General features: G+C 39.9%; 1 protein-coding gene across 1 annotated transcript; it reads right to left on the bottom strand.

Annotated features, from left to right (window-relative positions):
• Positions 1-11,827: 11,827 nt before the first annotated feature.
• Positions 11,828-28,298, bottom strand: apln (apelin). The gene is made up of 3 exons (XM_033973940.2): positions 27,898-28,298; positions 17,645-17,817; positions 11,828-15,691 (listed from the first exon to the last, which is right to left on the bottom strand). The coding sequence occupies exons 1-2, from the start codon at positions 27,962-27,964 to the stop codon at positions 17,651-17,653; spliced, it is 234 nt and encodes a 77-aa protein (XP_033829831.1). The 5' UTR covers positions 27,965-28,298; the 3' UTR covers positions 11,828-15,691; positions 17,645-17,650.
• Between the last annotated feature and the right edge of the window lie 37,729 nt (positions 28,299-66,027).

The following is a 66,027-nucleotide window of genomic DNA, read 5'->3' as shown; positions in this document are numbered from 1 at the left end:
GTGTCCCGCAGTGGTGAAAATTGTGATTGTGTATGTTTATGTCACTTATAGATTGTCACTTGACAGTAAAGGTGGTGCATAGTTAGCGTAATTGTATTTATAATGACAGACGTGCAAGTAGCTTTAAAGTTCTATCTGAATCAAACCAAGAATCAAAGTCAAAATCAAAGTCATTGCTTCGTTAATGAGTAAAATTGTAAACATTTATACTGAATAATCTCTGAACTGGTCATCCATCCTCTGACCTCACCAACCTCCACTCCTCTATAGGGGTTTATTGAAGATATCCACACTGATCCAGTTTGAACCATTGAAATCAGATTAAGCCCGCGGTAATGCTATAACCCTGATCAGCTGTTACCTCTGTAGGTCCCTCTAAAATACCCTTACCCCTCCAGGTTCACCCACACAAATAAACACTGTCTTTTACCGGGACATAAGTCATTTATTACAGTCTCTTCAAGGCAGCGACGACATGTCCAACCGATCCGCCGTTTAGAAAGCAAATAAACAAGAGAGCGCAGGGTCGAATCAAGGAACAAAATAAGAACAGTACAAATATACAAAGGAGAAGGAGTTATTGAGAAAGTATTTCCTTAACAAGAGGGGAACGCATAATAAATTACGGGGCCCCTATCCCTAGAGACAGGAATGGTGCGCCTAAGGGTACTCGGAAGTGGGCATCCTTTACTTTTTATAGGGAGGAAAATTCCACTGTGGGAGCATCTCACTATACAACTCTCATAGGAAAAATATCAAGCTCGCTTTTTGCTATAAAAATACTGGTAGTGTGACTGTGCTTCTTCCAGTCGGCCATCTTGTCATCAGTGCAGTTAGGGCCCTCCTTGTATCTACAGCCCCTCTTGTTTGGCCCGGTGTAACTGAGGAACTGCTGACAGGACTAACCCCAAACTTACCCCGCACTCCCTCACGTCTGTCCCAAAGCAGGTGGCCAGCAATCTCAGCATCATTGGGCTTATCTTTCAACCAACATCTTAAAGAAATTGATGAGGGGATTTCGGATACGCTTGCTGAACTGTACAAAAAAATCTACAGTGAAACCAATACCAGTAAGTACAAAAACACCGCTGAGCAGGGGCGTTGGACTGAGGGGATAAAGAGTACTTGCTTCCCCAGGGCCCACTGCAAGAAGGGGCTCCTCATAATCTGTAAAGTGCATTTTTTACATAGAGAACATGTTATGAGTGCCCAGAATGGTTGGTACTCAGGCCAGGCAACAATATACCCCTGCGTATGAGCCATGGTAGGCTGTCAACTGCCATTTTGTCCTTGGGCAAGACAAAAAGGAAAAACTAGCCTATATAGAAAATTCATGTTGTTTTATTTTAATAGATTCTTTTTTCAGACCAAGGTTTAGTTTGTCATAGGTGCTCACTAGCGCTGTTCCTCTGTCTGGCCACACAATGTTGCTGTGACGTGTCCGGTCAGCTGATCTTCCTAGGGTGGGGGCAGAACGACAGCGCCCTCTGCAATCCGACTTCTTCAAGACAGTATCCCAGGTGTGTGAGAGTAAAAAAGCCCCCTCGTCCCGGTTCAAAGTCCCGTAGGCATGTTTTTGTACTTCAGTTGCCTCCTTAATCCAGTGACGATAATCCTGCAGAAGTCTGACTGCAGATGGCGCTAAATCAGCTGATCGGACACGCCACAGCAAAGTCATGTGACCACACTGCAGAAGAGCGCTAGTGAGAAGTTGAAACTGTCAGGTATGAAAACAAACTAAGCCTTGGTTTGAAAAAAGTCTATCTATTAAAATAAATTAATGTAAGACTAGATGAACTCATTGGACTCTTTATTTTGTTTTCCTTTTTAATGTTTTATATGTGTTTTCTGCTAATGAGACAAGAAGGTATAAAAAGCTGAATGAAGCTTATAGTTAGGGCTAAAGCGCACATCTGGCCCAGAATATGCCAAAACAAATCAACTGTTCTTTTGGACAAGTTTCATAAGTGATATAGCGTCCATTACAAACAAAACCTTTTTATTATTGAATCATACAACTACAAATGGCCATTAAAAAGCACACTCACTCTCGGTTAACAGCATACTTGAGCTCAAACTTTCTTGCGCAGAGCTGTATTTCTTGGCAGGCACTTCAGTAGCATCTTGTGATGGGAGCAGGGGAAGGTAAAGCTGATTTCACAAGACCCCTCACACTGGCCAAAGTCGATACAAGTTTCCCCTTTTTGTCCCAAAGAGTTTAATTAACCCACCTCACGGGAGCACACTGCAGCAAAGCGGATAAAAGTCGGGGCTACAGGGGACACAAGAAATGGGATTTGTATTCTCGTAGTATCGCTCAAAGCACATTAAAAGATGTTCTCGTCTCCGTGGACATAGTGACTTCATTGTCAGGGTCGAGCATGCATGGATTTGACCATTGGCTTCGACTTCTTGGCGGACAGCCCGGGCCCAGCGGCTTTTGGCCACCCCTGAATGTAGTTCCCATGTTCAGCTTCACCTTGTCAGGCAACGGGCTGCTCCCTGCACTTAGCTTACACGTACAGGGACTGATGTGCGCCTTGTAATGGTTTCTTATCAGGTAAGAAAAATCATATCACATACTAGTCCTCCCATATGAGCACTTTAGATGATTGGTCCTGCTTTTGTGTGGTGAACGGTCAAGCCCCTTTGACAAAGTGAATTCCTACAACACAAATGTCAGTATGTAAGTTATAGTGATAGGGGAAAGAAGGACATTTTTTATCCTTTTCAATGTTTATACTACTTTACTTACCATACGCCCATACAGTGCTTTTATACATTTTCTGACTTCCCTAAAGGCTGGCGGTAATCCAAATACTTCCCAAAAAGGTTCAGAAGCTCTTAAATCCATCACCATTAAAGTGTTTGATATTGGTGGATAGACCTTGGTAATCACAGACTGGGATTCAGGGGAAAAAAATATAGTTGTTTTGCTTTTTTCTGAAGTCAGTTTTTCTCAGAACAATGTCTAAACTATCAATATAGGGTAATACAAATTGTAATAAATATTCTGCCAGTGTTGATTTTCGATATTGCATTACATATTTTTGTTTTGCAGCAGTAGTAGCACTTATAATTAAAAAATATGATCAGAACCCAACATTATACTTTATTGTGACACATAATGGGCTCTTAATTACATTGCTTTATAATTATAACCAATATGAAGTGTTCTTTAAATCATTCTTCTGGTCATCTCTAAGTTAGTACCTCCACCTTCACCCCAGAGTCCACACTCCAGAGCCGCAGCGGTCCAAACCATGAGCATAATTTGCACAGCAGTGAGAAATCACATGTGTCACAGTTTATGGGCAGTTGTAGCCTGGAGCCACGGCTGCTTCTGGATTTGGAACAAACTACCAAATCATTTTCTTTGTGCGCCGCTCATTCATCTTTTACCCAGCAACAGACATCTCAGGCCTGCTTCCTCTCAACTCCGACAGGTAAGCAGCGTTTTCCATTCCCCAACCCCATGTAGGTTTTTCAGTTGTAACATAACATACATTAAAATGCAATCTGGCTGTATATAAATTGACATGACTTCCACATCTTGAGGTGAGATGCTTCATGGTTGACATAAAGCATTCCGTGTCATGCTCAGGGCAGCAGCATGTGGACTCATTTCAGATTACCCTCCAGTGTTAAACAGGTTACCCATACATTTAATCACAAAAATCTCCACTTGACTAAGTAATGATTGACTGTTTTGTGAGCTTATCTTCATACTTGCCAAATGTACAGGCAAAGGAGGTATAGTTGCTTTCACAGCAGAGAATATAGGTAATATGGTAAATGTATATGTAAATATATATAGCGCTTTTCCATCTTCAAGGCACTCAAAGAGCTTTACATTCATACACCAGTGTACATAGACACTGGGAGCGAGGTGGGTGAAGTGTCTTGCCCAAGCATTTATCTGTTGGAGCTGGAATCGCACTACCAACCTGTGGGTCAGTAGATCTGGACACTCAACAAATGATATTTATGATATTTTATGTCAACAGCAGGATTCGAACCACCAACCCTCTGCTCAGAACACGACTAAATGAGCAACCGTCACCCACTGAGCTGTGTCATTATTTCAGATGATGGATAGGGGCCTGCAGCTCAGAGTGATACACTGATTTAGAAAAGCCAAACAGAAAATCCACATACCCTTTCATTTGTCATAAGGAATTGGGTCTATACATTTGTCATATTAATCTTGTTGTGTGTGAAAGTCACCATTTTGCTTCAATAGAAAAAATAGAAGGCATTTTATGACAGTTTATTGATCAAAATCTATCAAAATATATTAGCTATAATGTACTATATTTTATTCCAAAGTCTGTATAGAGTGATGCTGTGTGAACCCAACCTATAGGATCAAAAAAGACAAATTGGTAGTTATATCCTCCTCAATCATAGTAGCAGATCAATAAAAAAAAAGAAGTATGGATTGCCTTTCTCTGCCTTTCTCCATTATCCAGACTTTTAAACAAGCACTATTGATTCAGATTGAAACCCACCCACTGGCATAACATGGTTTTGATCCTTTGCCCTTGTACCATTTCACCTCAGAGGTCCACCAGAGGAGCTGTCAAAGCGGCGATGCTTTACAGCTCAGTTTGCAGACAAAACACTTCACCACCAAATCTCCTCAGCCACATCTGTGGACAATTTGGTGCCGGCATTCCTTGGGCCTGCTTAATATTCACCAGGGTTAGGATCTGCCAGGACAGGGGGGCATAGGCTTACGAGAAAGGGCGACCTAACACACTCCCAAGTCCAGACCTGGTGAAAAATGAAGGGTTAACCGGGCTAATTGGAGTGGTATAGCGTGTTCATGGAGGGGTCTGTGGAGCAGGAGGTCTGACGCTACAGCCCCACAGGAAGTCTACAAGATGGCCGACATCCTCTTCAATCCTGGAGCAACTGTGGCCTCAGAGGAGCAAACTGTTGTTGTCCTATCTTTACCTGTAAATGCTTTTCTACGTTTTCAGATGGACCGTTTAGCATCATATTCTTTTGGCTTTTTGGAGTCTTTTGGAGGCATTCTTTTCTTTTAACTACATTAGTATGTGACTCAGTCCTGGGAACCTTATGTTGTACAGAAATATACAATATTTAAAATGTGCAGGAGGTACATTTCTCTCCAAAACTGTACTTAAACAAGTATCTTATTACCTGCTTATAACTTCCTCTTTGTAAACCATTACAGAAAATTCAATATATCAATATCTACATTTCTGTCTCAATGCGCCACATAAGAGTTGTGACCATTCAGTCAGTGGATGGATAACATTTACTTGCTTCGAAATAGTGAAGTCACAACCCTTTCATAGGCCAAAAGCCGCCTATGTAAATGCCAGATGAAGTAAAGAAGAAGGAATAATGAGACGATAGTTAGTTCCAATCCATTGTTTAAGCCTGCGGGCAACCACAGCCTTGTGTGTACATACAGCTGTATCCCAGACATCACTAACATTAGAAACTGAAATCTCATACTCCACGTTGATCTGTTTATGCCTGTCTTTATGAACAGATCTATTTTTACTGTTGATTTAGGAAACACAAACCCTCATATGCATGCAATAATACACACAATCTCAATTCCTGAGCGTCTTCTCAGTGGGAATATTTATTTTCCATCAAATGCTGGAGCTACCATTACTTTCTTTGTTGTTGAAAGTGAAATAGGAGTATATGTCTAAATAAATGTCATCTTTATTTTGCACTTGGCGTCCTCTTTCCCAAACCATCATGCCCACCCAGCGGTGGGGATGCAGCTGAGACCAATAGGCTGTTTAATAAGAAGGTGGCGTGAATCGTGCAACACCTTCGATGCTCTTTTGCTAAAGGACACGGTTCACCATGACAACCGCATAAACATCTGTGGTCTTCAGGGAAAATGGGGATGCAATTAAATTTAGGAAAGATTGTTACAGGCACCTGCTTGGGGAGAAAGAAAATTAAACAGAAAATATATCTGAAAAAAGAGCATTGCATACCATGTCATAAACTGAACACAGACAATTCAGCAACATTTTAACTTTTTTAATTATTAAATACATTTGAGAAAGCCTATTATTTTTCTATTGTATACCCCTGAACAATCTTATTTGCTTCTCTAGTATTTTTCTCAGAGAAGTATTATAACAAGTGTTTGAATCATAGAGTGCGTTCACACTTTTTTTGTTCCAGTTTTAGCCCAGTTTGAGGGCAAATGTAAATTTGTTTTAGTCCTGATCTAGTTCTAAATTCGGGATTTTGTCTCAGTTTAGTTCAAATTTTGATGTGATTGTGAAGTGTAAACAGACAACACATAAGTTTCTCATGTAAAGCAAAATACAGCTTACTACCATGTCATAAATTCAGAGAACATGAAGACTACTGTTTCAATGATATTACCTGTAACAGTTGAAATGACAGATATCATGACCATACAAAAATGTTAGAATGACTAAACTCTTGTCAAGTCATATGCGTGTGGCACTGTTTCAGAATTAAACTAACATCAGTGCCAGTTTTCCTCATCTGACCGTGAGACATCTGCTGTACACAAGTTCATCTGTTTAACATGTTTTCTCATTCACATCCTGAGTCTCCATTAAGCTGTGTTTTGCCCAGTGCTGACTGACATACAGACTGAAGACAGGGGGAGGCCTGCTCATGCTGGAAGTGAAAGCCCCGCTCTCGTGACTGAGACGCACTGGCCTCCTTTTAGAATGGACCAGAAGATGATTTATGACAGTGATATATAGCTGCACAATATTTGAGACTAAGTAGTGCAAGTTGTGAACAAAAAGCCATTTAATGGGCTCAGAACACAGTGCACTTTAACTGTAACAGCACATCTCAGGTCTACTGTACATACGCTACTTTAATTGCTTCTGCCGACATTGAAAAATTGTTTCTAAATATGCCCCTCATCACAGCGTTAATCAGTATGATATTTGTATAGTTCCAAAAGTACTTTCTAAAATGTAAAACAAAGACTGGTTTTAATCAAAAGGTTTAATTCAAATCCAATGACCCTAAATGCTCTGTACTGTACAAAACTTGAGTGTCACATCTGTGTCTTCCAGTTTAGTTCCACTCGGCTGTGTTGCGTTTTGAGGTTCAAGGACTGTGGTGCGGAATTTGAGTAAACAAACTGGGGCCATGTTACCTCCATTGAATCACTCGCACACTACACACAGTGGGAAAGTTTGTGTGCTGCAGTTTAAAGTGGTAAAAAGACACCTAACTATTTCAGTTCATGGAAAGCAGGTCTTTTAAATCGAAAGATATTTTGTTTATGGCGAAGAATGCAAATGTTTACTTTCTGACTTTCCATCCGTGTTGAATAAACACAAATGGAAAGAGGGAAGCTCATAACTGTAGTCACATGTTGAAGCAAATGTAGACCACCACTTGAATAAAAGAAAGAAAAAAATACAACATTTATACAACTTATCCCATAACTCTTATCCAACGCTTGACTTCTGGTAGAAGAGAATAGAAAAACATACTACATCAATGAAACACCACGCAAAAAAACTAGAAAAAATATATAATTTATAATACTACACCTGGATGTCTCTCACATTTTTTCTTCCTTGTCTAAAAAAAAATTACATTACAGAGTTCTACACGGAAAGGGGGGTTATGTGATAGGAAATGGAAACGATAAGGCGATAAGGCTTGTCATGTGCTGTGTCTGTATGTAAAGAAGGAAGGATTACTGCAGACCTGAAGGCTGAGGAAACTGTGCTTTACATGATAGTCCGCTGCATAACCTGACAGGAAATAGAAGCAGGATACGAATGAGGTTGTGCGCTTGTTCTGAACCAATGATGACAGGAACACATGGAGCTTACCTACCTCTCACCCAACCATACAAACCGTAATTTATCTTTAAGCTAAGGCTGGGAACATGCCACTGGATTTCTCCGCTAAGCCCATATGTTTGGCATTGACATAGTTGGGGGATTTTCAAAGTGCTGCTCTGGTTTTATAGTGAGTCTCTTTGGAATGGGAATACCTTTGTTAGTCTAACTGAGGTCATGTTTATGTGAGTGGAGAAGCTGTCGAAGAGGAAGTCCTGTGTGGCTAAACTTGGGTTGAAAATGATCCAAATCATTCAAACAGTGCTCTTACCTCAGCCCTCTGAGGTCATGAAGATCGGGCTGTCATGTTCTTGAGGTTTGCCCCGTACTGTTGCAGGCATCTAAATACAGAGTCTGTCCAGGGCAAGTTTGGGCCCAATATTTACATTCACAGGCTTCTCTGGGAATAACAACATTTAGGCCAAGAGACACCCACCAACAGAGAGGATAATTACTAAGCAAAGACAGCTGTCTGTCTCCTTTTTCTAGTCCCACTTTTTCATTTCTGCCAATAACCTGGGGACAATAGTCAAACTCAAGTCATAATAAGTCTATTGGCTACAGCCCAATAGACGAAACAGAAACATCTCAGCTACATCTTTATATTTCAGGTTGGTAATATGGGACAGTGTTTTGCCTTTGTAATCTGAAGCATAAAAAACATGGCCCACGAGCGAGCTATGCGCTATGCAAACATGTTAAAATACAAAATTGATTGATTGAACTAATTTGTAATAACATTAGCGTATATGTTATCAGTACAATAATATTGTTAATCACATTTAATTCATAATAATGAAAAATAACCAGTTCACATCCACCCTTTCTCTGACACCACCTGCTAAAGTGCTGCTTGATAACCACAGTTTGACTTCTGCTCATCTCCACACATCTACAGCAGTGTGTGCATGGTCTGCAAGGTAAGAGTCCTAAGCCTTTTATATTGTACATTTAGTTCAGTGCAAGTCAGTAGCTACTTTGTTTTATATCCACCAGCTAAACGTTTGCATTAGCTTTAGCCGTTTTAGCACATGTGTTCACCAATATCCACCTGGACTGATTGCCTAAGTCAAGCTAAAAATAAAAAGAAATACACCAAAAATCAAGGACATGGCAGTTGCAGTGATGAGTATTGCAGTAATAAGTTATCTCAAAACTACTTTTTTGCACAGTTAATTGCATTGGCTTTAATCTAGTGCATGGAGGCTAACAGTTGCATTCTTACAGTGTTTTTTTCCTTTATACCAAGTACCTACTGTTTGAAATTATGCTTTCGTTGACCAAACCGATTCATTCTTCATGTAGGTGTAGCCATTAGTTTTTAATTTCATATCTCACTGAACTCTATGATTATTATGGAGGTTATGGACAAAATAAATCATGTTTTTTATTTGACAGAAGATACATAGTGGCATATTAAACAACATAGGCTACTTCATTTTTCTCTTCATAGTTAAAAAAAACATGTGCACATCCTGTTTGCAGTCTGGTTTTATTTCTTTGCTGCATGTCCTGTTGACTGGACAGTGACAATTCACCTAAAGTACGCTATGGTAAGACATTACACATTAATAACCCAAACTACAGAGCAAATATGTGAATATGGTAACCCAATGAAACACTTTGTGATCTGTGCAGGTTTTGAGCTGTTTTCCCGTGCCCGGCGGCGGTCCTGACTCATTTCCACTGTGTGTCCAGGGTCTCTGTGGTCCAGCGTTCATCAGGTGTACTGCTGAGGTATGCCGTTACAGTCCAAAATGTCACCTACAAACCTGCACAGCGGATGCAAGAATGAAAGAGCACTGCATATACAATTATGGATAGGAAACACGACTGTCCTTGGGATAAAGCGTGAACTTATTTTTGCTTAGAATAGATTTTTCCAACTAGTTTGGTATGGCTTTATGCTACAAATCAATTCAAATTAAAGTCCCCCCTAGTCTTAAAGAATGTAAGTGGCAAGCGTTGTTGTGTAAGCGTTGCATACGATCGACTTTCTGTACACCTCTTAATGTGGTCTCCTTTATGGCTGGGGCAACTGTCGGAAAAACGTCTTTCGGCTGTTTTTGAAGCAATTAGTAGCTCTGACCGTTAAGACAGCTGGCCAATTAAAAGTGCTTGTGGCTGCTGCTGCTCCTTGCATGTTGGCTGTGCACAGAGGTGTGTGAGCAAAGAGGAAGGATGCCAGGAGAGCTTGGCTGTGGCTGTGCATGTCTCTCTGCACTAGCTGTGTGAGCAGATAAGAGCGCGGGCAGAAGAAGAGGTGCTGATTTGAGGTTATTGCACACCCCCCTTCTCCGGCCTGTCTTTCTCTGTGCAGCTGCAGGTCTGGGAGCTGACCTGCATTAAGACATCACAAACTGGCTGACGGCCTAATAGGAGCAGCTTTCTAGAGCATCTTCAAAAGCTCGTTAGACTGTGGAGCTTTGGCAGTGATTTGAGGAAATGTGCTATTATGGTTTAAATAGAGTTCAGCTAATCTGTGCTGGCAGAATAGAATTTCCTGGACATCACCCACATCACCACAAAATATTAGCTTTCAATGGGCATACAAGAGTTTATTTTTTTTATTTTTGGTAGATATTTGTCAAATATTTTATTAAAAGTTTAGGTGCCAGTATCTATTTTGAAATCTTCTGGATGAAATGTAAGAAATAGGGGACATCTGACAGTGATCTGATGTAACTACATGATGACTCTCATCTTAAGGCCACAGACAGTCAATCACTCCCCTCAGCTCTCTGCTGCTGGCAATTATAGGTCAGTGTGTGTCACATCATTGTCTTTGAATACCGCTCCACTTTGCATTTTTGTTATGGCAGGGTCCAAGTACAAGAACATCCATGTACTTCTGAACGCAAGTTGTTTGTTCCAAAGTAGTTTATCTTGGTCTGTCTCGTCTGGGACTTGCTGCTGTAACAAAGCTGATGTGCATTATAGAAAGCTGCTTCTGCTCACTGGGCTGTGGCTTCTGTGTGCTGAAAACATCTCCTTTTGATCTTTTAGATCTTTTTATTCTTCAAAATTCTTCTTTATCTTAAATTAACAGAGTGTAGTACATCATTTGTTAATTCTGCAGAAATCTGTCACCACGTTTGTTTTGTCACAAACATATAAGCATTTTTCTGATTTGTTAAACAGCTCAATCATGCCCACCAGAATCCATGGAGACAGGATACAGTTCCAGACTACACTACAGTATAGTCTGGAGAAGCTTGTAGTCTTCGGTGGTTAGGCAATGTCCAAAGAGCTTTTACTCATCTGCTGTAGGTAAGCAGGACAAACATGGTTGGTGCCAGAGCCACTTCTGCAGATGAACCTTGAACTTTGGAGGGATGCCTGGACGGGTGGTAAACCCTCACTGCCTGCCTTCAATGCCCAGCTCCAAATTGTAACCCTATAGCTCCGTTGTCACGCTTCGTCTCCTCCTGGTGACCCCATGTCCAATTATGCAGCTGACCCAGGCCTGATGATATAACCATGGGTGTCTTTTAGTGCTGAGCACCAGATTTACCTTGTCAGTACTGCGTGTTAAACAGACACTTCCTTGAATGTTCCCAGTGGGTTAGAAATAAAAACTGCTCCTATGCACAACCTCATACATTTTGGCTTTTTGGGTCCAACAAGGAGGCAAATGTTTTTGATGACATCTTTGCACATGTTCTGTTGTTTGTCATACATACACCATGCCATAGGGTAGTTTGTGATACATACACCATACCATAGGGTAGTTGAACTGCCTTGATATTTGTGGGAAGCACATCTGACATGCTCAGATGCTCTGACTGTTTACATGGAAGTCTTTGCGTGCTCAGCAGCTGAGATACATTAGAGAGCTCCATGCTTAGTATGCACTATAAGCCTTGGAAAGCTGACCTGTCAGTAGTCAAGTGTTTTTAAATAGATGTGGAGATCATCTCCAGCACTGTTTGCACTGTGTACTCACTGTGAGAAAAGACACCCGACTCCATGACTTCTTAAAATAAGATTTTAATATTACTTATTATCATAAAGATATATTTACACACTTTACAGAAATAGAAAATAAAAAACACAAAGCTACGCATGAAAGGAAAAATAAAATAAGTACTCCAAGAGCTAAAGCTTATCTTTTATAAATTAGAAACCAAAAGTTCAAATATGTACACAGTATTTCAACCATTTCTGATACACTTGTTTTATTTATTTATTTATGTCATTTATTTTTGCCCAGTTCAACACCAAAAACAGAGACAGGGACTGTACATTTGGCCTGGTGGTTAATATGAGCGCACATCATGGACAGAAAAGAAGATTGAGGATTAATACATTGTCTTTCTGCTGGAGACCTATAACACTGGTGCAATGCAGACTGCATCTGCACAGAGTCAGGATTCCCCTGGGACACAGTGGCACTCAGATAGAGAACAGGTCGTCATCTTGGCCAGGGGCCGATGCTGCTCTGAGTGAAGGAAGTGTCATTTTGAGGCTCCACTGATAATGACAGATCAGCCTTTTCTCACGGGAGATCAAATTTAGTCATCCTCAGCATCGTCAGCCAGAGGAAACGTGTCAATGTATTAGAAGTGCACTTCTGCGTTGACCACTGTGTCTCTCCATTCAGATGCAGTTTGATTAGCTCAGAGATTTAAAATTACAATCATGGAATGTGTTGAAACAAGAATTCCATTCCACAAATAGTGAAATAGTACAATTTCCTTCAAAGGATTTTCTCAGGTTAATGGTTTGACAGAATGTCAAAAGCATAAAAAGAACTTTCTATATTGTTTATATGTGGAAAGTAAAGATAATTTACTGGATAGTAATTTCTGAATGCTACTAGCTTATTCTTGTCTTCACCTGTAACACTACATCCCTGCTCATCCCCAATCTTTACACACTTCCAGCCAAATGTTTTCAGACTCAGAAAACTCAACACAACTGGCCAGTTTCTTCAAAAACACGGTTTACCAGGAAACAAGTGCATAGGAGCATTGCTCAGGCCCTGTGATGTCACAGAGAAGAGGAACTGAAGAGGAAATGTGGATAGGATAGGAATAGCTTCCCCAGCATAAGCCTTGCTGGAAAAGACCATTAAGCAAAATGGTTTTGCTCTGCAAGCATAATGTATTGGTTTACCATTTGAGTTTGAGCCTGGATGTGCTTGTCCTTCCACACCACAAGGCCCATTAACCTGATGCGCAGGGGAGGGTTGTGGGCCATAATCAACAAGGAAGAATGCCTGAAAGCTTTCACGTGTCCACGACATATTGTGCTGCAGACTACTTTTCTATTTTGTTACATCCACAAAATATACAGTGTTTCCACTGTATTTAAAGTAAGCTTTGGACAACCAGCTAGACAAGAATCAGACAATAATTGTCACAAACACTGGAAAACCATTTCATACCATGTTTTCAGGGTATATTTTCCAGCAGCATTATGGAATTGCAAAAGTGCAACCTTGCACACCCAAACAGAGTCTTTAAGCAAAACCACATCTAAAAGACACTAACTTGGAAACATGGGATATTTGGCTTTGGATTTTTAGATTGAATGTGTGGTAACTGTGTAGTATAAACAGTTTTAGGATTTGCTCTGGTCTCTGAAAGGGCAGCATGGCTGGTACAGATGGTGCGCATACATTCATGAAAAACAGACGTTGCTCTAACTCTTAACTTCTGAGACGGGACATTGATTTGAACCCCTGTGCTGCCCCAGTCTACTCCAGCATCCCAGCTCCTGCTTAGAGCCTCCATACGCAGCCTCCTCCAAAGCTTCTCCAATAATACATGAGACGACCTGGGCCAAGCTGTCTCATTCCAACCAGCATTAATGAAATCTACATCTCTGTCTGTGAGCGAATGAAAAAGTAATGGTGGAACTGAAATTATTCCTCTTCACAGTGCCTTAGGATTTAATACATTTTTAATCAAGGTGGGCTTGGTGGCATAGATTACCACTCTGAGTACTGATGCTCTCTTAATAATAGCTTCTCATGCTGTGATTGAGAAGGCTGCCTATAATAATATTTGCATGAGACATGGCGAGAGGGAAAGGATGTTGTCAATCTAACTCAGGCTGTTTATTTTTGGCTGAAAATTACTTCAGGAGCACTCACCTCTTCACATTAATTTGAATTTCATACTTAACCTGAATGCAATTTATCCATGTTTAAATTTGTTTTACAAATTGCATGTCACATAAAATCAGAAGAGGTTGGCAATCTAACCCGGGGGATGGGTGTGGTTTTAGTCTAAGCCAATTTAACAATAAGCTCAGACTAAGTGGCCTGGGCCAGCTTTGGAGAGATCCATCTGAGAAAGATTAACTGGAGGATTTAATGAGCGTAATGATCAAAGCCACGACCACCTGTGCTGTGCACAAGAAAGGCAACTGTACCCAAAGCAGGGACTACAAAATCAGTCTAGATATGCCACTATACTGGCCTATGCACAGAGGGAGAGGAAAACAGTATATGAAAATAAGTTTATTAAATAAATGCACAAAATAGACCCCTCTAGTACATGCCTCAATCATAGACCCTGAGAAAAAGAAAGTAGATAAACGCATATATAAACAGAAACAGTAATATATTCCATGATGGAAAGGCATAGCATTAGTCTGTGATAGGGTCACCAGCCTTATGCTGAAGCAGCCAGAGCATTGGTGTTGTTTTAACTAGGCTTTCCACTCACATCGAGACTGTTTTTGGTCTAATTTTGGAGTCGCGCTGTGTACGATTTGTTAGTCATTGCAACATTAGAAGATGCATATTGTGTCAGTGTATCAAGACGTCAAACAAGAGGTAATGTGTTTGTCCCTAACCATTCATCCTGTGTTCCTGGCAGCATTGTGGAGAGGGTTTATTTGGCACTTTATTAAAAGGCAGGCCGGTCTGTGAGTGGAGCAGACGTCTGCCAGTTAACAGTCGCGTCGAGCAGCTGCGCAGGGCAGCAGTGTTGTGAAAAGGCTGGGGATTGGGGACAGGATTGGGATTTGGGGTCAAAGGACTCTTCCAAGGTGGGACGAGTTACAGTAACCTTGAGCACATCAGTTAACCCCCTAAGGTGATAATGAGAACAGACACACCAAAATAGATTTGGATTACAGTATCTCCTAATTAAATGACTTATTTACTCTGAAATAGTTCCGGATACACTGCGTGCTCTCTTCTGAGTCCAGCCTCACTGTTAAATGGATGTTAGTCATTAGGAGGTACAAAGCACCATTTCTAATGATAATAAAGCCATGGTCACAAAGTCTTAAGTTTATCTTTTGCGTGTGAAAAAAAAACTTTTTCACAGCAATGTCTTCGGTGAAATTAGACTAACACTGTCGTTCTGCATGATCAGCACTCTCTCACTTGTGTAAAAGCACAATAGCTACACAGCAATGGAGTCAGCGGCTGAGGTAACCTTGAATCTGAGTGTTGGAAATGCCTCATTGAAGCTTTCCGATTCTGGTTGTTTGGACAGGGCTCCCTCTCCACCACATGTCATGCAAAGTGTTTGTGACGGATGTGATTTGCCTATTTGATGTCAATTAAATAAATGCCAGGGAAAAGACAGATAACTGGTAAGGGAGTGAGAGAAGGAGAAAGAGAGAGACAGAGGAATAATTTCTGATAGCTCGAACTCTACATCCCCCACCCCCCTTCCCCTTGCCCCCCATGCCTCGTAGAGCTAGGGGTGAGCGTCTTGTCCTGATTATTTTGTGGACAGTTGCTTGAAGAACCAGCATGTGCTATGGACATCACTCTTCTGGCTGGGCAAGCGAAGGCCCTTTGTTGCAAGACCCCCCCAAGGAAAAGGAAGAGCATAGAAATCAGAGCCTGGGGAGGGCGCTCGATGCAGTGTCTGCAAAAAACAAACCAACAGAAACATCATAAAGTGTAACATCACAAGATGCAGTCCAAACAAATATGCCAGTATTGTAGACATATGTGCATTCCATCATAGTTGTTTTGTCTAACGCATGGTTCTTGCATGTATAGAAGTCATTTAATGCTTGAAAGAGGAGTTTCAATTTCCGCTCGTACAATATTGCTCCCCAAGTTCCTTCCTTGTGGCACAATGTCTGATCAGATGGTCTGATTGTTCAATAGAGAGGTTACTCCAGACATGTAACATTCAGATTTCACGCCCTTTGACAGAGAAACAGACCAGGGAGTAACAAAAACACTGTAGCACAAGCAAAGCATTATCACTGGCCTGAGGGACCCTCCTTGTTTATGCGGACTTCTTATATCTTTCCTGGCTTTTTTGCTGGTCTGTGATAATTTCCTGAGATTGGTGTTGTATAATTTTGCTGCACCACAGTGAGGTTTCCGCAGTGATATGAAGAGAATTGGCATATTTTTATAGTGCAGTAATGCTCAGGTAAATGACGTGCAGTATCCCTTATGTGATTGATTTATTTCTTTGGACTTATTGATTTCAGCGTCGTAATCACCAAGGTTATCTGTCTCAACAAATTTATACAGTAATTAATTTCTATATTTTGTACCGAATGTCATCTGCAGTTTAATGCACACATATGTGGATACACCTCTGTTCACATGTGAAAAGTCTCAAAACAAAAAGTCAAACTTTGTTCCTTGGATTTCTGCTTTTAAAATTTATTTATTTCATAAATACAAAGCAGGCCAAGTTTTCCTGATTGGAGAGATTTATTTCCTTGATTGGAGAATAGTGTATTCAAATGTCTCGTTTCTGTAAGACTCCTTGAACCTAATGAACTTTGCCAGACTGATGAGAGCCAAAGGGGAAAGGAGCTCATTCTAACTTAAGTGGTGTTTGTGAACACGGCGCTATTACTCACTTTTGAAGAGCTTCACAACTTCCTGGATTTGCTTGTTTGCCCTGTTAAAGCAGTAACCAGGGACCTTTTATTGGCTGTGTAACATTATTTTTCTGCTCTTTAATTAAAGATTTTCACCACCTCTAAAGTCTCACAAGACAAGACAAGAGCTGGCAATCAAAAAACAACAGTGGTGATACATAATTATCTCTTTTTTGGTATGATTTATTGAAGCTTTGCAAAACATTGTTGATTCTACTTTAACCACAGCTGGGCACTCCGTCCAGCCTGATGTCTTTTGTTGAATTTATGGAACACCTTTGTGGTGAGCGTTGTTGACCTCCTGCAGGGATATTGTGTCTGTGGAGTGGCACTGAGGCCTCAGAACATTCCTTCCTAACACAGTGTCATATTTGTCCTGTGGCTTGCATAATTTTATATTTATATAATCTTATAAAAGAACAGCCCATACAAGATATGTTCATTTGTGTTTTTTGTAATCGTGGTCAGAAACTGGTAAATTATTGTCTTTTTATAACATTACAACTTTTCTAAAGTCAAATGTTGCTATAGTGTTGTGAATAATTAAAAAATGATTAATTGCTAAATTACTGTGAAATTCAGAGTTGTGCGCAAAATACATTGTGTTTTAGGTCTTGTAGTAGTATGTCCACTATTAAAAAACAAACAAGATCCACACTACACCACTTTAAAAGAGAATGTAGTCTGTAATGATGTTTTAAGCTCATAGGAAAACAATACGTTATGTTGATCCAGGGTCAAATAATCTAAAAACTTTTTTTCCCACATTTTCTAATCCAAGAATAACATGTCTAACATTAACTGTAAAAGCTTCCCATCATTGTTGTCACCATTTGAAATTCTCCTAGAGATTTCTTTCACCCACAAGAATGTGTTTTGCTGGTTTAATTAGTTCAAAGTCAGGTCAAAGTAAGTGTTGTTTTGTGTTTTAATGGCCCTGTACGTGTGTTGCATTATGAGGGTCTCACCTTGCTCTAGAACGGCATAGGCCCCTTATGGGACAGACGAGGTCGTGGACGTCTCCGTTTCCAGCCGGCTGGTCTGTGGCTCTGACCGGTCCTCACTGGGTTTGGTGGGACCAGTTTTCTCACTGTGGCTGTCTCCTCCAACTCCCTGCCATGCTCTGTGGAGGCCATGGGACCTGTGGGACAAACAAACAACTATTTACTTCAAAACTCTCAAAAGTTAGCTTACTCTATCAGCAACATGCTCAGGCCCCATCAGGGTGACAAAGCATGCTCAGGACATTGCAGTCCTGAGCATGCTCGAGGAAACATCAGGCAGCAAGGTAAGTACATTCAATACTTTTTGTAGGCCTCCTTTAGCCCACCCAATGATACTATTCATCAATTTAGCACTTTGAAAGAGAACATAAATGAACAAACGCTCAGAAGACAAATCTAAACATTAGTGTCTCATGTCTCTGTCACCCCCTTTGAGATTACAGCACACGCAGGCAGAGATTGTGGAGGGCAGTGAGTCTGAGGTACAGGCCGTTCACATGTGTGCTGAGAGTGATCCCATATGGTCTCAGTCATTTCTCAATAACTGTGTCCTGATCCTCTTAAGCCCCTCTTTCCAAATGGTTAGTTCCACCTCAGGTGTCTCTATAACCTTTTCACCTCTTACAGTCTCAAAGACCTCCACTTGGCATATCTTGACACTAAAATTATTATTTTTTTAATACTGCTTTTTAAAGTTTATGGCCAAAGATTGTCATTGTCTATGCTTAAAAGACCTCATTACATATATTAGTAGACTGAAACTCAAACCACCTGTGCTTCAAAGAAAGTCTTTTTTTTTTTTTTTACAGGAATCACAAATGACTGAAGGGTATTTACTGACAATCAGCTTATTGACCTCACCCAGATGGGGTCTTGGCATTCTTGTTTCCGCCCGTGTCAGAAATACTGGCACCATTTTTAGAATCTCTGGATAATGACCTTTCTTGGGTTTACTGGGGCTTGGGTGAGTCTGCAGCTTAAGATAAGTCTCCCAGTTGAGTAGTGAGGTGAGAAACACAGGATGTGTACTGAGGACAGCAGCTCTCAAGCCGCTTATGAAAGCAATGCTGCTGCCCTCTTTAGAGCAGTTAGCAGTGCCAATACACCTGGCTTCATAAACAAACCCGCTGGGATACTAAGAGTAACCAAACACTACATTAAAATGGGGAAACAGCTTAGGAGGGGGTGAACTCTACCAAGACATTGAACGACATGAATAAGATGAGCAGCATCTTGCTGAAGGTTTTTCTTAGATATCCCTGAAACACCAGAGTTCTCAAGTTCCATTTCCTGATTTGCTTCTGTGACCATATTACACAGCATATTTATCCATGAACAGTGGGCTCATTCATTTTTGTAGGAAAAATCTCTTGCATATTTCCGCATCTAAAGCCCATCATTGCCCTCTGAAACTCTAATCTGTTTATGATCCGTTTGTTATTGTTGCAGAGGCAGACTGAATGAGAGACGTTCACACATTCTGAGGCATTCGGCTCATTTCACCCAAATCCAAGGGGTTAACTGTTAAAACGCTCTACTGTGGAACAGATTTGAAAGCTTAGTATTAAATCGGGCCCCTGCTTCCCTTTGGCCCCAAAACACCCTTAGCCATAAGCACTCTGGAGTGTGCTCCTTGACATTTGAGACTTACTGTAACTTCAGTGCTACAGCAGTGGATAGACTAGACTATGGACATGGACTCACACTACTCCACACTCGCACACATGCTGCCAAGTAATTGTACTTCAGTGCACACAACTCATCTGCCCATCCTGCTGCATGGCTCAGCCTGTCATAACCAGGTCTATAATGAGACGATTTAGATGTCCATTGCCATGGCAAGCTGTCCGCTACAGCTCAGCACCAGCTTTGAAGGTAGAACCTTCTCGGACAAATATCCACACAACTAATCTGAGTACATTATCGAAAAATATAATGAAAGCTTCTAAAAATAAGCCCTAATCTACTGATGAGTTTGACAGCTTAAATTAACCGATGTGGGGCTGTAGGAAGGGCCTGACCCTCTGACAGGTACACCATATACTAACAAGTCTGTGTATGTACGTGTTGCATAAGATGTTATGATAGGTGGCAGACAGATCAGGTTTTCATTTGACAGTGTGCTTTAATAAACAGAAGACTTCTCCACACATCTTATGGCCCTGAGATCTCCTCTCTTCAGTTATCCTGTTTGATCCTTTCCCATGAGGCATGTGTGTCTATGTCCTTATGCAATGCAATAACATGTAAAAAAAAAAAAAAAAAAAAAAATATATATATATATATATATATATATATATATATTTATTTTTTTTGCGTGTGTGTGTGTGTGTGTGTATAGTGCCCATGACATTTTATCTTTATTATATTATTTCACATATCTTTGACTCTTTGACCAGTCGGTAATTCCTTCATTATAGTTTAATAAAGGAGGAATTTGGGGAATGCCTGGCCATAGGTGCTAGTGCAGCTGGTTTGGAGATGCTGTGTATATAGGGTAGTATTTGTGGTAATGCAGCGTACAATTGTCCATAAAACTAGCTGACTAGTTTTCAGTCTAAAGATAAATTACTGTTATAGTAGTTTTGCTTGTTTGCATCCTGTAATGAGGATTATTGTTTATCTTTAGCCAATCATCTCTGTTTCATTTCATTCTGTGGATAGGATACATTGTCTAAGTGCTTGTCCAAGCACTGAAAAAGAATAATGTCCACACTTTGAGTTTCAGCAGTTGCTTTGATAACAGACTGTGGCATTATATCACCTACTGTTGGTCAATAGTGTGAGTAAAGGACATTAACTGTTTATTGATAGTTGTAAAGCCAGAAGTATGTGTGCTCTGATTTCAAACATCAGCAGCAGCTTAGGTAAGCTCTGTAACTGTCCAAAGACATTTAGTTACATGTAAGACACACTGTGGTCATTTGAAACTTAAACTGACCAGTTCATCTATACAGACATGTTTTGATGATGACGATGATAATGATGATGATGATGGTGATATCTTTATTTCAAGCAATTGATGTCTTGATACAATGCAAATTATTTCACTAATAGTACTGTTAAAGTAACTGCTGAATAAGTTCAGAATGTAACACCTGGCTATGTCATTCCTCACTTGGACTACATTAAAGACCTAGTTAGAGCTTCTGCCCTCTTTTCACAATAGCACACTCTAATTATGCCCTACAATTAAAGTAGATCATAAACCAGTTGTAAGTTATTGGTAGAATTTGGTTGTTCTAATCGTCAATTTTGAAAAAAAAAAAAAAAGGTTTATTCCTGAGGGGTGATTATTTCAAGTTATGGGTAGAGAAGAGGAAGAGAAATGCCCTGGTGTGTGTAGCCATGGTTATTATTACCATGACGTTGGAGGCGCAGGCCTGCTGTCTCCATCGTGTGCCGCCCTGCTTCATTCACTAAACAGTAAGCAGCTTCAGCTCACCATAACCACATAAGCACTTCATATTCAAAGATTCAGACAGACATACCACCGTCAGAAATTATTGCTCCAACATAAGCACATTAGGGGCTCAGAGGTATTTAGCTGATGTGTTCATTCTGCAAGAACAAGCCAAATATTCTTTTAACCTATGCTAAGCCCACCAGTGCATCATTTGGGGTTGCTAGCTGTCCAGTTATTAGCCACTGCCACATTCTTACAGTATGGACCTGACCTAGCTCACATAATCTGACATGTAGTAGCAGAAATTTTACTTAACCAGTAAAAGTCTAGGCCATGGCAGAAACTGGTACCAGTTGCATGCCGACTTTCAGACCAAGTTACCATGGCACCCACTATGAAAAGCACTTGCATTTGAAAAGAAAAGAATGGCATTGTCAGCTAAACTCCGACAGGTTCTCATTTTACCGATTTCACTGCACAAATGTGTGTAACCTTGATCAGTCCTCTGACGCTGCACTGAGCCTGCATTGTTTCATTGCACTTGGCCTCTGGGTGATCCACTCCAGTGGTGATAGAGGGGGGTCATAAGGGCTGTCTTTTCTGTGGGGGGCTGTTTGATATGCAGCATTGTTTTACTTGGATAATGCCAAGCTTGTGACTAACAGAATGCAGTTTGTCCCTTTGCGAACTTCACAGAGGAAGCAAATAGTAATAGTGTAGGTTGTAATATTAAAGATATTATCTAGACATTTTATTGTAATTTTTTTATTCTGTTTTTCTGTTAATGTTTTTAGAGTCAATCTGCTCAGTAAGGATTAAGGGACCATAATTTACAGAAAAAACTACAAAGATTATCTATAAGAAATAAATGGGAAAATATGATAAAACCAAATAATATTGTGATATTGTAATATTGCTTTATAAAATTACCTATTAAATATATACATAAAACAGTAAAACTGAGATATGCGTCAAAGAGAGTCAAAATATGCATTTTAGGAAATTACTTTTTAGGGATGCAACTGAAATAGAGCTGCGTACTCTGAAGAAGCAACCTTACTTTTTACTTATAGAAGATGTAATCTGTCCTTACTGGTGATATTCATGCAGCATTTGATACTTAATAAAGTAACACCTGGCAAAGTTTCACAGTGGAGCACTTTAATTTAAGCAGTAAGTAAGTAGAATATATATGAAAATTGTAACAGTTCAATACAAGCTTGATGTTACAACTAAACTAATCTGATCACCAAGTTTTATAAAATATATTACTACAAGAGCATGCTGATCCTTGCTGACTGTGGCGCCTAATCCCCCAAAAGCAGGACTTTTTATATTAAACAGAATGTTCAATTTTACTATTTCTTCAGCACACTCTAAAATGTTTGGCAGTGAATGTATTTTCTTGCTGTATTCATTCATGAGTCTCTTAGTCTGAAATGATGAGGCCACACACTAAGCAGTGATCACAGCTCTGTGAGTTCAAAGGGCCAAAGCTTCACTCAGACCACTAATGAAGCTCCCGACGCTCCGCACTACTTGACTGCCTGTTGTTTTATTCACACTCACACTCTTTTTACGGGGTGAATTTGTGGTTAGAAGGTCACTGGTTGGATGGGCTCTCTGCTCTTGAAAGACTGTGTTTATCATTGAACAAGTCTACATTCTCATTTCCAGTACAGTAGGGCAGGCTACCAACTGATGCCCTGGTCCCTAGAGACTAGATGTCAAGGGCAAAGGGATCCTCCAACCCATGGTTTCCATGGGCACGCTAATCAGATGTGAAACAGCCTCTCCCTATCCGAGTCATCACTCCCCATGCTGTGAACCTGCGTGTCTTCTCCCATTTGAGATGTAGCAAGAAAGTAAGTGAGGAAGAAGGAGGATAGACACGTCACTACTGAGGCTCCACTGCAGCTTTTAAAGCCTGAGGGGACATGACTTCTCCCTGAAGTACACACAGGACGCAGCTATTAATGGAAAACAGTAGCAAACATTGCATCAGGCTGCTACTTGTAGACCTAGCACACATTCAAAACAATAGCCGACTAAACAAGACTCTGGTACTCCTGCTCACTGTTTGTAGTTCAGTTACCTCACTTACACGCTTACAGTAATATTTATAGGGTAAAGTAGGGAGCATTACTTTTGCCAAGGTGTTTTTTCCTGCTAAACTTTTGTTTGTCTGTAACCAGTGTAATTACAAATTGTCATGGCTAATACTTTTTTGTAATTCACACAGTGATTGAACAGCATCTTCCAGGCAGTTTTTTTTTTAATTTTTTTTTAGGAGATCTCAATATTTTTCTATGAACATTTTAATACGTTTTATAATATAAGGAAGAAATTCTACCCTTTAATATACCCAACTGTCTGATGAAAAATGTAAATGTAACATAGATTTACATACTTGGGTAGACTTTAGCTTTGTAATGCAGACATTGTTTTCTATAGACCTAAAGTTAAACTCTGCATGAATGTTATTGTTTTGTTATTTTTTCTAAACATCTGTTCATATTCAAGAGCTGTGAGTGCACATATGTTTATGAGACAGAGACCCAGCAAGGGGCCATGTAGCGATCCAGGAAGTCTGTGGAGAGACTCATGCCATTAGCCAGTGGTCAATATTTAAGACCCGGTCTGCAAGTGTAAAATAATCTCTGAGAGCATGTTACATTTATGATCAAAGTCACCTTAAATACTGCATTTTTTTGAAAACGTTATTGTTGTCACAGGCTCATAATGGGACAATATGATACAAAGTTTAGTTGGAGTATAAATTGAATGTAAAAAAGATTGATAAAAGAACAATAAAGGAGCCCATAACTTCTTGATAATAAGCACAATTTCCAAGTTGTTGCCAGAGGCTTTGAATGAACCACTATCTGCTGAATCCCAGGATGCCATCAGTCGCTCTCCCCACTGTGCAGTCTTCACAGCTCTCAAATCTCATGTCTAACTTGGAGCAGCCTAACAACAGCCAGCTGTGCAGAGCTTTTAACCACAAGAAATATCACTGATCCATGATGGCGCCTATAGAGGTTTGACGTTAATGGCGTCAATACTGTAATGCATATTTATTTAATTTCACATTATATTTCCCTCCCCCTTCGGCTCATGTTTTAGCTGCTGAAGAAGGACCTGCTGCCTTTTATGACATCTCACAAGCATTAGGCAGAGGCCATATATTGTTTGCCATTGCTTTGTACAAATTGAGCATGAAAGTAATTAAAGCACCTGCATACTCAAAGAAAACAATATTTATTCTGTGGCATGGCAGCTTGTTCATAAAAATGTCCACTCACATCTCCATCAGGAGTCTGCCAGGACTAGTGCTGTAAACGTACCACTTAATGCTCAAAGAGAGACTCATAAATCACTTTAATATCGAAGAAAAACAGAACAGATTTTTTTTTCTACAATATCTGGGCCTGATTAGGTTGTAAGGAGAACCCTGGGCTTCAGGATAGGGTCTGCTGGTCTTATGAGGGCTAGTTAACCCAGGACCCCCTGCCCACTCAGTGTCCAAGCATTAAGGTTACACCAACATACCCTTTATTATTCATTTAGAAATTCAAACAGCAACAACAACAACTATAATACTAGAAACGTAATTTGCCAGAAGGAAATTAATGAAAAGGTTGCAATATTTAAGCGCAGATAGCCTTTCTTCCTGACCGCCTCCATTATTTTTCTGTACCTTGCCCCGTCTTTTACCCCCCACGCCCCCACCCCCATTGCTTTGCTTTCTTCCCTTCACTGCTTTTGCTCTCAAGAGGGGATCTAAGTGAGTAGATTTATTCATTCAAAGGGTTCTGAATTACATTACACATCAGCCCAGAAGTCACATATGCCAAAGTCTTCAACAGTCAGGCTCCCTGGAGAGTTACCCCAAAGGTTAGCCTTATATCCCTAACAAATGAGTTATGATTGTGTCCTCTGTCTCTTCCTTAACTCCAGCTTCTAATGTGAGAATGATTCATGGGATAATATACAAATGTGCGGTGCTTTATCTTATTAAACTTCCTGGTTTTAGATATGCCTTATATTGTCTTCATGCTTTCGTAGTTTGGACGTTATACAATGCCAGAACTAATAAAAGTCACTGATGTATAGGTGTATGTTGATATATTATAGTTGCATGAATGGTTACCGTCCCACTTCTCTTGTTTGACATTATACATTGCCCTGTGTTATTTTGTTATGCCTGGACATCTGGAATAGTTTAGCTACTTTTGTTTTCCACACTGCCACCATAATCATGTCTGCAGGCAAAAACAATTTCTTCACATTAGTGCCCAAAGACTGGTGTTATGATTAAAAGCTTCCTTGTTATGGTCGGTTTAACTAAATAATCAGTACACCCTAAATGGTGTTTGAAGTCTATGGAAGATTTTAATGACTAGCCTTGCTGGGCTTGTAACTTTTGAATTGGCGTCATGTTAGGCCTTCCACTGCAGACTCTATATGCTGGTACAGTGGTACCTTTGCTGTCAGCTCCAACAGTACATAAAAGTTTAATATGGAATAATTGCACTGCTGACAGCACTCATAAAATCTCTTCTTTCCAAGATGCCGATGCTTGTGCCATGAGTATCACGCATTGGCTTTACCTGTACAGCTCTCAGACAATCAGGTGCAGTTTGCGTGGTGTATACATCTAAGGGAAGATGTGTGTTTGTGTGTGTGTGTGTGTGTGTGTGTGCTTCTGGGCCAGCTGCTGTTGTTTTCATCTTGTCCCATGGTGAGGGCTGCAAGAATATTTCCACACTGTAGAAATCTAGCTTTGATTTCAGGGACTGTTATGGAACAAGATCATAGAATAAGCTCTGTTTAAACACCTGAGATAAGTGTTACACAGCAAAGGCAAGCAATCGGCCTCCAGATGAATTATGAATACCACATGTCTCCAGCCTAAGCCCGCTCTTGAACCGAACCTGCTCAAATATGGGTAATTGAAGAGGACTGCTAATACAACGGACAAAAGGCCACTAATGATGGATATCACTATCAGTATGACTGCTGAGGTGAGGTGCCTGTTGCACTGATTTGAGCAGTTATGTTATGTCCATAAACAGGACCTCCCCTCCCTGATGTGTCATACTTCAGATCTGTAATGACAGGTGCCAGTGCAGCTACATGCATTGTGTGCCTTTACCACAGACACAGATGCCTGAGAGAGAAAGCCCACTGAACTGGAAAAGCGTTTGTCTCAAGATGAAAGGCTTCACACCCACTGCCTACATGCAGAGCTCTTCCGACACCTTCCCGCGACAGCGCATACTGTAGCAGAGGCTTGTGCTACGCAGAGACAATCCAGCTAGCATCCCTCCCCACACCCAGTAACGCTGCAACACACTTGCATCTCTCCTTCTCGATTTCCCTTTCTCTGTCAATGAATCCGTGGTACTACAGTAGCAGCCGGGAACACAAGCACATAAGCAGCATGACTGGAACAACACTGGGGGAGATCAGCTCTCTGAAAGCCCAAGGCACAGCAGCCTTGTTTTCCTCATCTCTGTTGCAGCGTGGAGGGCTTTCTGGCGAAGAACATGTTTAGCCACACGCAGGGCGTGAAAAACGACACTGACCATGATGCTAGATAATTGCTTCCCATTTACTCATGTGCCGAGAGCACCAGACAAAAATAGCATGTCACTGTAACAGACGTGCTTGGAAGCATGGGAACTGGGAGTGCTGTGGCTAGTGATCGATAAACAGAGTGGACAGCATCTTAGCAGCATCAACTCAACACGGCATGCCACACCGGTCCTCCACCATAAATAACACAATATTACCAGCATCCGAACTTAGGCTACATTCTCTGATAACAGCTCTGAGCAGTGGGTTGTGTCTATAGAAAACACACAGGCAGCTCTGTGTAAGTCCAGACTGCTGAGTTTGGTGGGTAGGTGATAATCCCAAGACTGCCCCAGACATTTACACAGGTTTAAGTGTTGTTTTTTCACACTACAATGATACCTGCATCACATCTCTGGACCATCCACTGCTCTCTAAACTATGTTCAGCGCTACATTTCTCAGCTTTTTTTTGACCCATGGGGCATTTAAAAAATTAGACAAGCCATCACAGTTTTGTCTGTATCAGTTATCCAACAAAATTCACTTTATCTGCACTTGGACGCAACGTAATGGCTCTAAACAAAAAGTTGTACTTAAACTGTACTAATTTTCTGTGACAAAGCTTTGTGATTAAACCCTCCACACATTAAGTATATGAGGGACTTGTGTTCCTCATTCGTGAATACAACAAATACAGTAGTCATTCAGCTTAGACTGCACACCTGCACATATGGGTGCTGTGTAGCTCTACTGCACACTGTCATGTAAGAGCTCCTGGTAAAAGGGAATACATCAAGCCATAAATTAATCAGATTCTCTCCATTTGTCACTCCACCTCCTTGAACATGTGCCATACATATCTTAACATTTCATAATAGCCATAAGCATCTCCCATATACTGCTATTCACATTAACATAAAGACCTCTATTATTCTAACCCTAATTTACAGAGTCATACCATCAAGGTGAGGCACAAAAAGCATACATCTAAGGTAGAAGCCACAGTGAAGTTGACCAGAAAAGCCAAAGCAGTACATTATTAGAGAGTATAACCACTGCAGTGCAGTACTGTATACAGCCAGGTGCAGATATTTCTGCCTTTTAGAGCCCACACAAGGCTAACCATGCCTAGTAACTGATCAACTACAGCTGCCTGCATGAGCCAAAGACAAACAGGAGAGAAATAGAAGCATATAGAAAGATATAAGCTGCAACAAAGCAGTACTCACCAGCACTGGCAGAACACAGCAGAGACACCAAGAGCACAATCACCAGCGTCAGGATCTTCACATTCATTTCTGCACTCCCCTCTGGCTCTGCGCTCGTCACTTCTGATATACTGTAGTGGTGTGTGTGTGGACGAGAGAGAGGGCGAGCAGCTGAGCGAGCAGAGAGGGAGAGAGAGAGAGAGACTGTTTTCTCCCAGTGAGAGAGAGAAGTGACTGTCCAGGGAATGCCTGTGTATTTGTCTAAATGCCTTTTTGTATCTCGATGTGTGACAGCGCTACTCCAAGACTGAAGCTCTCCCACCGAGTTGCTTTTTCTTCGGACACGGCCAAGTTCACAGGAGCCCTGAATGTGCTGGAAGCCAGTAGCCTATGAGTCCTGGATAATGAGACTACTTGGTCATGTGGCTTATGTATCATTGACTCTGGGTCACGGAAAAGACCCCCTCCGTCCCAGCAGCCTCTCCACCCCTTTTCTGTGACCATGCCCCGAGAGAGAGAGAGAGAGAGGGAGAGAGAGAGGTAAATGAGTTAAAGGGGAGGAGTGTGGAGGTGAGGCTTGGCCAGTTTAGTTTTGTCATAATACTCAAACTAATGGTCTTGTTGCACTTGTTGTGCTTCTTGAATCCAGTTTATAGGGAAACTGAGATGAAAGAAGTGAAGGTGCAAGGTGAGATCTTTGTCTTCCTGTTTTTGTGGCTCTGATTGAGCTCTCCTTTAAACTATTGGCATTAGAAAACTCAGACCAAAGTGAAGCTTAAATCATTTGGCACTGTTTGAAGTTAGTGTCTATGACAATAAGGTGTAACCACAGGAAATCACTTATCAGTCTGCCCAGGTCTACAGCAGACAATATTTGTTTCCCTCTGCCCAAAGTCATTTGTTTCATTTTGTTTCACAAACTTTTATTATTTTCACGAACAAAAGCAGCAACCATATTGCTGCCCCGAAGCCAACTTGTTATTTTTTCACACAATAAACAGGAAAGGTTGCATTGCGTATTCTGAATTGTGTGAAGTTTTCTTATCACTCTAAGCCACAGAAAAACTTCAAGGCGACACAGTTCTGTGTGCTCCAAGCTGAGGAAATCTTTCTGGACAGATGATAAATCTTGTTTAAGACTTTTGTTGGCATTTCTTGAAAATACAGAAAAGGATTATTGAGGCATTTTTCTGCGTCGCCATCTACAGTGCCGCCCTGTTCCAAGTGTTCTACTCTGGACTAGAGTAGATTTCCTGTTACCACTTAACGAACAAACTGGTCTTATTTCGTGAACAGTTCTTGTGCCACTTCAGTTTGGGTCTATGAAGTCCCCAAAGGCTCCCAGTGACACATGATGGATGGACCGCCTTTGGTCACAACATCCAGAGCCCCTTCTCTCCATGCCAGATCTCTATTCTATGTGTTGTCCCTAAACAGTGACTTTAGTGCTGTAGACCTGGGAAGAGGGGCCCAGTGACCCTGCACTGCAGAGCTCCTGCTTCACACAACCCCCTATTGTCTCCCATAGGCCTTCGGTCCCAGAGGGCAACATGTCTGTGCCACCCACTCGAGATCCAACAACCAGAGCACCTTCCATTTTTACATGCAGCACTTGAAGCCTTCATTTTGTGTGAAGCAATCCTCTCACCTCAGGGGTGGCCAAGCCCAGGGGCTAAAGATGCTTATCCAAGCCTGTCCTTTTTTTAGCTGAAAGATAATTCGCCCAAGTGCCTTTAAAAGAATCTCTCCAGCATTCTCTCCCATGTACACTGTGAACACTGACAGAAAGTTCACACATTTCCTCCAGTTATTATGAGGATAAATACCATAACCATCCAGCTTAGTACTTAGGACATCAAACTTGAATTTCATTCTGCATCCAGCAATCATTTCAGTGTGCACAAGTGCCTGTGGAGTTATTAAACATTAGCAGTTAATGTTTGTGAGCGCATGATTAAACCAAAAACTGACCCCAAACGTGCTCAACCCAGGTGCTGCTTGCGATAATGTGCTGTAGAGGATTTGGCAGCCATTAAAATGTCTTATGGATATGGATTAAAACGTGAGAGACATTGTGGAATTGGCAACATGGACTCAAACATTTGCACTCTATTAGCTTTAATTGTCTTAGCTTGAAGCAAAGCCTGTAATGAAAATGAAGCAGATGGTATGAGTGGACGATGGGCTGTGACACGAGCATAAGCCAGTGGAGGATTGTCTTGTACATCCAGCTCTGAGGAGAGACCAGTCATGGCCACTCTTCTGCCCCAGCACAGGCAGGAAACACTTGGATGTTTACAGGAAGTGCTTGATAAAGGAATTTGGTCATTTTGGTTGCAATGACGAATTTCCCAGACCCTGGCTTAGTGCGTAATAAGAAACAGACATTCTTCAGATAATAGCTGTCCGACGGATGACAGAATGGCTATCTCCTCAAAATCCTCTGTGCCACCTTCCTTTGTAAATGTTCACAGCTGGGGCGTTTGTCATCAGGTGGCGTTTTGCTAAATCGGCCTCTGATCTTGAATACTTTCTACATTATTTATACATTTTGCTATTAATACAATTCCTGTTTACCATCCGCTTCCATATCGGGCTCTCTGAAGCGATAATGAAAAGGATGTTTGTTTGTATTGTTGTTCCAGTGATTGAATCAACACTGGCAGGTTCTCATGAAATAATTGTTTTTCTTGAACCAAACTGTAAACTTCCGCCTCTGCACGCTTGTTAAAATGGCAAACATAACAGAGGTTAATGAGTAAATATCTGTGCGTTGGCTCGGCGATGGTTGCTAATTAGGCTCTGAGATCTGACTCTGACATCTTCATTGAAACGTTCAAAGTGAAGTCTTCTCTAGAGATGAGAGAAGAACCAGAGCAGTGTTAAGCTGTCTACGGCTTTAAACCAATCTGATCTTCCCCAGAGGCAACTTGTGTCTCATGAAATATCAAGAATCACATCTTAGCCTTGTATTTCATGTTGTATTACAACAAGTTTCAACTCAGTCTTGACATTTGTGTATAGAAAATGCCCCACAAATGCCAGTGGAGGGTTCAAAGACATAATCTCTTAAGCAGGTTAAATTAGGCTAAAAACAATAGCTGCAACTAGGGATGCACCAATACAGTTTTTCAGTTCCAGTATCGACTACTATGACTTTAAGTATCTGCTGATACTCTATATTGACTGATACCAGAGTAGGTATGGAAAATGGAGCTTATTTCCTTAAAACACAGTTAACTTACTACACAAGAAAATCCAACTGTGTTATGCAACTGTTAGGTATCCTTCACATAAGTACTGTACAGCTTTGTATGAATAAAAGTAATAAGGTATAAAGTAATCCTCTAAAAATGTCTGCTCTAGAATATAGCGACAAAGGTAATGTATCATATTTCATTTATTTGGACAGTTTGTCCAGCCTGTTTGACACTTTCTTGCATAAATACACATTAAAGACTTGTCTATCTTTTCTTCTTCCTTGGACTGCCCAGTTCATCTGGTAGTATATCCAATCTATCCAATATAACCAAATAGAAATGATTGCATTTTGATTATGTGGCTCTAAATCACTGTTAACTGCGACGTTTCCTCTGAAGGCCTGAGGAGTGATCCATTGGGACTAAGAGCTTTGTTTGTGTGGGATGTCCAGGCTAATGTTTTGTGATCATTTCTCTGATAATATAGATTAACTGTGAGACTAGTGAATTCCTTTTTCTTTTTTTCATTTATTCACCATTTACATGATATAGAGCACAAACTTGTACATGTACTGACAAAGCAATACATGTGAATTTATAAGGCATGTTTAATCAAGTACATATTAGTCTGTCAGGATGAAGTATAGAAATATTTAATGAAATGACACTTCTCCAAGTAATGTTGTGTTATACAGCTGTGGTGGGATAAAAGCATGAAAACACCATGATTAGACCCTCATATGCCGGCCAGGCACAGATTCTCTTCAGATAGAATAAAACAACAAATACGGGTTGGCTATTCAGTGGGGTGCTCTGGCTCTCTTTACTGTCTAATCAGTGGCTCAGATATTGTGAAGTGGCAGTGACATCACCCAGCGCTCAGCTCCTCACCTGTGCTCTTTACTCATCCTGTTGATATGTTTTGGACTCTGGTACTGAGGGATGAATCTATGGCAGGAGGCCAGTTCCACATACTCCCTTGTACTTGTTAAAGTGAAGCATTTTTCTGGGACTTTTAAGTTACAGCCAAGGTGATGATCATTCACCCATGCTTGATTGTAACAAAGAATCAAAATGATTCTAAAAGAAGAGGTAGGGTATCCCTTCCGAATTGTTGCTCTTATCATGGGTCTTATCAGCCGCGACATAGAGGTGCAGTTTATAAATGCTTGATGTGGTTTCTATGGAAGCAGCTAGTTTGAAGTGGGGGCTGATTTGAGGAGGAAGGCCTGAGCGTGCCTCGGCTTGGACCTGCTGACTTACACTGAGGGAGAGAAATCTGAATTGACAGATGAGAGATAAGCAAATGTTTTGTGTGGCAGAGGACAGAAGCTGAAAACAGACATGAGGCGTCTTTGAAAGACCCTTTCAGAGCTCACAAGGGCCAGGTCTGTGCTGTGGACAGAAGACTCTGAAGATCAGTGTCTGGCGGAACCCAACGCAATGAACCTTTCATTAAATTCACTCATGTCTTCCTCCTACAGGCAAGGTAGAGGATGCTCAGGAGAGCAGGAGGATATTTTTGAAAGCTCTTGGTTTGTGCTGTTCTGCTGGTCACTGCATGAGGACTTTTCTTCTCTGGTTGCTTGTGGACAGAAAAGCGCTTCTCACAGTTGGATCAATGTACAGTGTGTTCGGAAATAATGATTCCAATGTGTCCAAAATGATTTTCATGTGTGACTTCTATGTACCCCACTGTCATAATATTTGAATGATTGAAAGGCTTATACATATCACAATAGCTATTGTTATGTAGGTAATCATCTCATGATGTTCATGGACATTTAAGTTAGAGGATGGGAATGTATATGTACTGTATATATAAAAATGCAATTTACAATGTCTTTTATTTATAACATCTGCCATAACTGCAGTATTTTCATGAGGTGTATGAGTAATGTGATTCTTGAAGACCTATAAATGCAAACACTGTATGGCCACTTTTTCCGTTGTGTTTTCAGTTAGTCTCAAATACGCATAACATTTTAAAGAACTTGATTTTTACAAAAGTGAACTTATTTTACAGGTCACAATAGCAGACTTCTTTCATTCTATGCCTACTCTTAGGTAAGGGTTACTGGTGAAAAATATGGAGACTTGCTGGCAGGGGTTTGAAGTCACAGTTCCTTTGTCTCTTATCTATCTGTAAAATTTCCCTTTGATGTCTTGTCACTTACTCTATTTCATATTCTCTTTGCTCTTTGCGAGAAGAAAACTCCACAATCCAGCGTTTCAACATGTCTTTTTCTGATATGTGCAATCAAAGTAAATTATTCATGGTCGCACAGACTATAAAGTTTAAGCGGCAGACCTGGTAACTATTGCTCCAGCTGCTATTGTTCAAGGGAAAGCAAAGCAAAGGGCACGAGAAGGCAAATTCATTAATGACACTTTATTTTTATGGCAAACTTGGGAGTGGAAGGATCCTAAGCACAATTTGTTGGGTTTTTATGTGAGCCACTGCCGCCTCCACCTGCCCGGGCCGGGGTACTTAGAGGGCATCTCCCGACATGAGTCCAGAACACTATTAAATGGCTTTCATAAGGGCCTGAATGGAGTGCAGATGGAAAGCACCTCACAATGGAGAACATCTATTGTTAATATTACTGTTGTCAAAAGGAGCAGGTTATGTTACATTTTTGTGAGGGCATACATCACTGTCAGGAATCATGACTCTAATCAGGTTGAATCAGCTTTTGCATAAAATTTTTAAGGGTATTTTTGGGTTATGAGTACAGCCATAAATGGGGAGATATTCTATGTTTCTACTAAGCCATGCGGTAGATGGTGAATATCACAAGTCATATTTAATATATGTAATAGGGGCCAAGGTGTCATTAAATAATTAAAATATTTAAGTACTTAAACAACAAACCAAAATCCTAGACACTTACTAAATAAACCCCGCACATGTTGTTTTTTCCAGTTTTGCTGCCACTTAAAACCACCATCAGTTAGTGTGAAAGAAATACGGCCCTGTCATTGTCATGTGACTATTTTAAATAAGTTAAAATACAGCGGTAGTGAATAGAGTTTTTTTTAAAGAAGAGAAACTGAAAAGCAATCGGAGCCGCTGGAGGATATGGCTTCCTTTGTACTTTTGGGACGTTGGCAGGACTTGATAAATGGATGTCTGTGAAGGAACAGTCTCACACAAAACGCCTGACCTCTTTCAGTTACGTAGCAACTAGACTTTCTCTGTTTCATGGGAATTGTGTTTCACTTCATGTTATCTAGAAACACTGGCCAATATTTCTTACTTTATTGACTTTGTTTTGTGTTATGCTCTCCCATGCTGTCATTTAGGTTCATTTAATGCTTCTTGTTGCTCCTTCTTGTGACTCACAGAAGTCTATAATAAGACCACAAGCACCAAGCACATGTAGAACATAACAGAGCCACAGAGTTCACACCAGAGTCACTTTGTAGTGTTGTGATGTCAACATGTAACCTCACACATGTAACACATTTTCACTGTGGTCAGGTTATTTTGAACAAATTATCAACAGTTTAAATGTCTGCTGAAAAATAGCAAATGGCTTTTCTTAAACTCAAAGAATATAAAGGAGCATTAAAAGCTCACTTGTAGCAGTTAATAGGACATGACGCTGTCTTCTTCTGGCGTTAGCGTTGTGTAATTATGGGACGATATTGAAATTTGATGTTGCGATTATCATGGCGAAAATAACTGTGATTAACGATAATATCACCATAATTTTTGAACTAGAATAGAATAGAATTGTATCAGTGACAACCAGTAGTTTTTTTCTGCACATTCTGGTGATAAATTGGCGATTATCACGATTGTTGTCTACCCTTATCACGATAAGCGCTATTATTGTTTATTGTCCCATCCCTACTGCTGCGCTGGTAATTCTTCTAATGCTAGTGACAGTAATAAATCATAGTTTTAGTAAGCAAATTGAAAGGTACCATTGAAAGCGCTCTATAAAGTCTTGTATTCGAGCAGGAGGGTGCATGAACCTGGTGACCAGCTTGGTATTCCTGTGCCGTATGTTGGCACTCATTTCTGCATCCTCGGGTTTCAGATGTTACGGGCGTCTTTCATGCCACACAAACATCAGAGCGCTCCATGAGATAAGCGACACCTAGCCCACTTCTACTGACTGGAAATAATTGTGTGTTTTATTTGAGGCTAAGATAAGATCAAACCTTTGCTTAATAAAGGTGTATGTTTTAATCTTTTTCTTTACCTAATTTTCAAAACGCGAAAGGAGGAAATAGGCAATCAGGTCTAACTAACTTGTTCCTAGCTCTTACAAACGTTTTTAGTATTAACATGCATGAATTTTCGGGCACATGCATATTTTTAGAACACCGCCGTGGCCTATTATTGCTTCATAAGATAATAATGCTGGTACATCAAGCTAGTTAGCTTGATGTACCAGCATTATTATCTTTTTGGCAATCCATATTGAATTTTGTGAAAGATATCCCACCAAATAACATGGGCTAATAACATTGCAACTCAACTCTTCAACCATAACCGCTTAAAAACTGTGGAAAGCCCCCATCCCCATATCAGTCTATTTTTGGCCATTGTGCCAAATAAAACACGTGGAATCCATCATGTCTCCAACAATCTATGCTTGAAGAGGTGCTAGAAAATAAATGGCTGATGGTGTGCCCAATACGGTAACATTTGCCCTGTTACCCAGAGGTGCAGAATCTTTTAGTGGTTAAGTCTCTATATGTGACACAAACACATTTTGCTGGTTCCTTATACTGTTGGAAGGTGATTGGCAATCAAACTGAAATTGTCATGTGAATTATTGTCTTTACCAAGTAACAGACTGCAATTTTACAGGAGATATCGTCTGCAGAGAACTAAAATCCTATTATACGCAAGGTCTAACTTACTATGACGTTTAGTAGTTTATAAAATATTGTTCTTATTCATATTGAAATAGCTTCAGTTTTCTTATATTTGTATGGTCTTTTACATGTTTAAAATGTGCACTGTGAAGTGAATTGTAAAATGTAAGCTCTTTGAGAAAGTCCCCACTTCATTGTAAAAACATTTCTGCCATATCATAGTGTGAAATAAGCTCTCCTTTCCCATTCTGTGCGGCTTTGTGTCGGTCTAAAGTGGTTTTCACACCGAGCGTCTCCCCTGGCAGCAGCTGGGCTCGACTCTGTGGGCTGCAGCGGGGATAGTTGTTTGTTGCACATGAAAGATGTGGGTTTGAGTTGTTTTCTGCAGATGTTTCTTCACCATGGCAAAGCTTCACAAAGTCCATGTGAGACCGCTTTCTCTGGCACTGTGTAAATTAATTGATTTATTTGGCTTGGGAGAGAGTGCACGCATCACAGATTTGCAGCAATCAAATCAGCAATTATGTGGTTTCAAATTTCATGTTGGCTTCCAGCTGCGACAAGCTCACAGACGTCTGGCCTGATTCAAGGCTGCTTAAAACGTTTTATTCCCTGGCATCATAAATAAACATTATACACAACAGTAATGTGATGCTGAGACATGCATCCGTATGTAATGTTGGAGTATGAGTATTAGATCCATGTGATAACCCTGGGGTGTACATGTAGAAACGTGTGTACAATAGGAGGATTTCATATACACCAACACCATATTAGATTACATGGAGGAAGCACAAAGTGCATATTTCATTTCCTGACAGCATTTTTCTCATACTGTGACCTGCTGCGTGTGAAGGCCTGCCACAATAACACATTTTGAAGTGCGATAATATTGCTACAAAAAAAACATCACGATAATGTTAACACTATGCCACTGACAACCTTAAAGCCTGATAATCCCGGTGAACCCTTGCCCTTTATCTAAATGTATTTTATCATTAAAATATGAGCTACAAGAAAAAAATGTGCAGAATGAAAGACTTTGCATTTTGTTACTATCTATATTTTGAATTAGAGGAGTAAATTCAGTCCTTGTAAACTTAAAAAAATAATACCAGGAATATGCAGGGAAGGTTTATGACTGAAAAAAGCAAGAAAATTGCTAGGAGCATCTCTTGGTTTCCTTGATTACAAGTTTGGTTTAAATGATGCAGCAGCGCTTTGCCCCGTGAACGAGGACAGAGAGCCAAATGCCAGGTTAAGTGTGAAAAGAGCAGAACCAACAATGTTCTGGGGCTGAATGAAGGTCATTCTGGCATTGTTCTGGCATTTTGTACCTGCCAATTTTCTGGGACTTATGTGTGAATGGAGCTTTACTTGACCCTGTATAGCTCAATTTTGCCATTCTACTACTACTGCTACAACAAAAATAAAATTAAAAAAATCCTTACTAGTGCAAAGAAAAAAACAAACAAAAGATAAGTTGATATAGTAATTACTGTGACAGGACTAGCTGTGGGAGAAATCCCAAAAAATAAACAGAAAAAAACAAAAATTGAACATGATGATGATGAGTTTCATATGTATTTTTTGTAGATCTGTTTCTTGAGAAATCAAGAAATGATTGGCAAGCATGCCTTTGAAGCATTTACCTAATTTCATTTCTTTGTTGCTGCTGATCAAAGAAAAACTGAGCCTTGTGATGCAGAAACAGGTACCATCACATGACGCAGCCCGGGGGCACTCTGCAGGGTGGGCGGACTCAAGTTTGGTGTGGGCCATCTGTGTGCTATTTAGTTGGGTCCCAGCAGTCATGGCTGCTTAATTCAAAAGTGTCAAAGAGTGTCATTAGGTTCAGCCATTTAAAAGCTTCAGATTTCATTAGCCACAGGAAGTCCACATTACCCTGCGGATTAATGTCAGCTTTTGTGGTTAAAGGCTACATTGGTACAGACTGCCTGCCCCTCTTTTAACTAGACAGTAATAACTTTATTAAGGATCTGAAAGAGTGACACTTGGAGATTTGCATCAACATACTTGAATAAATGAGTATGCTTGTTATTGTGCTTTATGGGACAGTTTCATGTTATTTTGTAAAAATAACATCATTTATTGTGGGTGGTGGAGATGACGCATTTCAAACGTATCGAGAAACCACCAGCTCACTATCTGGAGGAAGACAAAGCGCTGAGTCATGTTGTAATGAGATGTCCACAAAACCATTAGTCGCTGAAGATGAGCCAAGTCCTTGTGCCTAATTTTCCTCCATAACATGGGCTTTTCTTTAAGCCAGTAATGCCTGGCCTGTTTCCCTGAATAATTAAAATCATGTTGTGTATTTTTTTTGTCAAACTTCCACGTTCTTTGTTTAATAAAGAACAAAATGTTGTCGTCACCCTAGAATAAAGGAGACATAATGGAGCTGCGTGTAGCTGTCTCCGCAGTTTTGCTACATCATCTTGATATCTCTCCAAGGCCAGAGGCTGTGTACCCTAGAGGGGCGGCCGCTCTGTGTGGAGGGGTCAGTACACCTCTGTGTTTCATCACTTCCTCATTCATCACAGTGTCAGCCCGGGCCTGTGTCAGGACGCTGTGTGCTTTACCAGGTGTGAGAGGCGTCTCTTAATCAGGAAATGATTGCAACCAGCCATGATTCATGGTGTGGTCTGGCTGTCACACTATACATGCTGGGTTCCAGAAAGCATGTCTTAAGTTTGAAATGTAAACCGTGTCTTCAGAGAGCTGTACCTGCGCCGATGGGAGAGCTCAGAGGCACAACTGTGGAAATGTTTGAGAGACACTTTGGACTCTTTCCGTTTTATCTTTTTTTCTTTACACAAAACGCGTGCTCTGTTATTTTTCTCTGTCAGCTTGAACGAGGTTGGACCTTTGCAGAACAGCCCCATAGTACCGCTTTACTGCTGACTTGGCTATGAGTCCAGTTTCTGCATTTAACACTTTGTGTATGCCCGGGGACCAGTGTCCAGTGGGCCCTGAAATAAGCACATAATCCTTTAAGTGGCAGGGAGCCATTGCAGGTTAATGCGTAGTATTGCTAAAGTGCAGCTTATTTGATATCTCTGTGGCAGCAGAGTTTGTTAGCCTGTGCGGCTGCATCCTGAGGCTTTAGAAACACTGTTTTGAGGACAAAAAAACAGAGCTAAACTTTCTAGTTATTTAGTTTCTTGTTTCCTTTGAGCAGAAATGTAAGTAATTAACATTGAATATGTTCACATGTTGTGTGGTCAAAGTTATACCAGATACTGTTATCCTACTCAATTGTTCTTACTTTTGGAGACAGCTACATCAAGTTCAGTCAAGTTCAAGAACAAAAATAGCTTCATGGCTTTCAGTCATTGCAATTAAAACCTGCTATTTTATATAAGATTTCACCACATTTCTTTTGAAATTTCATCCTGTTTAGACTAAATCATTTCCCTCACTTCAAGAGTATTTAGTTTTCGACGCTGCAGGGACAAGGAATACCATGTAAATAAAAGAGCACAAATAATGTAATTTCTGTGGAGTGGTTATTTTTATTTGATCTGCTGCAACCAGATGATCGAGTGGGAAAAGACAATGTTGTGAACAGAAAGGACCTTGACCCACTTTAAATAACAAAGCTGTGCTATGGGAAATGAACGATGGATGGATTAAAATAGAGGTGAGAAGAAAGAAAGCAGTGTAGTGTGCTGCTAGTTTTATCTTACTCCAAAGTGTCGCCAACAAGTAGTGCACTGTTCACAACAGTGGAAAATTCTAATGATGACTACGCTTAAGTGTGAAGAGCTTATTGAGTTTTCCCTCGGAGGCCTCCCTGGTGCATCGTTTGGAGCTGTGCTGTAGGCAGTCACTGTAGAGACTCCAATTACTGACCAAGTCCCACTTGGCTGGCTTCTGACTGTGACCAGCAAAACAGAAAGTGAGAGAGACATGAGAGAAGAAAGAGGTGAAAAGGCAGAACAGAAGATTTGGTAGCAGAATGATAATGGCCGACAGGAAGCCCTGAGAGACAAACATCAAGTAGAGGTGAGATAGACATGTCTTTGTGCATGTGCTTTGTGCAATGCTGGGCAAGCTCCAAATGTTCAAATCCAGATAAGTCAGATTCACTGTATGTGCATTTTTAAAGGTGCACTACAGAACTTTTCCGGTTGGTGCAATGACACTTCTCACTTTCTCTCAAAACACATGGGAAATATCTCACAAATCTTTATGAAAAAAGACTGTGTCAAAAACACCTGTGGCATCCTGACCAGTGCTCCTGCTGCTCTGCTGTTGACAGAGGTCGCTATAAGATTTCACAGTGCACAAGTGCATGCAGTGATAAGGAGTCAACATGAGTGCAAATAGTTCATTTACAGTAGGGCAGTAATCTAATCATTTAACCAGTAGATGTGACAAACATACATAACATAAACACATTATGTGTATATTTAAAAATCAAATATCTCAAGATTCACATGCAGCTGCTTTGAACTGAAAAATAAAATGTCAAAAAATCTTAATATTACAGTAACTTAGCTCTGATTCTACTCTGATTCTGTTTTGATGTTGTACTCATTTGTTCCCAAGCAGCCTTCATCACAACCTTGTTTTGGGGGAGATACGTGTGACAAGAGAAGTGATGCATGCAGTAGTATAATACAGTGAACATTTTGCCAAAAATATTTATTTAAAGAGAACTGAAGAGGATTCTAGCAAACTGTTTACTTACCATCCTTACCTAATTTAAGTCTTTATTTGAAGACAGTAGATATGAAGTATTAAATATGATTTTTTCAGGTTTGTATATTCTATTCAGATCTACTAAATGTGAATGACTCTAATAAGGCGATAAGTGGTGGAGGTTCTTCCTGATCATTTATGGCATTAATATAATGCTGTGATGCTTTACAGTGTCACATCTGATTTTATATATTTCTGCAAAAGAAACAAAAAACCCTTCATCAGTATTTGTAAGAAAAGTGTGATTGTGATGTGAAGAGACAGTATTTCTTTACAGCAACTACAGTTTGACAGAGCTGTCAGAGTTGACCACTTTGTTGGCAGTGCACCTCTCCGATGAAAACATTCGATTGGCTCTTCATGCATGGCTGCCTCTGAAGCATCCCGAGTTTCTCACTGTGGGTGTGTGTGTGTGTGTGTGTGTGCTGATAGTGTGCTCGGCATGCCAGTGATGGACTAGGAGTGACTTATGACCCCTGAAACCACCAGATTAATGGTTGGATGTGGACGGTAATGAGGACTTCCACAGCATCCATCTGCCCTGTGCAGCTGCTGCTCCAGATGTGGACACACCTGTAAATGCCCATTGATTTCCGGTGGTAGTATCAGCAGATTTGAACAAAAATGACTTGCTCTGGTCAGCCCCTGTTGATTTGTGCACAGTATTTTTCAGTCAAGGGCAGCTGGTCATCTGAACGTACATCATTTTCATTAGAGGGTAAGGTGAAAGCCATAAAAGAAAAAACTGTATCAGAAACTAAAATTATAATTAGATTGATGTTGTTTTCTGTTGTAGAACATCATGTAGAACATATTTCTTATGGTCAATTTAATTACAATTTAATTAAAAACTACAGTAAAACATTCACAACATGACACACATTAGTTTAACAATAACATTTCTTACATTTTACAGCCTTGACTTTTTTGGCATCTTTCCCACAGAATTTAGCTTGTGTATTTTATATTAAAGTGCCTATGACAGGTCGAACTCATTTTTCTAAAACATAATTAAGACATTCATATTTTACAAAAAATGTTAAAATATTTTTCCCAGTTTGGCCATTTGGTTAGTTTTCACATTTTACTTCCTAGTTAGAAATCATGACATAATATTATAGAAAACATTTTTATTAAATAATGTTTTAAGTATTGCAAAAATGTGTCTAACGTTTGGATGTAATTCTCCCAGTGTAATGCTATCACTATGTTTTCGAACTCTACTTCCTGTAATTTTCAACATAATTTTCAAATTTTTTTCATAAATTGCTTGTTGATTCGTGCAAAAACTATAATTTATATTTACAACAGGTATTATCCAATCAAGTCGAAATGAGAGAATCATAAAAACCTGTCATACACACTTTAACTGGTTATGACTCATTCTTTGTTCCTTTAATCATGGACCTGTAGTGAAAAGCTACATGGAGGACCTGGAGTGGCACAGCATTCTTTCCTAAATAAAATGTGGTCAAATACTGTTGACAGTCTATGGGACTAGACTCTTTGTTGTTTCTCCTTGTCATCCTGCAGAGGTCACTCTGTCTGGGTCATTGTAAGAGCACATAGTCTTTGGAGAAGGTCTGTACTTCATCTTCACTGCTCATTGCTGCTTCATTTACAGCTGTCAGCTTTACATCAGGGTAATGAGGTTTACTTTGTTTTCAGTCTGCCTTTAAGACATTATGTTAGTGTGTAATCTTTTTTCTAATCTTAAGTATTGCATTTCGTGAGTGGTCTTAATCTTAGGAGGAGTTGATCCCTCTTAACTAGTTAATTGTGTAATTGTCTAAATCCACGCTGCAAATACGGAAACCTCTGTCAGTCTCCAGCAGCCGTAGCACAATCTCCATGTCCTGGACTAAAACACTGCAGTGGTTTGGACACTTCCCCACGTCACTGTAATACACAAGTGCATATATGGCCAATGACAAGTCAGTTTCACTCATGTATCTCTCCTAAGCTTCTAGTGCCTCTGGGAGAATTTGTGAGATATGGAGCTGATAACAAAGAGCATGTTGAAGGCCTAGGATGTCACTGTTCAGGGTAGGTGACAGTGTTGTTCCCCGCCATCTGTTTCCCAGGCGACGGTCCAACATGGGCACAGGGGAGTAGCCCACCATGCCACAGGATCATTTTGGTATTTCACATTAGCGTAGCCACAATAACTTACCTTTATCTTTCACAAACTTTGAAGCAGGTCATGACTAGAGCAATGATACTTTATTGGACACTGGGAATGAAAGAAAATAAAAAAATTCACAGTTGTTTGGTCATGGCTCATGGTGTCAAAAATCGTGAATAATCTTTAAAATGTGATGTTTCTTCTCACAATAACTGTAACATTAAAATCGTGACATCCCTACAACAGTCCCGAGCGCATTTTAAAAAATCGTAGATAAGATCGCTTTCACTCAAACTGCCCATCTGTCTCCTGTCTGTCCGTTGTGTCTCGTGTGTGGTATTCCTCAGAAGAAGAAAAATCTCTGGCACGAGTTTTTCACATGCTGTCAAGCTATAGGGTTACCGATAGCGCACAGAAGCGGGATTATTGAATTTGCGCTAGTACAACAGTTTGTTTTTGTCCTCCTTTCATTTTAAAGCTGTCAGGCTGTGTGAGTTTCCCATGAAAACACTGGAAGACAACAGGGAGGACACTCAACGGCACCAGTGTTTAGGTGACAGGACCAGTGCCGTAACTGGCAGATCATTTTCTGTTTGTCTACGTTACCCAAACAGCACAGGAATGTTATGAGAGCAGCAGGGTCCCATCATTCAGCCTTTTATGAGAGGACCCCACAAAGGCCTGAATCACTCTTCTTCTCTGTTTCTGCTGTCACCCTCAGGAAAAGTGAGCTCGCCGTAAATCACAGTGGCAGTTCTGTGTTTTGAACGGGCAGACTGTTCGATGCCGGCGTCATTTTATAGGCTGGTATTTCACTCCATGTTGCAGCCCTTAAAATCATGTTCCTTGTAATGCTGATGCGTGTAGCTGTGAATACATAGGAGCAAGGATGAATGGATATCAGGGTTCCCAGAGTGCAGCTAAGAACCCCTGTCCAACCTTTGTCCAGGCTCTGAACTTCATGGAATTCAGTCGATTCCTGCAGTTTGAAAAGAGGAGGCTTTAGTGCATTCTTCAAGGATGTGAACCTGAACGCAGCCGTGTTAGCTTGCATTAACGTGTGCTATATACAATGAATCACTTTGTGTGTGGCCTTATAGAGGAGATTTAGGAAGGGAAAAAAGATTGTTTAAAACAATGGAGACATTTTTTAAGCAGCAATAATAAAACATGTCATATGAATAAAAAATATCCCAAAGCAGAGACCTCTTCAAACACAAAACTACCTCCATAATTCTATGATATTGAGTTCTATTGTCTAAATCTTCTTCCAAGTGGCTTCAATTAGTAGACTTTCATGTGCTACTTTGTTTTGATCTATGAGGCCTGCTTTCTGGATTGCACACACAGCTCAATAGTAGATTCACTGTTTGGGTCTATCTTTGCAATATCAGACCACAACTTCAAAACTTTCTACTACTGACGAAAACTGGAGGTACTGGGGAAACAGATCAATATTTTACAAGTTGGGCTTACTTGACTGCAGTACATTTGAGCAGTATATAGGTTAATGTTAATTGAAAAAAGTAAAAATGTTATGCATAGCTGAGATTTAAAATCCTTTTTCATACATAGTTTCTTCTAATTATTTCAAATGTGCAATTAGACACCGGAACTGTGTAGTATAAGTGTGTGCATACATACATGCTTAAGTCTGCACAAATCCCCCAACAGCTCCTTGTGTGCTCCCGCAAGCTGGAGTTGGATTATTTCTCCCTGATGGCCTTTGTTTGAAGACAGAGGTGTTGAGTGACAGCCCAGCGCCCAGACCCTACCCAGGCAGGGTTCAGTGCGAATGCCTGGCTAATGAGGTCGACTACAGGGATTATAATCAGGCTGGGAATATTAGTATGCTCGTGTGTCAGTCAAGTGGGAAAAGCCTCCCAGTGTTGCAATGTCAAAGAGGGCTTTTCAGCTTCCGATTAGTTCATGTTTACCATACAGCAGTATAGAGCCATGTCATGAAGTCCCCAGGGCGGCCCAAAGACGTCTCGGCCCTTGACACTTAATAGAGGGAGGAGTTATGGTGCGAATTCTCACCATGGGTCCAATTCTGAATCCCCAGCGGATGCAGAGGGCAGTCGAACATACAAATTATCTCTTGTCATGCTTTTGACCACTTAAGCCCACGCCTGTCTTTAACCTCATTACCATCATTCAGCTAAAGAAACACTTCAAGTCAATCTGTGTTGAAACATATTAACTAGTGCTCCTTATGACCCCCGACAACATTCACATCACACTCCCTTCACAGGTCATTTTAAAGCGAGAAGCAGAACCAGAGATGAGAGATGGAAAGAAAAACATTTTAAAGTGGAACAAGCCACTAGAGTGATGCAACATATGGAAGTCATCATCGGGCCAAACTTGAGTTGATATGGACAGTTGTGGCCTGCTGGCACCTACTTCCCGCTGGGCAGGATGGGATTAATCCAGGACAGAGGATCCGTGGAATTGCAGATAAGAGGTGTCAGGCAGAGCAGGAGGGGACTGTGAGGAGCTGGCATCCACAGAAAACAGGTGCTCCGAGGCTCAAGGCTTCAGCTGGCTTTAACACAGGACGTTTCTCATGTTTCTCCCAAAAACAAAAGCCTTTACACAGATAAAACATCTACAACACTTCCTCTGTCTGCAGAAGGCGGTAAATGTGAGAACAAGCCTGATACTGGGAGAAAGAATCAGGGCATGAGTTAGACAACAGAAGACTGAACAATAGTTTCCAATTTTGGGTGGTTTGTTTTTATCACAATAGCTACATTCAGTGAAAATGTGTTTGTTTTTACTTGTTATTTTAATTTTTTTGTATTGATTAGAAGGGAAATTATTATGATGACTGAATTACCTTTACCCTAGAACTATGAGATGTCTGGTTTGAGTCCCTTCTCTCACTTTAATGTTGCATCATGATTGAGGAAAAAAAACAAAACTGTGTGCCATAGTCAAAGGCAGTTTCTTTTAAACGTGACTAAATGGACAAAAGGGGGTGTTCACTTGATTGATACTCTATGGGTCTCATTCAATAAAATACTTATTAACGCATATTTTCATAGTACCAATATATTTTGTTGAGCTAGAAGAAGTAAAAATGCATATGACAGACTACACTACGTTTTCCCTAAAGATTTTGCTAAAGAGTTTGCCTTGTTTTTTCTAGTTTTACCACTTTGGCTTTATATTATTGTTTATCTCTAGATCAGAGGTGCCCAAACTCCTGCTCTAGATGAAACCACATGTTGCTACTTGTATATATTTGATTTATGTGGCATGATTTGTGTTTGGACCTCAGTGACAGTTTTTTGGCCAAATTAACAAACTGAACTAAGGCAAAATGAAAGGCGTAATTGGCTGAGGAAATTGGCGTCTCATCTTAATTTACATGTTTGTGTTGCTGTGCTCGCCTAAAGGAATTCATTACGAGCATGTTGTTTTTGGCATCACGCTTGAACAAGGAGGTAATTTTTTCTGCCTACGTTTATCCAAGCTTCATACTGTGGTTCACTGCAGATCTAATCAGCAAGTTGAATGAACTTTCCCAACGGTGATGTATCTTACCAAAAGAGTAGTCTTACCAATAGTAGTAGATATTTGCGTAAAGTTGTTCGAATCCTCTTAACCTCTGTGTTGACTGTTTTTTGCTAAACTTCACAAACAAGCTTATCCTGACCCATTATTTTATTTTATTTTATTTTATGTCTGTAAAAAATTCATTGTGAAGCGGTAAATATTTTATCAAACCATTTCAGAGGACCCCTGACGCTAGATGTTTGGAACTGTATCAATCTACAATACCCTTTAGTATTTTCCTGCCAAACACATATACCCAGTTGTCAATGTGCTTATGTTTGAATATTACATGCAAAGGAGTGCCAATAATTAGGTTGCTTTTTGAATTTCAAACAGCAGAATGAATGTAAGATTTGATTTTGTGTGACGGAGTTGTTAGCTCTCATGGGCCAACATATCTCTACATTGCCCCGGGGCCAGAAAGGTCATGACCCCCAGATTCAACACCTCATAGTCCCCCACACCTGGGATTTATTAGTGAACCGCTCGCAGACAAGAGCTCTCGTATCTTCTCTCAAAAAACTGGCAACATTCAATCAGTCGCTCTTTCTTCTTTTTCTACCTGCATTTCGTCGTCCTCTCTGCCGCTCGTCCATCTTCACCGTGCTTGGGCTGAGGAGTGGGGGGAGTCTTTTGAGCTTGACTAATGTGGTTGAGATAGCGTGCGGTACAGCTATGGGGGAGCACCTTGATGTGGTCCATACCTTGTTCTTTTTACTTGCTCCGCTCAAAAACGTATTCAAATGGAATAACGGCTGTCTGACCCCCTTTCAACATGGTTAGTCGCGGTCAGGATCACATGGGCTCTCACGACCTGTCACGTGATCCAAGTTTATGTACAAGAAGAAAATACAGCAGGTACACAATGTTGTTTGCGGTGCCAAAATATTCAAGATTTAAAACAAAAGAAAACGCTCTAACGTGGCACAACAATGGATCTAACCCTAACCCTTTGATAGTTTGCCCCACAGATGTTCCTTTTAAAGCTCGTTCAAAAAATAGCAGTTAAGTTTTAATGCTGACAGCGATTAAAAAACAAGTTAGACCATCGAAAAATAAAAGTAATTAAATATATTGATAAACTGACCATATAAACCACATGTGTCAAACTCAAGGCCCGCGAGCCAAATGTGGCCCTCCACATCATTTTATGTGGCCCTCGACAGGGTAAATTAAAAGGTATGATAGTCTTAAAATCTCAATTTATCATCAGAAAGGCACAGGTTACACAGTCATATTTTTACATCTAGGCAAATGTATATGCAATATTTGTAACTTTAATAAATACAGAAACAGTTAATTAACAAGTTATAAAATTTGTTAGATTTATTTTATATTTGGCCCTTTGAGAGTAGCCGTTTTGCTGATGTGACCCTCGGTGAAAATGTGTTTGACGCCCCTGAATAAACACTGTAATTCTCTGGTTAGTATCGGATAGCTCGACTTTGTTCAATACATGACAGCTGGAGCAATCATTCTTGGGACTCAGTATTTATCATGTGTACAATTTCTTTGCAGTAGTGGGGAGATCTTTGTGCACTATGATAACATTGGAGCTGTAGAGGATAAAATAATTAACTTATATGACTAATTATTGGTTCATTCTGCTATTTATATGTCATTCTGCTATTTATATGTCACAGCTCTTCCCTTTTAATGACACTGTGTATAAAAAATAATTTACTGGGATTATCTTGCTTTGTATCAGTGGCATAAAGTAGTTTCACTATTATTGTTTATTGCAGTATTTTTCTGTAGCAGTATATGGTGCTTCAAAATGTTTTATCGTGACAGGCCTAAGAACATGTGCTCCATGACACGGTCTTTAGGATGTGCGTCTTGTCATTTGTCGACATCATGTGCTTCATCATTTAGCCATATGTACAATCACTGGTCTCTCTTATCCTCAGGAAGTATTTCAGCTGGAGATATCTTTATTTATTTGGTGTTTTGAGGCTTTTTTGCGTTTTTGAGACCTAGCATTAAGAAAACATCCGGAGATTGGGATGGTTATGCTGTGCTGCGTTCAGCCGGAGGTGACACAGCATGCTGGGGTACAGTAATGGAGTCATCCATCAACAAGGCCTATTAAAACACCTTGACAAGCCAGCTGAGACCACTTCAGTGACCATGGTGACCAGTAGAAATGCTCATGTTTGCTCTAAAAATGGCCCTGGAAGAACACTTAAGTTATGGCCTTGATTAAAAATTCACAGGGCAAAAAATACTGGAAGTTATTCTCAGTTACTGTCCCACAAAATGTCATCTCGAAAGGTTAATTGATACAAAAAATGTTAAATTACAAAATTGCCTCACGAATTCACTCTTGGTTCAGGTCACGGTTGAAACTTTATGAATATTTTATCCCACAAACCACTGGAAGGTTTTTTTAATTAAAAAAAATACTCTCTGGACATCAGCAAAATCAAAAGTAGAAAATGTGTCATATTATTCCCTCAAGAGCTCGAGACAAAAGGGTGACTTTCAAGTGTGCAAGTTGGAGTGCCATTAATACATTACTATCTGAAGAATACACTTGATTTCTTTGCTTTTTGGTTAGGCAAAAATATGTGAGCAAGAGTGGTATATTGTATAAAGGACTTAATGGTTTTTGTGACTCCCTGGTGTCACTACTGTTAAAATGGCTGTTTCCTGTCCTTGTTTCTGCTGAAGCTCTTCATTGTTTGCTCCCTGCCTTTTAAGCCATTGGAGAATTCACTCAAGCCGAGATAGAGCAATTATGTGCAATTTCAGCTCTCATGCAAGCCCATCTACTGCAATCACCATGGCAATATTTAAAATGTGCTTTGAATTAGGCAGCAGTGTAACATGCAATGATCACTCCAAAAGTTGATTCAATTTTATACCTACATTTCTGATGAACATCTCAAACTCAAGAAGCAGCTGAGATTGGACAGATCTGACATTTAAATACATTTTACTTTTGACTTTGGCTTAAAAAGGCCCAGGCAGTGTCCAGTGTCTGCAGTATCTGTACTTAGTGATCAGGATCCTATTCAGGGAGGCCTATCTTCTACATCTGCAGCGTGTCGACAGGCATCCTCCAGCATTCTTCTCTCTTTGTTTGTGGAGGTAGGGGAAGGACATTAACAGGTCGTCCATTGACTTCGACATCCTTGGAAAGTCCGCCTCTGCCTCGCACCTGCCGTCTTCAGGACTTAAGAATCCCCTTTCTGCCACTGTTGAGGATGTGCTCTTTGGAAACTATGCGGGTGACAGGGAGGCGCAGCATGCAGCAAGGAAACATGAGGAATGTTTACCTGGACTTTGCTGTACATCCACCAGGAGAGCCAAGAATTTAACCATTGTTTGAGATAAACAAAATCTTAATATCTTCATATATTGAGCACCTGTAGAGTTCATATACTTAAGGTCCATTGTGTTTCTCTTCCTTGTTTTGACTGTGATGTTGAGGCCAAGGCCAGAAGGTAGCACTCTGATGGCTTCTGCGTGACGAATTGCCACCGTTAGTAGATGTTAATATGAGTCTTAACGGTTCAGAAATTCCAAAGGCGACTGCTCATAAACAAGGAAGTCAAATGTCAAACGAATGAATGCCACCACTATGTTATTCCACTTTAATCTTATAATTCTTCCTGTTTTTGACATTTTTGGACTACTGGCGTCCTGTCTTTCTACATGTATCTGTATCTGATAAGAACTTAAAACACCTTTTAAATCTGTAAGTGGGTCCTCCGTACAGCTATTCTACCATCAATTTGGATTCAGTTGTCTGTAGCGGATTTGGCATATACTTTTGAAAATATTACAGCTTTCAACACTTGCTTAAATATTTGAAGTAAAATATAATAGTTATAGCACTGTTGATTTTTCCACTTTGCATTTCCAGTCTACAGTCTGGAAATGCATTTTAACTCCATATGTAAAATGAATAAAGGCCTCATGTTCGTGCACAATAAAATGCTGCCCCTTCAATGGAAGCATACTTTCCTCTGCTTTGAACATCGCTCTCTGTCACGGCACACGTCCTCTGCACAAGCCAAAATCATGTTCCTCTCAGCGGGGCGTCTCGGAGCTCCGCTGACAGCTTGGACATACAATCAGGAAGACCATGAGTGAGTGTACTGTTGCAGCAGCCCAGCGGGACAGTGTCACGCTCTCCCTTTTCCCCTGACCCTCCATAGAGTCTGGGGAGAGCAGCTCCTGCGGCCCCCTGCCACATATATGAAGACCAGGCTTTGTTTGGTCAAGGCACCTTTGCTTGTTTGTGTTGTACTTATAGAGGAAGCAGACTGAAATTATAGAACCTCAGAGAATCACTGGTCACCTGGTTTCCACACAGAGGATTGTATTTACATTGTGTTTGCAGAATGATATCAGTGGTAGCAGTCGGTGTATGAAGTAGTAAGTAAAAAAAATAACATTGGCTTAGATAAGAGTGTGTTATTACAGAAGAAGTGATGCCAGACTTTTAAATAGTGTATATACTCACACTCGATTGTGGGAGCTCATGCTACATTCAAAAGATTTCTATAGTGGAACATAATGTAAAACCTTTTATTAAGACATTCATCGTTGGGCTATGTAAATGGAAAGGTTGTAGGTTTGGTTGTGAACAGCATTGTAACTGTTTGAATGTATTGTGTGAATTTTGTCATTTATCATGATCATGATATCAAGATTATTAAGTCTGTCCTTAAAATGTTCCATGTTTCATATATGCTGGCCCATAAAGGCTTATCCTGTCTTAGCCTACATCAACTATTCATCTGACAATGCCGCCTGTAAAACAGTTCTTCACAAAAAAGCCTTTCTAATCCTTTTGAAATGTATCATGAATACAGTTGATTTTCTCATCGTCCCTCTCTATTCATCATTCAATGATACGCTTGGCTTGTCAGACTGACAGGAGTTGACAGTTTCTTTAGGGCTAAAATAACATTTTTTCACAGCATTAAAGTCTGGAAATGTGGGCTAGTGTAATTGCATTCGAATGTATGATAAGGGTACAGTGAAAGGCAATAATAAACAGTGTGCTGCTGCAGCTATAAATAGTGTTTGTCATAAGAGCCGCTGGATGGAGGTGAGTGAGGCTGGGTGACATGTGGCTGAGGTCAGAGCGTGCGTGAGGACTGGGGAGATCTGCTGTTTTTCCATTGGTCAATGCTGACACCCATAAAAGCCTTACACCCCAGGGCCACAGCAGCGGGGTCCCAGCGCACTTACGTTTGTTTGATTCCCCATCCAAGAACAGTTTTAAGATCACTGCCTCGAGAAACAGTGATGTGGACCAAATATCCTATAAATCGAAGCAGCCCACCAGAGCAAAGTAACAGCTCCAGCCAAGTGCAAGTGCAGTGATTGTACTTTTATGATTCTGCTCTAGCTCTAGCCAAAACGTGTTGGATTTCTGCTTAATATAAAGCCGTTCATGAAATTACTCCAGAGTTCTCTTCAAGCTATTGGGCTCCTTCATCATCTTATTTTGAGTGTGATTGCAGGCCACCAAGCTGAAAAAGTTGGCACTGAAAAGATGACCTTCTTTCCAAAATTATTGTATAAACCTTTATGTATCAAGTGTGCTCATAAAAACTGTACAGCGTGAGAAATATAATCTTTATTTCTATTGTTTCACTGTTGTTTGCCAAGCATAAAGCGAAAGAGGTGGCCTCTCTGGATACCTCATCTAGTAATGGGGTCGTAGTGGGCAGTACAAGAGCCCTTTACAAGTGTCAGGAGGAAAACAGGAATTTGTGGGGACAAGGGCAGGGTCTTAGCTATTGAGCGCGGGCAGCCTTATTCTCAGGGGTCAGGGGTCAAGTTAGGCTCCGCACTAATCCTTTCACAAGGTTTTTATGGGCTCCTGACTGTGTGGACATGCAGCACACAGCGGTAGTTTAAGTCATAAGCCGGACAAAAGCTTAGATAAACTCTGAACAGACTGCGCTATGGTCTGCCTTTCAAGTTGACAACATTATGTTCTATGTAATTTTGAAAGATATACCACTTTGAATATTTTTGTAAATTATTCCTATTATTGTCCCAGTATGTATAGGAAATTTGTCCTCTGCATGTTACCCCTCCTTCCATACTGTTTATGGAGCTGTGCCTGGGGATTGTTTCAGGTTTTTGGTCAAGAGTACCTAGGTGAAGGATTAGGCTACTGAGTAAGTTTTGGATTGATAAGTTGTAAACTTCCCAGATGGCACAATGAGTTAGCAGCAGCAGGTTCAAATCTAGTGAAAAGAGCATTAACCCTGATGCCTGTCCAAATATATTGACCTTATTGTGCCCCACCCTCTTTTGCCTTAAATGCAAATAAACCTTGCTTTCTTTGTGGTGGCACTTCCTGTTAAGTGGAAATCCCATGCATTTAAATAGAGAATTTTGGAAACAGTTCACAGTAATAATAATAACATAAAATAGGTTGATTTGTCGAAATGCTCAATGCTCATGACCACCGATTCACTGGGAGGCTTAACAATGGCTTTCTAATCCATATAGAACTTATTTGCTATGAAATCGGCAGCCTCATACAGAATAATACAACCCCAATGACAATGGCAGCTGCTGGAATAAGGTGACTTGATCAGGTTAGTAAATTGATGGAGGTCTGTAGTGGAGTAGTTTAACACTGTTTAATTACAAATGTTACAAGACAGTGTGATGCAGGAGTGGTCTATGATAAAAAAAAAAAAAGGTAGCCATCTGGACAATGTTTTTGAAATCAACATTGTGACTGTCACCCAGACGTTATTTTCAGTTTGAAGATACCATACTGCGAATGTTACAAATGTTACATAGTACGTAGATTGACAGACTCAAAAACAGTAGAACGGGCACATCTGTGTGACTCATGAAAAGCTAATTTAAACCTGTGATGTTGATCTGATAATGATTGTAAACGTCCTGTGAAACTAGCGTGACTCTGCTATCTCTCTGCCTGTATCTCGGCCCATGCTCCAGTCACAACACACAAGCATTAGAGATGAAATACTGTGCTGCTCCAGAGATCCCTGCTCTGATAAATGTGTACTTCTCAAACCTGAGTCAGTATGACAAATATCTTTTTTGATTTTGCTGTAAATATTCTATAGGTCATTACCTTTACACGCACTTTTCTGGAACAAGTAAATGATAGATGCGGTTTATAGTCTATATTGGCAATAGGGGCATTTTTAGCTCTGCAATCACTGTAATCCAATCCATTACAATAAACCCAATGAAAAGCTTTGTTATAGTAGTGTAAAATGTAATGTCTCTCTGGGTTCATGATTCAGCCTTTGCTCGTTGCACATACTACAGTCATTTGATCCATCATTACTATAAAAACTATTGATTGTAGCCGCTTACAGCAGAAGTGCGCCTCATTAACCTAGCAGCAAGCAGATGCTTCCAGTAATTTCTAATTAGATTTTTCCTCGTTTGCTTCCAACCTGCTGTCGCTAATTTAGAAATCAAGCTCTTATCCGTGATTAGGGATTTGTTTAGGGAGTTTAATACATCCACTGCTAATCAAGCTGGTGTACCCATTTGTTTTTCAAAACCAAATAAAGGCATGTCTGAGACTGCATTAGCTCAGCCCATAGGCTAATGCACATTCTGGTGATATAATGCTGACAATCTGTTGGCGATTATCACGATTATATAAAAATGTTTATATAAACATTCATATGTTTATATATATAATATGTAAATGTTTATCACGTTAAACCCATCTCTAGCATAGAATATATTGCATGAAATAGTGTGACTATAGCTCGCTGTTGTGATTTTGACAATGACTATTTTTTTTGAGCAATAAATGTAATATGCTACTATACTGTTATGGGTTTGAGGTTAGACTCTATATCTGTCTGTCTATAAAATGAAAGTATATAATGCTGTTGAGTAAAATTACACTCATCTCACAATTGAAAAGCCATAACAGGTAAAAATGTGGTTTCAGTAAGTGTAATAACAGCTCACATGTCCGTTTATCATTCTACCCAGTACAAAGGCATTCTTTCACAACACAGTAACATCCTTTGGTGAAAATAGACTGGAATCTTAAGTGAAATACATCGAGGCATGCATGAGCAAACAGGCACCAATACAATGACAGATGCAGTGACACACAGGATATCCAGAACTGAGGAAGCTGTTGTGAATCAATAGGAAACAGTAGCGCGAGGCGGAGTGTGACCCGGAGCTGAACAGGCGCGCTGCACTCGACCCAGCTGCCTTCCTCTGTATATTTTTCCTGTTTATTGTGTTACCGCCTGCTTGTTTGTCTGTTTTCTTTTGGTCCCTCAAGTCAATACCTTCCTGGTCTTGGCAGAGGTCATTAAGACGCCCAGAATATCAGCCAAAAGGATGTGAGATGAAGCCCGCTGTACAGCATTGTTAGTGGACTCACGCTGCTTTGAACTTCTAATTGGAGATAATATTGTCAATTTATGTGGCCTTGTTTGTTTATTAATGGTAATAAGTGAAGAAACTAAAAATGTACTTTTTTGTGGGATTGCAAACCACATCTTGCACCTTTCACTCTATCATCTCTGTATTCGCTATGGAAAAGTGGGCTGTCCATCACTGTCTATTAGAAGAGAACAGTTCTGCATGAAATGTATCTATAAGGGAATGCTTCAAAAACTGACAGAATACTTCACCTGCTTGTTAACTGTTGATACTGGAACATTTAATACCAGATTACATGACGGCATAAGGCTAAGCACTGACCTCTAATTTGTTGATTTTGTCATATTGTGATCCACTGTTTTTCTGTTTAATGTATCCAGTCCAACTATTGGTCCACCTCCGTCAAACTTTGAGTGAGTGACAAGTGAATTTAACCAATCACGGTGCAGTGTGACTCTTAGAAGAAACAGATAGCTTTGGTTACCTGCTAAAGATAATATAAAGATAGTTTTTATACATGGTTCATAGTAAATTTAAATCATAATCCCCGTAACTTACTGTCACTTACATAAAGCATATTTTTGTTGTTTTATTGTTATCTATTTTGACTGGTGGTGTCTGCTTTGATGCATCATTATGAGATACTAAATATCTAAATCGTATGTGGACAATTAAGGAGAATGATAGTAATTAAAGAGATTATTCAAGACTAGTACGTTATCTTTTGCAAATTTGAAATGTCTATTCATTCAAAGGGGAGTTAGACGGAGTCCAGCGATCGTTGTCTTGTTGTTTAATTCATGCCGCTTTGGGTCTTAGTTATTTCTGGATCCGCTCATCAACTGTATTCAAAGTTGTTATTTTCCACCCACGCCTTCATTGCCAAATCAAACAATGCAATTCCCAAGGACGTCCTTTAAGTTTACATTCATTTCCTCGCTCCAAAGGGCTGTGTTTGTCACCGCCACAAACTCTGAAATGTTTATGAGATTGTGAATATGATAAGTGATGTTTGTCGAGATGAATGATTTTACTAAGTGGAGACAGGTTTTATATTGAAATGGTCATAATATCTACGTATCAATAGCATGTGCATAAATCAAATACATATATGGTTTTGGACCGTTTCTGAATGTGGTATTTATGTCAAAAGGAATTTAGCTCATGATTTAACTGGAACAACACCAAATTCATTATTTTATGATCTGCCAAGAGACGTAATCAATCTATGGTTGAATGAAACAACTTTTTTTCATCAGACGCACACATATTTTGAGTTTTTGATTCCAACTTAATCACACATCTCTCAATCCGCTTTTCCATTGTGTTTCTTTGGTTCTCCAAATAGTAATGAGCAAATTCCCAAGCCGTTTTTTATGGACTGGCCAGATTTTTGGATTTTCCGCATGTCTTTAAATGTTACTTATTTCTCATATGATACAATGGAATTTTGTTCTGGTTTGGAGTGGTTGCAGAAGTGGTTTTATTTCACATTTACTAGTCACTTTATAATAATTAAACGAATATTGTGTGTTTTCTATGGCAAATGCATCCATTAAATTATGAATGATTCTTGTAAGTGTCAACTGTCCAGATGTCAGCAAAAATAACTCAATTTCTGCTCATTTGTTTAGGGTAAATGTTCAGCTTTGGGCCTTCATGTGAACCCTGCGCAGTACAGCTAGAATCAGCACTGATCGAAGACGTGAATCTCTAATAGCTTTTACTCTACCTTCCAGTTGTCTCCTGGTTGTAATGTGACTCACGGATCTTTCACACACTCGCTAATCACGCACCTTTACTGTAGTAGGCTTTTTGTTCAAACTCATATCAGACACCATCAGGACACCCCAGAGCACATGCCCACACACGCACACACTCAAATACACACCTCAGTATTTTCACATACCGTCCCCTCTCCCCATCACAACACGGGCTGATAACTGGGGCTTAGTCAGACCCTCGGCTCTGGTCTGCTAACTGTTAACATGTCATACACTCACTCCAGCCTTTATCAACGTAACTGTGATGGCAGCGCATATACTGTATGCTCTAGCCCTGGTACAAGTGGGGCTATTCCCTCAGAGCTTTGGTATTTGACACTGTGTATGACATATGCAAGTCTGCTCACACCACTATAAGACAAATGAAAGACTGTAAGAGAAATGTACCCATCACCTCAAGAGGGAGTGTCCTTGAATGATCTGAGATTGTGAGATTGTTATAAAACAAACCTAAGTGCTGAAAATGTGATCCTCAAGTACAAGTTTTATGTCATTTTTTTATCTGTAGCGGCTGTGGTTATTGTATACAGCTTCAGAATGTGCCCTGATCTCATTTCCCAAAATGGCTCCCCACATTGTGGCCGCAACAATTGTCAAACAAACCAAAATGAATGTGTTTTCAAACCAGCCTGACCACACGATGCACCGCCGGACAAGTCACGAGCTGCTCTCATAATTTATCACATGCAGCCCAGCATTCTTTCTCTCATTTTTTATATACCATTTTTTCTGTGTAATTTAAAGGTGCCACTTTTTTCCTGGGGATACGCTACCTGCTTGTTTCCATGGAGATGTTATTGCTTTACCTTGACAGTTCCACAGTTTGGCATTAAATTTCTATATTGCATTTATTCAGTTAGTGTTTTTATTGCTCAAACGTACCTTGAATAGCGTGCAGTTTTCCTTTAAGCGGCTTCTCCTCTCTACTGATCTGATAATTAAGACAAGCTGCCACCAAAGAAGTAACATAATGTACCTTTAATATATGCAATTTTATAGATTAGTTTTCCCTTGTGTTCAATGTTAAGTGGCATAGGCTTTTTATCATGGCAAGTCACTATTTGTTTATAATAATGACTTTCATGAGTTCAGCTATGTTATTGATCATAAACGAGTCATTCCTGTGTTAGTCCCAGTCCCCCCAAGGATTTTTTTTTTTAGCTTCATTTTTATTTTCTTTTTCTACAGTACAATGATTTAAATCCTTACATATCAGAGACTGTTTTGAGAGAAGCCCCAAGTCACACGTACTGTATTAACAAAGGTAAAACCAGTTTCCACTTTAATAAAGGCAGGTTTTTCTATCTTTATCTGTTATCTGCGCCATCTGATATATAGCCCATACTTTCTGGATCCATATGCTTTAAGAAGATGCATCTGGTTTGAGTCATTTAATGGTACATTTTAAGGCAGCAGTGAATAATATATTCAAAAGCTATTGTTCATCTTGTTTGTTGACACTTGCAGGCATTGCTCCCAATAATGCTACTGCAGGGGTCAACGAAATATTCTGTTAAAAAATGAATTTAAGGGCATCAAAAACAAATCCAATTTAGGACAATGCCAAAATATATGTGTGTGGTTAGGATTAACTACCCCACAGTTTCTCCAGCATTTTAGCATAGTCTCATTTTAGCGATTGTATCTGGTGTTCTGAAAATCTGGTAATAATTTTCCTCTTGAATTCTCACCAAATGGTTGAATTTGTATCAAGATGTGATTCTGTGCATATCTCTTCCCAGGTATCTTTGTCGTGTCTTTGTCGTATGTTTGTTGTATATATAAGTTATTATTATTACACATAGTCACTAGTAAATTGTATAGCTTACTAATTATTTTATTATCTTAATTATCTAATTGTTTTACAAGGAATTGCTCTATAGTTACAGGGCAAAGGAGTTTTTTCACAATCTTTATGAGATGTTAGAAATTATCTCAACTGTCAGTATTGGGAATATCAGATTCTAATTTCAGCTGTTCAAATGTTTTAATGTTACTGTCCTTACCAGCTGATATAGGTGTATAAACTATAGTCTGACTGTAATCATTTTCTAAAGCCTGTATCTAATCTATTGGGTATAAATGTTTTTATTACCCCAGTATTTCTTAAAGGTGAAAGTAGCAGCTACACGTGAACTTTCACTAGGTTAGCTTGACTGCTAGTGCCAAAATTTGTATCTCTGAAGCTTTTCCTCTATCAATTCTCAAGCACTGTCCATTCTCCCACTTCTTCTGATGCCGCTCAGCAGTCTCTCGCAGTGGTTTCAATTTGAATATAGCTGTTTTGTGAAATAATATATACAATAATATTACAGATTCTGCAGGAACACTGAGGGCATCCTTCTCCGTGTCTTGCTCACTAGCTCTCACCAAAGGATTTTAATACTTAAACCATTATGCGTGTTCTCCCCAGTGCTATATTTACCCTGTATTCGTGAGGGCTTATTGAAGTAGCAGATCGCATGTGATGCTCTTGTTAAGGAGCGGAACTTGTGCATGCCTCAAAGTTGTACAAATTGCCTCTGCATTGGATGTCAGAGCCTTAGCGTCGATTACGCTATTGAAGACAGACATGAGGCATTACAGACCGGACCTTTTGCTCCCCGGAGTCCCATGCTCTGCTGTACTGTAAAAAATGATACCTCTTCATTAATCCTGCTGATTGGACCAGCTCAAGTGTGGAGGTTACACTCCAGGCTACAGCTAAGTGAATCAGAGGCGCCTTCCACCTTTCAATAGGCTGGATTCAAACGACCTTGCACTTATGCTAGTATTTCTCACTCCCTCCCGCTCGTACCAGCCAGACCGCGGGTATTTGTAACTGCAGCATCAAAGCAGCTCCTTATTCTTGTGCAGCCGTTTGATGGACAGGTGCACTCAGAGCTGTGTCACTGACCAAACTCAAACCTGGCATTTCTCTGGCGGCAGTCCTGGTTTAAGCCCCTTCACTCAATGGGACGTCATCCTCAGAGATAGGTTCAAAGGCTTGCTGCTTTGGATCAGACACTTTTGAGGCTTTTGAATGTTCTTCACACTAATGTTATCAACAGACTTTCAGTGGGGAGTGTCAGAAAAAGTTAAAGGATTCACATTGTAATGGAGCAGAACAATTTGGGGTCACGATAAGATACAATATCACAAGATGGCAATACATGTGATAATTGCACTTGATAATCTATGATATATGGTGGTTTTAAAAGACAAACTTACAACAAATTTATTTTTACAACAGTTTTTATTTTTATTAAGCCATCACCTGCACATTCTGTTAATGAAATACACTTTTACAATAGCCAGTGAATTTACTGATTGCATTACATAACTACTAAATACTCTACTGTATCACAATTATCTCTATTATTATACAGACAAATGTATCCGTCCTGATTTGAAGGATTTTGTGAGGACTTTTTCCCATTCAAAAAATATGAAACCCTTAAACTGAATCCTAAATTCTATAATTACCAGCACTCATTCATGTTCACTGCCATATAATGCAGAAGAATTTGCATTTGCATTATCTTCCATTTCCAGCCTCAGTTTGCAGTTTGTACAAAAGTGCTACCCTGATAACCTGAAGTTCAAGAAGGTGGAGCTTACTTTCCGAAGTTACCAGCATCCCCATGAGGGAAAGGGTCAAAAGTTGTTCATAGTGAAAGAAAACAGAAGCGAAACATTTTATACATAAATAAGTAATGACTTCACCCAACATAACCTACCGTGAGCTATCAGTAGACCCAAAGAGCTGGGGTCAGACCATTCCGCGCTGTGTCCTGAACTGCCTCAGTCGTTCAAACAAAACATCGACAAAGCACTTTACAAAGGAGAATTTTACAGACATGGTAATTGTAAGAGGAAGCTAAAAGGTGTTCCTCCCATCTAAAAGTGAATCTCTGGCTCCTGACTCAACATTGCCTGATTTACGCGTGTTATCTGCTGCTGCCTGTATCTCACTGAACAATCTGGTTTCACTTGGATCCTCAGCCCTATTTAAGAGCACTCTGTCACCACATGAGAGATAGTATTACTCCCAGACAAAGCACCCGAAATTATGTATTGTGCCATAAAATTTAAGAAGCGCTGTTTTACATTTCTAAGAGCAAATTTCTTCAAGATGGATTTGATTGGATGTTCGATTTTATACAGTGAATGACTTAAATTTACTTTGATTGCATTCTCCAAGTTAGCCAGACAATATTAACCCAAACTTTTGATTAATGTAGACCTTTTGTTTTGTAGAAGTGCAACCACAGGCTACATTTGTGTGTTTTTTAACCATCTTACAATACAAATATGAAAACAGATTTGGCATAAGCACACACAGTCATCTATATTTGCAGCCTAAATTGGCAAAATACTTCACCATATTTCAGGTTAGCATAAAAGAACATGCACTCCTTTGTCTAGAATTTGAGTTTGAGGGAAAAAAAAAACAAACTGTTGCACTACATGACTGCAATCTCAGACCAATAGTGTGTGTGCATTGTGTAATCAGTTTGAGTCGAATCGTGCCACAGCAAACAAAGGCAGCTCAAAGATTTGAAGTGAGTGACCCCAGCATGGTCAGAGGTGTTTACTTAATACAGAAACCAACGCTTGTACTGAGTATATGTGACAGAGGGCACAGGGGCCTCCAAAACACTGCCCAACTGCTACTAATTATCCCCGTACTCCTAGTGCATATTTACTGTCTGATCCTTTGTCTCACAGTTTCCTCATTACAATGCATCTCTCTGACTTACAGTATTGCCCTCAGAGGAGCACATTACAACAGAGCGGAGATGTCTACAAGACGGCCTGCACTGTCTGCTGATGAACTGTACGTGATTTATACCTGCTCGATAAACCCCAAAAATCCATCGCAGGCATTAAGGCACTTTAAAAATATCATCAGCTCCTTGGAGATACATGGGAATGCGTGTTACGACTACAGCACATCCCATCAATCCCAAACAGCACCGGGAACACCCAAGATGCACTCCCTCCATGTTTACTGAGCTATAATCCTCCACATTGTTTAAACCGTGCTGCGCAGTCATTACAAGGGACCACTTTGGTCTGAGAGTTGACTCAATGCAAACACTGAATCTCTTCTAATCTATCTAATGATTTTATAATGAAGTGAGTGCAGATGTGGAAGGTGCCCTGCCTTTCCACTCTGACTCCCTCTTGAACGCTGTTGCTAAGGCTACCGTTTATCCATACAGGTCCATAACTGTGGCCTCCTCAGAGCGACAGCAGTGTGGCCAAAGGATGACACAGGAAATACAGCTGATGATAAACACGAGACATAAACACTGAGCTGCTTGTGAATGAATGCACTTGTAATGGACACAGCCTGAGAACAGGGTGTTCACTGAAGGGCTCACTGCACCATGTGTTAAGCTTTACTGACCTCTTGTGGTTGTGACACAGAGTAATATTAAAATTATTTGCAATAGTACCAGATGTTTACATCTTCCCACCTAATAAAAATACAAGAAAGTATGTGCAGCCTCAATTAAACACACCTCAGTACAGATCAGCAGTGTGATACAGCTGAAACCAGATGTTTACATACACTATATATATATATATATATATATATATATATATATATATATATATATATATATATATATATATATATATAAAAACACATACATACACATACATTTTTTTCTCACTGTTTGACATGAAATCAGACTAAACGTTACCAACATTATTTCTATTTGCTAAATTCCAGAATAATGAGAGAAGGGTTTTTTTTTAGACAATTTTCATTACTTCCTTCAAAGTCAGATGTTTACATACATTTTATTTGTATTTGGTACCATTGCTTTTAAACTGTATGACTTGGGTTAAATGTTTTGGATATCTTTCCATAACCTTGTCTCAATAAAGCATGAATTTTGACCTCCTGACAGAACTGGTGTAACTTAGCCAAGTTTGTAGGCTGTCTTGCTCGCACATGCATTTTCAGGTTTACCCATACATTTTCAATAGGACTGAGATCAGGGCTTTGTGATGGCCACTCTAAAAAATTGACTTTGTTATCATTAAACCACTTTGTAACCAGTTTGGCAGTATGCCAGTTTTGGTCATTGTCCATTTGGAAGACCCATTTATGCCTAAGCTTTAACTTTCTGGCTGATGTCTTGCGAAGTTACTTCAGTATTTCCACATAATGTTCTTTCCTCATGATACCATCTATTTTGTGAAGTGCACCAGTGCCTCCTGCAGTAAAACAAGCAAACATGACACTGCCACCCTGGTATTTCACAGCTGGGATGGTACCCTCAGGCTTACAAGGTCCCCCCCATTTTTCCTCCAAACATATCACTGTTCATTACGACCAAACAGTTCTATTTTAGCTTCGTCAGACCACAAGATATGTATCCAAAAAGGTCTTTGCCCCTGTGTGCATTTGCAAACTGTAATCTGTCTATGTTTCTTTTGGCATAATGGCTTCTTCCTGGTGGCGTGGCCTTCAGTCCGTGTCAGTACAGTAGTAGTCGTTTCACTCTGGATAATTACTCTTACCAGCTTCAGCCAGCATCTTTACAAGGTCCGCTGCTTTTGTTCTTGGGTTGATATGCACATTTCGGACTAATGCTTGTTCATCTCTGAGACACAGAACCCGTCTCCTTCCTGAGCAGTATGATGGCTGGTCATTCCCATGGTGTTTCCCATGATGCTACTGGAATTTATACAAGCAAACAGCTAAAGAATAAAATGAACTGAGAAGTTGTCTTGAATCAAAGAGGCTGATTTATCAAAGGAACTATGCCACAATTACATAGAGCTACCTGTCCCTGACAAAGCGTTGTCTTGCCCTAATGTGTGTCATTGTCAATATATACAGCATATTTATACCATACAAATAAGAATTACATGAACCAGAAAACCAAAGGAGCACAAGACCAAAACACTTTGTGGGATATAGGATAAGCAGTTTGTCTAATGTGCATCAAACAGTGAACGCTAGATCACAGTGTACTGGATCTTGAGGTCAAATGGATAAGATATAATTGAACTAAGAGTTAAGAAACTGTGACTAAGAGGTCTGTGTACCAGTACCCAATCTATATGACAAAGTACAAATCAGGTAAAACACTGTAAGTAAAAATCTCCATAACATTATGCAAAGAAGCAGTGTGTTTCAGTTGTACCATTAGATACATCCACAAGTATGTCTCTATTTAACTCAAATGTTGTCAGAAGCTTCCAAAGACATGACATTATCAACTGCCTTCTCACAAATTGTTTAAAGGTATAGTAATCTTAGTGTATGTAAACTTCTGACTTAAAGTAGTAATGAAAGTAATGAAATATTGTCTAAAAAAATCCATCGCTCATTATTCAGGCATTTAACACACAGAAATAATTTTGGTAATCCCAACAGAACAGGAAAAGTTTAGTCTAATTTCATGCCATGTAGACTTCTGGTTTCAACTGGATATTATGTATAATCTACAGTTTTTACTATGAGGTGGGTGATAATGGCAAAAATTAAGATCTCAGTATGTTTTGGAGTATCCCAATAACAAGTGTTTTAAAATGTGTTTAGATTAATTAGTTGAAGCTTAAGTATCAGACAAATGTGAAATGGCATTGATATTTCTACACTAATTTGACTATGTATACCTTTATTTTAATCTGGATAAACTAACAAGAGACAAAAGTGCGTTTGTCAGAGTTGTTGAGCACTTAGACTCCAGCAGGGACGATGAGAAGCCCAGAGCCTCGACACTGTTGGAGGAGAGATGATGCCACTGAGAAGGAGATGGGAAGAAGGAGGGTTGCATTATCTTGGAAAACTTCAGTGGAGATGAGAGGAAATTTCTTTTGAAGTGCCTGCAGGGCTGTGATTGCGAGATGCAGATGAGGGAGGAATGACAGGCAGGAATGAGCTGGCTGATTTAGGCAGGTGACGGGCAGGTGAGGAGGAGGTGAGGCTACAGGGAGGTGGAGCTGCAGGTGGTGCTGCAGGTGACGTTACAGAGCAGTGACAAGAGACCAGAGGCTGAGGCAGGAGTGGACTGATGTGACGAGGCTCCAAGCTGTTACAAGGCAAAGGAGCAGTCCTCCAGTTTTGACTTTCACTACGCTGCATTTGGAATGACTTTTTCCATTTTGATTTTTAATCTGCTCTTTTTGCAGCATTTTAAAATGGTATATTCTATACAAAACAAAACAAAAAAATCACAATATTATCCATATTGATAAAATATTCATAATCTACCCACCTCTGTTTTTACAATATTAATTTACAAAATGTTACCATTTGCAGTTTTAACCTGCGTGACACTATGTACTATTAATCAATTAGTTTAGATCATTAAGACTGGCCCCTTGAGGCTATCCTGACTGAGTACAATTGCAGACAAAATGAACCTCTATGAGCACATGTTTTACAGTCTGTGTATAGAGCAGAGGACGATTATTTGATTAGTAAATTAGTTAACAATTAATTTTATAATTGAGGCAATGCATTTAATAAATGTACTTCTGTCAGTTCAGTTAGCACGCTTTGACCTCACTGGTATTTGTACAGTATCATATTGTACCATATATTGTATCGTATAGGCCAAAAAGTGTTATTCCTTTATAATTCTTTTTAAAAAAGACTTGAGAGACTGCATTTGGCATATAGACACATCAGGAAGGAAGTTATACAAACCTCACATTGTCAGTAATGTGAAGCTAAATCCTTTTCTCAGAATCTTATGGAGCATTGGCAGCCTTGTACCAGTGCAGCTGTTACTATCATTCAAAAAGGGTTTGGACATAAAATTATGTGTAACCTACAGTAAATGTGTGTTTGGGTAATATCAACATTAAACACATATTTTTATGGAAGCATTTTGAGACATTCTAGTATTTTTATATCATCTTTTACTGCACAATCTATTACAAACGTAGATGCCGTATGCCCTCTAGTGGTCACTGCGAGACATACATTTCATCAAATAATTTTATGGTTTTATAGACTTCACATAAGCAATTAGCTATTACTGTTGTTGGCCAACAATAAAATTGTACCATTATGAGTGCAGTTAGGCTTACGGCACTTAAGGTTCTTTCTACAACTTTAATTATGGGATTGTTGTTCAAGACTCAATTGCATTGATTACATTGTGGCACAAATGAAATGATCAGCACAGCCGTCGCTTGTGTAAACATGATCCTTTTATTGTATGGCATATATGACCCTGTTGATAAAATAAATCCAATTGTTTCATAATGAAGCTGAAAAAGTAGATGGCAAAATAAGACTTTCAATTACCGTATATTTATTTGCAATAAATATATATGATGAAAAATGCGGTCTCACATTAAGTCAAAGTAGAAAAGATGTTTGATGTTTTTAGTCAATAAATGACTATTTCACTGTATAATCAGTGCAGCATCTTATCAAATGAGTTTTTAATACAATCATCTACTCAAACTGTCTACACCTGAGAGACACAGATCCATGTATTTATGGTTGAGCTTATTCCCATATTTTCCCATATCCTCTGATCAAACATCTGCTGCTCCAGGAAACAGC

Source organism: Periophthalmus magnuspinnatus, chromosome 10, assembly GCF_009829125.3.
Source record: "Periophthalmus magnuspinnatus isolate fPerMag1 chromosome 10, fPerMag1.2.pri, whole genome shotgun sequence".
Classification (NCBI taxonomy): Eukaryota; Metazoa; Chordata; class Actinopteri; order Gobiiformes; family Gobiidae; genus Periophthalmus; species Periophthalmus magnuspinnatus.
The sequence above is the reverse complement of the archived record's forward strand: the minus strand, read 5'-3'. Positions and strand labels throughout refer to the sequence as shown.

What these genes read in the sequence shown, in the direction of transcription:
- apln (XM_033973940.2), bottom strand. Translation starts at nt 27,964, where the DNA reads ATGAATGTGAAGATCCTGACGCTGGTGATTGTGCTCTTGGTGTCTCTG. An exon ending in GCTGTGTTCTGCCAGTGCTG is followed by an intron (nt 17,818 to 27,897) that starts GTGAGTACTGCT and finishes TTTGTCCCACAG; the next exon opens with GTCCCATGGCCTCCACAGAG.